General features: G+C 35.1%; 1 protein-coding gene and 2 non-coding genes across 3 annotated transcripts; all 3 read right to left on the minus strand.

Annotated features, from left to right (window-relative positions):
- Positions 1–22,200: 22,200 nt before the first annotated feature.
- Positions 22,201–22,306, minus strand: LOC112534291. Its single transcript, XR_003078587.1, has one exon. It is a non-coding gene; the product is annotated as a small nucleolar RNA R71 (small nucleolar RNA).
- A 15,904-nt stretch (positions 22,307–38,210) lies between these two features.
- On the minus strand, positions 38,211–48,265 carry LOC8286523 (ferric reduction oxidase 7, chloroplastic). Its single transcript, XM_048376184.1, has 9 exons — positions 48,012–48,265; positions 47,834–47,930; positions 45,029–45,229; positions 41,685–41,919; positions 40,922–41,249; positions 40,513–40,783; positions 39,996–40,251; positions 39,120–39,543; positions 38,211–38,498 (listed from the first exon to the last, which is right to left on the minus strand). The coding sequence occupies exons 1-9, from the start codon at positions 48,238–48,240 to the stop codon at positions 38,329–38,331; spliced, it is 2,211 nt and encodes a 736-aa protein (XP_048232141.1). The 5' UTR covers positions 48,241–48,265; the 3' UTR covers positions 38,211–38,328.
- A 19,268-nt stretch (positions 48,266–67,533) lies between these two features.
- LOC112534896 lies at positions 67,534–67,639 on the minus strand. Its single transcript, XR_003079124.2, has one exon. It is a non-coding gene; the product is annotated as a small nucleolar RNA R71 (small nucleolar RNA).
- Positions 67,640–72,089: the final 4,450 nt, after the last annotated feature.

Below are 72,089 nucleotides of genomic sequence, written 5' to 3' on the forward strand. Positions count from 1 at the left end.
AGGCAAATAAAGTTTCACATGGCAGATCCTAGATTTCAATCATGCAACCCTAAAAATATAATTCAATTGCAAAACTATAAAGAAGACACAAATCCAACATGTAATCCTAATCATTTAACTAATCAGATTTAAAATCCAAAAGCAAACATATTATAAGATTCAAAACCCTACATGTTCTTATTATCAGATTCAAAACCCAACAAAATCAACATCGTATTAATTCATAAGAAACCCTAATCATATTTCTAAGGAAAAATATAAAACAGACAAGGAAACTAGTTTAGAGTGACATTGATGGATGCATGTTGGGGAACTCTCAAGTTGTCACCGTAGTTCATGGTTCTGCGAGTCTCAGGTGATGAAGAAGCAGTTGAATCGATGATTTGTTGGGAATCCAGTGCTGGATGTGTTGTCGAAAAAGCTTATGTCGACTTCAAAAAAAGGTTTACAAAAACAGTTCTTTCTTAATGGCCTTATTTCTTAGTGGCTTAAACTCTATGCCTAGTACTGAACGATAGTTTTTTTCTTTTCTCAACCTGATCTTAGCTTTTGTAACTTTTCTCTCTAGTTGTACACTGTAGTTATTTTTTGGTTGTCCTCTGTTGTTTTTTGTTTTTCCCTTTCTCTATCTCTCTTTGAGTGTTCCTTGTTAACCCTAATCCTAGATACCTCTTTCTATTTATAGAGATAGGGCAAAGAACATGATAATCTCAATTATTTTTTTAATAAAGATGATAAATATCTAAACTTAATTCTTTAAATTTAAATAATTATTATTAAAAATCCATGATTATCGTCAAAGGCCTTCTAGAATCTATATCTAGAGGTAAAATCATTGAGAAAATTAATGTCGAAGCAAAAAAACCTAATTAATACTACACAGAGCCGATTGGCTCTCACAAAGGAAGTTTAAGAAAAACTTGCAATTAGATCCCTAAATTTATGAAATCCTTCATTTTGACCCTCAAACTGTATTTTTGTTGACAATTGAATCCAAATTAATTTTAAAAAGAGATAATTCAAGCTGGATTAACCTAAACCCTAGCCTCGAATTCACTTATCCTTCGTCTTTGAGACCTGAGAAGGCAGTAACTTTCATCACAGGATTTTCTATATTTCCCTCGATATATAGATACATAAAAGGGGTGCTAACAGGAGTGCCTAGGAATTTCTAGGATTTCGATGAGTTTATGCTACATTAGGACAAGATGGAGACTGCCCTTGCCACCAATGAAGTTGTGAGTGGCTTAAATGCAAGACTTGACAAGATGTAGTAATGCTAGAAATCAAAGTGTTGGACTCGACCTATGATTTCTACGAGTTGGTTTTAACTGGTGAAGACAAGCCACCTGCGAAGTACAAGATGCCCGAGATGAAAAAATTCAATGGGGCTGATGATCCGAAAGTTCATCTAAAGCAGTATGCTGCTATTATAGGAACTACTCAGCTAAGTTGGACCTAAATTGTCAAGCTGTTTGTATTGTCCTTGGAAAGACCTGCTGTAAATTGGTACCATGGACTGGAAAAGTCTGCCAAGGCTAAATGGCGAGATTTATGTAATCCTTTTTTAAAGCAATATGACTACAACACTCATTTGGAAGTGTCAATAAGATATCTTGAGTCCACTAAGCAAAAACCAAATGAGTCCTTCTCCGATTTCTTGACCAAGTGGAGGAATAAGGCTGGGCTGATGAAGAATAAGCCTTTTGAGAAGAACCAAGTTCGTATAGTGGCCTGAAACATCTTTCCATAATGGTTTGAAAGGCTCTAGATGCTGAACCCGAAGAGCTTCACAGACTTATATGATGACGGGCTTCAGGTTGAAGAGATCGAGAATTATAAAAGAAAGAGTGTGAGGACTGGTGGGAGGCCAAACTATCAGGTTAGAGGGAGCAGAACCTTAGATGTAAATGTTATCGAGCAACCAATGAGGTTCTCCAACTTCACGTAGCCTCTCTCGAAGATCTTTGAAAAGCTTATACATAATGGCCTACGCCAACCCACTACCTTCAAGAACCCTAAAAACCTAATGCACTCGGTTATAAATCCAACACATACTGTAAAAATTGCTTTTCAGCCCGTGCACTTCAATTTGCAAAGTGCAAAGCCAATCGGCTCAGCATAGAGCCGAATCAACACTACACAAAGCCAATCGTCTATACGCATAGCCGAATCAACTCTATGGGTTAGGGCACAACTTTTATCGCACTTTTTTCACCAACTTTAGACTTTGTATCTAGTATATAAGTGATAGGAAACAAAGTTAAAAGCCCAAAAATGCCTCTCTGACAGTCGAAAGCGCCCAGTGAGTGTTTAGTTTCGCTAAAAGGGGATCTTCTCTCCTTTCACAATCCCTAAGTGTAATACCCGGAATTTTTATATATTTAATAATGAGTATTTATTTATTTAGTTAATTTAATTTAATTTTTATTTGGTTTAATTTGAAATGATTTAATGGAAATTTTAATATTAGTCAATTAAATGAATTATTTTCTATACCCAATTAGTTGAAATTTTAAGAATTAATTAAGTAAATTATTTGAAGGGTAGAATATATTTTTGGTTATTCTAATTTTTTCCCAATGTATGTGTATATGTATATGTATAAATAAAATTATATATATTGAAAAATTTTGGAAGAAATTGTAAAGGATGTTTTTATAAAAGAATTTTGAGAAAATTGGTATTTTAATTGATTAGTGGTATTAAATTTTAAGTTGGAAATTTATTATTTAAATCAATTTTGTGTTAGGACTAAATTGAAAATTTATTTTGGAATAAGGATTGAAAGTATAATTTTATTTTTATGGGGTTTTAATGGAAATTTATGAGTTTGGTATTTTCGTAAATAAATATGTCGGTCAGGGGTATTTATGTAATTATGTATTTTCAATAATTCGGATTTGGCCCAAATTAATTAGTTAAGGGTTTAATTGAAAGGCTGAAGAAAAGTTTAGGGGTTAAATTGGAATTTTTCTGGATGGAATTGTAAGTAATTAAGAAAGTTGAGGGACCAAATTATAATAAGGAAATGTTCGGGGGCATAATGTCGATATTGAAAGGAATGGGATCGGGGAAGAAGAAGAAAAAGGAAGAGAGATGTCGGGGGAGAGAGAGGAGTGCGCGGAGGAAGGAGTCATGGCGTCGGGGCCGGCCCACTCGGGCGTCGGTGGCGTGACAGTGGGGCACCAGTGGCGAGGAAGATGGCCGAAGCTTCCTTGTCGCCACGGCGCTCCGGCCGGTGGTCACGATCTGGTGCCGATCGGCTCCTCTCGGGCTTAGCTTTTTTTTGGCGGCGGCGGTGTCGACAATGGTAGCCGGAAACGGAAGATCCGGTGGAGATAGAAAATGGAGGCAGCCGGCGTTTTTAGGTTTTCCGGTGAGCTCCGGGGAGATATGGATGATCGGAGGACATATCCCGACTCTCCTCAGCTCAAGCTTCGCATTAGCACCAGTTTCGTGGCGATCGGACTTCGTTTGCAAATCGACGGTCGAGATAGTCCGCAAATCTCTCCGGACAATCGGGTGTCAGATCGGAAAATCGGAAGCAGGGATCGTCTTCAGCGCGTCATTTCGAGTCCGATGGTGAGTTCGGATCATCGATCGGACTCCGGCGGCTGGAGGCGAGTCGACTGAGCGACCGAGCGTCTCGGTAATTTTCTCTGGCCCGTTAATTTTGGAATTCCTTGATTTAATTTGTGTGTCTATTGATTGTGTTGAGTATTGGATGATATTTGTGAGTCAAAAATAATTGTCTGTCAGTTGCCTGCCTCGTGTTTTGTGCTGTGTAGTGGAGTCGGGAAAATAGTGAAGTTTGGGGACCCGACTCCCATTGTTTGAATTGTTGGATATTTGAAGTATTTTTTTGGCAGGTCCTGGACCCGTTTTACGGGGGGTAAATGTCCGTGTTGTAGGGGAGGTTCTGCCGGATTTTCGGTAGAATTCTCCCGAGTCGAGATTTTTAGACAGTCAGACCTAGGAGTCTAAACCTAGGGTCAATTGTAATTCTTCAGTGTAATTAATAATTGTTTTTCGTGATTAGATGATTTGTCTGTTCGGCTCGCTCCAACCGAGGCACCGGAGCAGAGCTAGGAGGTTGCCAAATCTGTGAGTTAAAGTCACTTAATCGTTGCACTATTGCTAAGTCTGAATTTAATATGTTATTTTGGAAGTTTATGCTTAATATGGTTATTAGTATCGCAACGTAAATAATTTCACTTGATTATTAATTATTGAAAATAATATAAATATTATTATTAGTAATGTTATAATAATACAAACGTTATTATTTTTCCTCACGAATTGCACGTTGCTTTGCCCTAAATTTTTAATCTTTATTTTGATAATGTGTTGGATGATTTAATTAGACAATGATATTTATTAAATGTGATGTTTGCGATTTGGGAAATGTGGCCTTGTAGAACATGCCGCCTGATGGGTTACATCAGGACCGCGTGCACACCGATAATGATCATAGACGGGTAATAAGATCTTTATGAGTTCGCCCTGGTCGAGCATGGCTCTCTGGGCTGATTTGAGTAAATTGCGGTAATAAGATTATTATGAGTTTTGCCCTGGTTGAGCATGGCTCTCTGGGCTGATTTGAGTGAGATGTCAGAGTAAAGGACCCTGGTCGAGCTTCGCTCTCTGGGCGCCGGCTTATTTGAATATTAAGTGACCGGACTGGAGTTAAGGACCCTGGTCGAGCTTCGCTCTCTAGGCGCCAGTCCTATTGGAATGAGATGCCAGAGTAAAGGTTCCTGGTCGAGCATTGCTCTCTGGGCGCCAGCATATTTGGATACTTAAGTGACCAGACTAGAGGTAAGGTCCCTAGTCGAGCATTCCTCTCTGGGCGCCAGTCTTATTGGATTAAGAGAGCCAAAAGGCTACTAGAATTTGGGGTTAGGGTTCTACTGAGCCACTCGTCCCGTAAAAGTAAAAATATATTTTATTTATTTATTTATTTATTTATTTGGTATGATTGGTATTTATGTGCATGATTTGATATACTGATTCGAATAATTAATATCTTCTATGAAGACTGCAATAGTTTCTAGATTATTTGATTTTAGCTCACTCTCGAGACTGACAGTCTCAATTTATTTTTTTCAGATGCGTGACTGTTAGTCTTCCTGCGACTCTTATTCAGTAACCAGACTCCTTCATCATCGGGTGATGTATTTGATTTGGTATGTAAATTGGTAAATCTTAGATTCTCCGCAGTAGTAATAGTAGATGTATCAGTTGTAAATTTTTCTGAGTTTCGGGTCTCACCTAATTTTTCTAGCAGACCGAATTAATTGTAAATTTAATGGTTACGAAATTGTGGAATCAATAGTATTAATTGAGATGAGATTTGATTGAGTTAGCGAGTGTCAGGCTTACTACGGGATTCGGTGGCCTTACGCCTACCCATTCCCTAGTGCCGGTGACGGGCCCACAAATGGGGTCGTGACACTAAGTCATTTTGGCAAGAAATCAGTGGTGAGAACTCCTAGTTCGGTGCGACGGGAGTGCATCCTAAGAATCTCGATGACGAGGCTGCCATTTCAAGATTGGTTTCGTAAGATTTGGTTAAGAAACTGGTGAGAAATCGAAGAAAATGCGAAAAAGGATTTGAGAGAAAATAAAAGATAAATGAAGATAAAGTGGCATATGAATGGATGTGAGTCCTATATAGGTCCCAAGGGGAGGGCAAAAGTGCCATTTAGGCCCTTGGCCTATCAAAATTATATTTTAAGTCCTTGAATGGACCAAATACTAAATGAGTCCTTAGAAAACGTATAGAAGGCCAGATTGCATCCCGAGATGGAAATTTTTTAAAATTATAAAAAATTAGTCCTTGACCAATTAAAATCACATTTTAGCCCTTGGGCGAACTAAGTGTCAACATATCCTTAAAAAAAATCAAACGAATTAGATGGCACCCCTAGGGCAGAAAATTCTGGCTAAAAGTACTCAGAAATGAAAAATTACCAAATTGACCCGAAGTGGTAAATTGTTTCCTAAAATGGAAAACAACTAGAGGGAAGACTCTGCAATTATTAAAACAACGGGCGTAGTCCCCATATCAATAAACGTAGTTCCTAAATAGCAGGCAAAGTCCTCAATTCAAAAAGATGAAGTCCTTAATTCGAGTAGGCAAAGTCCTCAATTCAAGCAGGGCAAGTCCTCAATATGGGCACTGCTCTTGCCATTGAATCTAAAGATATGGTCTCTTAGACACCAAAAGTTAATAGCAGAATGAAGAAACCTATAATCAAGCTTAGTGTGTTGCATGGCTTTAAAGGATGAAAGATAAAATTTTCAGAGTTTGATCCAATCATCACCAATTAAGGTTTTGAGAAGGGTTTATTGGCTTTTAGCACTTTTCGAGACAAGCTTTTCGACTTCTGAAGATGAAAATCGTGTATGGGGAAGTGTGAGAGGTGCATATGTATTTATAGTCCTCAAATTAGTTTTTTATTTAAACTCTGCGATTGCAATGTCAAATCGGCTGATCATACAGTCGATCAGTTGTGTGCACAGTCAAATCGGTTGTGTGATGTCATCAGGCCACTTTTCAGTCTTTTTAGGGATTTTCGAGCCCCTGTCATGTGTAAGTCCAAAATATGCAATATAGAGCAAAAAGGAGAGGATTCAAACACCAAAAGTGGGAAAGTTTATATATTAAAAGTCGAGTTTATAAAAGAAAAACAACAAAAAGAAAAATATAGGCAATTACAGAAAAATTAAAAGCTAGGGTTCTCTCCCAAATCCCCCATATCCTATCACTTGAATTGGTGTCCATCCCTTGAGTTTGCAAGGTAGACAACTGAAGCGTTAGAGTATCAATCTTGTGCTACTGAGCATCAATTTGACGCTGCCGGTCGTCTAACTGTTCTTGCAAGGTCTCACGGTCTCTCAGAGGAAAACCTGAAAGGAGATTAGTTAATATGTTTTATACATGCATACATATTGCATTTTTTAACACATTTTTTATTCTTACCCGCCAGTCCTTGCTGAGGACGATAAATTAGCTCCTCGCAGCACCGACCAATTAGTGTACATGCTCAAATTGGTCTCTCTAAACCTGCATGATTACTATTATATGTTACAAGCCTTTCAGGAAGAAGAGACATGAGAATATGAAGGACAATATTACTCAAGTGTGTAAAAGTACTTAGAGTAAACTCCGATAAGAGGCAATGCTCCATGGCAAGCTAGTGCTCTATCATACCATAAGGACTCTAGTACGAGACCATTAAATCAAGGAAGAACGAGATGCTCACATCTATGTAGCCGTAGGAGGTGCTTCAAAGGTAGCACCAGTAAAAGAACTCGAGATATGGGAGGGCTTGGAGCATCGGGCAGATCACCCCTCTATCGGCTCAAGAGCAGCAGGGGCACAACGGATGAACTACATATAAAACGGTTGGATAAATAAGTGAAATAAAGATAAATAAATGATTCAAAGTATGTCATAAGAAGTACTTGAGCCATGGTGTCATCGTTAAATGGCATAGTCCCAAGCAACTGAGGAATGAAAAAGGCATAGTCCGTCCGGATATGAGATCCTTAGGCTCATCATATCCTATTATGCATATGGCGAGTTCCTCTCCAGCGAGATCCACTATCTAGAACATATGGAAGGGTGGAGACAAGGGGACTCAGTATCTGTTAGGACCTTGTTCCTATCTGTAGATCCTCTCACCCAAGTACCATGCCCGACAGGCAGGTTCGGCCAACAAAATCCTCCTATGCTCGAGGTCAACAGTGGAGAGCATGTAGGGGTCCTAGTGACGGCACTCTGCCAGCCAATCGCTCCGGATCTATAAACTAGAAATGTAAGTAACTTTATAAATAAATTGAAAATATGAGTAGTAAACTTCTGTTTACCTTGTCCCAGGTTAGGGAGTTGATCCACATGCGGTGCATATGGATCTGAGCCCACTCTAATGGGACACTCCTACTCGAGCCCCAATGACTGAATCGAGGGAAGGCCCGTGATGTGCAGATGGGCTGTGAGCCCAACAGAAGGCCGATCTCCAAGGCCCATACCTATAAAACAAAAGCCAATAGTCATAATGCAAATAAAAAGGGAGAAGGCAGAAATAAAAAAGATAGAGTGGAACTTACGTGAACGACATAGCAGAAGTAGCATATCCTCTTACTCCCGCGGACAGTGATGTCCATTTGGTGGTATAAATAAGCGAGAGTCGCTGACCCCCAATTGTAAGAGGAGACCTGGTCTAGATCCGTAGAGGGTCCAGGTAGTGAAAGTTCAGTGAATTTCCTGAGTCACTTAACAAGGTAGTTCCAAAAAGATACATTAGGAAGGTCCGAGCCTTTTGATCCACCTCTCAAGCATTCTGAGGGACAAAGCCTCTATAATGGAGAGGAATGTTCTGATAAGAAATGCAACGGCTGTTCTTGCACATCGGCAAGAACCCAAGCAAGTCCGTGATATAACACTCTCGGATATCAGAGTGATGATCGTGAATGGCATCATCAAAAGGTACAGGTGTACTTATAAAATCAATCCCCATAATAGAAACAAATGAAAGTGGGGAAAGAGTCAGCTTACAAACCGAGGAATGGAAGCTGCAGGTGGTGCACCTCTCAAGCAATTTGTAAATGGATGTATGATCTGTCCTCCCAGTAATGGATGAAAGCATAGCCACAAACCAATAAAAAATCAGTGAAGTTGATCCTAGCCTGGACAAAGCTCGTCAAACCACCCACAGGCCCCATAAAAGTTTTCGACGAATCAAATCGATACAACATCACTCTAGAACAATGCAAAAACATGTATTAAAACACAATGCACACACAAAAGACTCCAAACAATTAAGTATGGCATTAATCTATTGTTCTTTTATAATAAAATAACCTAAAAACCTGTTTTCGGCCCGACGGTTGATTTAGACTGTGCAGAGCCGATCACCTCAACACAAAGTCAAATTGGCACGGCGCAGAGCTAATCGGCTCTGTAGGTTAGGGCACATGGTTTTCTTGAATTCTTTTCATAATTTCTCATGCATTTTGAGTAAATAACGCGTGTATCTAGTAAATTAGTGACAGAAAAAATGTTTAAAGCCGGAAAACACCTCCCCGATGGCCGAAAAAGTCTGGTGAGTGTTCAATTTTGCTAAGGGATGAATTTTCTCTTCTTTTACAAGCCCTAAGTCATTCTAGCAGGAAATCAGGGGTGAGAACTCCTAGTTAGGTGCAATTAGAGTACATCCAAAGAATCTAGAAGATGAGGCCACCATTTTAAAATTGGTTTCACAGAATTTGGTTAAGAATTGGCTGAGAAATGGAAGAAAGAGAAAAAAATGAAAATGAGATAAAGTGATTTGTGAATAGATATACATATATATATATATATGCGTTGTCCGGAAAGAGGAGGACTCAATGATTATTCGTTCGTCGGAACTAGAAGTAAAAATTTCGGTAGATAGGGATCCCGTCAAAACTTCTTTCGAGGAATGGGCTAGACCGGGTCATTTCTCAAGAACAATAGCTAAAGGACCAGATACAAGCTCCCATAAGCCACTTGCAAGACTAGTTTGCATCTTGAGGCGGAAATTTTTGAAAAATTACAAATATGGTCCCTAACCCATCAAAATTATGTTTTAGTCCCTGAGCGGGCCGAATATCAACATAGCTTCTGAAGGACGGCAATTTGAGTCAGATTGCACCCCGAGGCGATAATTTCTAATAAAAAAATACTTAGAAGTGGAAATTACCAAATTGACCCGAGTGGTAAATTACCTTTTGAAGTGGAAAACAGCTAAAAAGTAGTCTCTGTAAAAGTAAACGGGCATGGTACCCATTTTAAGTAAGCGGAGTCCTCAACATCTTAAGCAGACGAATTCCTAAAAAATTCAAGCAAGCGAAGTCCTCAAAACTAAAAATGGGAGTTGTCCCCACATCACATTAAATTTCCTTTTTCAATTCGAGCTTACAGGGCATGACTTCTAAAACTCATCAAGATATCCTTTTTATCATATCCATGATATTATGATTTGTCCTAATTTATTTAAACGCATGCATGCTTATAAATTTTGACAAACCAGAGGCAACTGTCAGCACCCATTTTCGGATATAGATATTGAGAAAATTACAGAAAATTCAATGATGAAAGTTACTACATTTCTCGAATTTCGGAGATTGAAAAGGCGCAAATCTGAGAGAATGATGGGAATAATTGGACTTCAAATTACTTCTCTAGAATCAACTTAGACCCAATTGACAGAATGACAATGTTTGGACGTGTAAAATAGCAGTTCTCACAAGTTCAGGAACTAGACTGTCAAAATTTTTAGAACTTTTGCTCCTTAGAGCCTATCAGCTCTACACAGTGCGGAATGGCTATTTTTTGAATCCGACATTATTTCATGTATACTTTCAACCTAAAACACCAAAAAATTATAGAAGTAAGCTTCTAGCAGGTATTTATTGGGGTTTTTAAATATTTTTTTATGATAATCGTTTGAAAATAGAAGATTTAAATCCCATTTAATTTGATATTAATCAAATAAAGGGGAAGGGATAATTACAGTCTATTTTTACCAATAAATAGAATAATATGGCCTAGGTCTAGGGCTAGCTACACCAGTGAATTACAAGAGCAAGAATTCCCAAAATTTTCTATCTACATCGACATATACAGAGAGTTAACCCTTAGCAAGCTGCTAAGAAAGAGCTCCCAAATTGGAAAACCTATTGAAGAATGACAAAAACTTTTCTGAAATCCTAAAACCAAAACTAGATTCCTAACCAATCTTTGATTTAACAACTTGCTCATCTCTTGAGACTTGTAGAAAGACAACCAATGATGACAACTTGAGGGCTCCCTTACATCCATATGATCAACATTTCTTCTCAAATTGTGTCTTATATATATTTTCATTTATATAAACATATTAGGAATGTCTTTTTAATGTTTATTCCATGTGATTAGGATAGAATTCTTTTATATTGAAGATGCTGATTTTATTGAGATTTGAATATGATAATAAGAACACTTAGGGTTTTGAATCTGATTTGATTATGGTTTCAGATTTGATTAGTTAATAATAGATACAATTAGATTATATTTCCATTCATTTGTTAATTTTACATGTTCTAACTATATTCTTACCCTCTGTGAATGTGAAAATCGGTTTTAGGCACGAGAAATAAAAGAAAATTGTAGAAATCCACTTGAAACCCCCCTAGAGCCGATCGGCTAAAGGCAAAGCTGATGCAGAGCCGATTCGGCTTTGCCTTGAACCGACCGGCAGTGCATAATTTCTAGGCTGATTTCAAGTCTTTGACGTATTTTTGGCAATTTGATGCATTGTAACTTATATTAGAGTTTTCTTTTTAAATTTTTACTTCTAGGCGGGTTGTAATAGCTAGATTTTCTTTCTACTATTTATCTTTTTACTTTATCTGTGATAGATGCTAAAATTTTGTTGTGTGATTATTTAATTAAAATTGATGTATAAACATAAACTTTAAAATTGGACATGGCATGAAAACTGTAGTACATTAGGTTAATTAGATGGTAATTAGGCCTTAAATCAACCTAGACTTAATGGGCTATGCCATGTTTTAGTTAGATTAACTGGGTCATATTAGATTTAAGGTCACTTAATTAGGCCATTTCATAAAAGATAGTATATTAGGCTTAAAGGCTGAAAATTAAAGCATAATTTATAATTAGGCTAGACTAGGTGGGCCTTATATATAATTAGTTAGTAAGTTAGGCTAATAACTTTGAGTATAGGCTGGGCTTTAATAAAATAGGCTAGATTCATATGGACCTTACATGTTATAGTGCTTGATGTGTAATATATGTAAAATTGTTGCATTTATAGGGAATAGCCTGTTAAACAATAAAATTAAAGACAAATATACACAAATAATGAAGGTGGCTTCCAGATCCATCTCTGGTTTGCGACGTAAGCTTTCTTATGGAATCAAGAAGCATCACTCATTAGTAAAAGTATTCCGGTTATCCGGGTGGCGACCCCCATCTCCGCGCTAGTCTCTATGACTAGTTAGCGTGTTTCTGATTAAGTTGAAAAGCCTTGCAGTACCATAGTCACTAAAGATCTTGGCTATGCATTCGAAATTGCCGTCCATAGTGGCGACTCCAGTGGGGATACTAATTAATTGTGTACAAAGTCTTTCTAGTCTAGCCCAATTTACAAGTTGTGTTCTAGTTCCAAGCCTTTAAGCCTATATGGACTATTTTTTTATGTAAAGGCCCAATTATGTGATCTTAACCTAATCATGACCTAATTATAACTAAAGGATGGCAAAGCCCACTAGGTCTATATTAATTTTAGATTTAGCTCAACTATCATCTGATTAACCTAATAGACTAAAATTTCATGTTGGATCCAATTCTAACCTAAAGTCTATATGTCCAATTTTAATTAGGCAATCACAAAGCAATTATTTGGCATCATAAAACAGAAATAAAGTGCAGGATATTAAATCTAACTATAACCCTCCTACAACTAAAGAAGCGAAACAAAAACACCAAAATACTAAGTTCAGTACATCAAATCACTAAAAAAATCGAAACTCGAAAATCAAGCCAAAATTATGCATAGTCGATCAGTTTAGGGCATAGAGCGAATCGGCTCAATGCAGAGCTAATCGGCTCGAGGGGGCTTTGGATGGTTGTTTATGATTTTCCTCAGTTTTCCACACTTAGTAGCCAATATTTACATTCACAGAGGACAAAAAATTGATTAAAGTATGTAGAATGCAATAAAAAACACAAAAACTAAACATTAAATTTAACAAAGAAAACTTTAAAAATAAATAAACCCTAGAAATCAAACTTGACGGTAACAAATATGGTATCTTAAGGCCGATTCCAATTTCAATTATACAGCCCTAGAAGTCTAATTCAAATTAATTATATTTCCCTAATCATTAAACTAATCAGAGTCAAAACCCAATAAAATCATAATATCATATTCAAAATTCTACATGTTTCTATTATCATAATCAAAATCCAATAAAACCAACATGTTTAATAGAAAGAAATCCTAATCTAATAATGTGAATCATGTTTATACATTTAAAAAATAAATCTAATCATGTTTCTAGATTCATAAATAACCAACCAGCACTAGATAGAGCCGATTCGGCTGTACGCAAAGCGATTGGTTCTAAGGGTTGAAAAGTTTAGAAAATTATAGCAATTGGGTCCCTGAACTTACTGAAATGGCCATTTTATTCCTCAAAGTTAATTTTTCTCTAGCAATTAAACCCAAATTGATTCTAGAAAAGTGATTTTAATTTAATTATTCTTAGTTCTAACTTGGATTCGCCCGTCCTCAGTCTCCGAAACTCGAGAAATGTAGTAACTTTCATCACAGGATTTTCCATAATTCTCTTGATATATGAATTCGGAAAATGGGTGCTAACTATGTCTCCTGTGATCAGAGCAAATAGCAAGGTGATGCCTTCTCTACAGGGGCTCGTTTATCAATGAAGTAGGGGGATGGTGTCTCCTATAGTTCCAACAAAATTAGCGAGATGATGTCTCCCGTAATCATAGGAAATAGCAAGGTGGTGCCTTCTATCCTAGGGGTGAGATGGTGTGTTCCCTATAGGGGCTCATTTAACAATAGGGAAGTGGTGCTTCCTACCTAAATTGAGGTAGCGAGATGGTGTCTCTTACGACTTTGATAAAACCAGCGAGATGGTGTCTCCTTAGGAGTATTTAAGCAGCAAAGTGGTGCCTTATGCCCTGCAAATCTAGAAATTGGAAAATGGCGAGATAGTGTCTCCCATAACAAAGATGAACTATTCAAAAGAATACACAGGAAGCAAGATGGTGTCTTCCTTAACCGGGTCAAACTCTAGAATAGAAAATCAAGCTAAACAGGTGATATCATTTTTTTGCAAACTAGCCCAATACCCATTCTTTGAACGGAATTTATTTAATATAAATAAAATATTTAAATAAATTAAAATTAATATAAATATTTACAATATTATTGAAAATAAATTATTTAAAGATAAAAATAAATTTATATAAAATATAAAATTAAACTTTTTAATATATAAAAATATTAAAATTTTAATCGAAATAAATAAATGATTATGAATTAAATCATAAATTGAAAATTTCATTATTTGAGAATTATAAATTTTGTATACAATTTTGAAATAATTTTTTTAAACTTTTTTATTTATTTATATTTTAATTATATTTGAAGATGAAAGTAGAATATAATGAACAAAAAATAGTCTTTAATAAATTGATTACAGTAGTAAAATAGTTTAGTACCAATTTTTGGGCGAAAGTCATTTTATACGAATAAAATATGGCTAAATACATAAATGGGTTTCTGAACTTGTCTTGTTTTTTAAATTGATTCACGATTTAGACTTTAATTCAATTGGAATTCTTAATTTTACAGGTTATTAGTTTTAAATCCTTTAATCACAGACATTATACATGTATATGTTACACTATCTAAAACGTGTAAGTTTAAATAAAATAATAATATATTTAAAATATAAAATAACAATTAAATATATAAATGGGCCTCTGAATTTGTCTCTTTTTGCAATTGGTCTTCGAACTCAACTTTGATTCTATCGACCTTCTCAATTTTATTGGTTGTTATTTTTAAATCCTTCAATCATAAACATTAAGAACGTGTGTTTTATGCCATCTAAAAAATGCATAAATTCGAATAAAATAATAATATATTTAAAATATAAAATAAATAAATAAAATAAAAAGGTAAAGTAACGAGTTTTAGTTCTCAAACAAAATTTGTTATTTTTTGATATCTGTTAAATATTTCATTGTTATGGTTACTGGTGTGGGCATGGCCTGTGAGAATAAAAGGAAGAACTTAATGATAGAAAAATTGAAGGATTACAACAGTTTATATTAGTCCTTTGAGAAATATATTTTTTATTTTATTTTATTAAATTAATAAAATAATTTTAATGTGCAATAAATAATATATTAGAATTAATGAAACACACTTTTCACAAGAGATTAACCCAAAGCCCTTAACTTTCGTCCGTGAAGGGTTTAAATATAACAACTCATGAAGTTCATATGTGCAATTGAATCAAAATTGAGTTTAGGGGTTAATTACAGAAATAAGACAAATTCAATAATTTAGTCATGTATTTGACCTTAACGTCATAAGTGAGAATATTAATTGTTTATTACTATTGTTTAATGGATGGGTGAAAAGTAACAATCGATAAAGTTGAGAAATCTAATTAAATCAAAATTGAGTTCAGAGGGCCAATTATAAAAATAGAATAAGTTCAATGATCCATTTATATATTTAGATTAATTTATAATTCTAAGAAATAGATTAAAAATCTTAGAATAATTCTTATAATGATAGAGTGAGGAAAATAATTTAAAGAAATTAATGGTAAAATATAAAATTATAACACTTTTAATACTAATTAATATATATCTTTCTAGAATAGTTAACGCGTTCCTTTAATACTCATACAATTATTATTTTTAGTATTTCTTTTCTCATATAAATTCTTAAATTCACTAGAATTTAAATAAATAACTTAAAAATCATAGAAAAATTCTTGTGAAGAGAGAGAAAGTAAGTTACAATCTTACTTTTATATATAGATAGCTACTCTAAAAATTAATTAATTTGAGTTTAATTTCCAATGCTTCTCCTTAAACTCAAATTTTAGTTATTCCAAGTCTTGCTCTTAATTTTGCAAGATCTTCAAACTTTAAAATTTTGGTGAATATATCAGCAATTTGATCTTAGGACTTTATATATTTTAGTTCTACTTCTTTCTTGTTAATGCTATCTCTAATAAAATGATACCTTGTATTTACGTGCTTGCTCCTATCATGAAAAATAGGATTCTCTCCCTGACTTGTTATCAACAAAAATATCAGTTACTTCTTTTTGTGGAATAATCATTTCCAACAACTTTCTTAACCATGTAGCATGAGAAACATACGCAATAGCTGCAACGTACTCTGGTTTACAAGTTAAAAGAGTTACAATATATATTTTTTTGAACTCCATATAAACGCAACATCTCCAATATAAAACACAAACCCTGCAGTACTCTTTCAATCATCAACATATAAGCAAACAATCAGTATATCACCGTCTTCTTTCTTGACATAAAGGCCATATTCGTGAGGACACTTTTATGTATTCTTTTTTTTAAAGTAATCATCAATCTAGTTGTATATACCCTTGGTGCTCGCTTCAAGCTGTACAAAGCCTTCTTCAACTTCAAGACTTTATTGTCTTGCCCTTTAATAACATATAATCCATTGGTTGTTCTACATATATATCCTCTTTCAAATACCCATTCAAAAAGGCTGATTTTACATCCATTTGAAAAATTCTCCATATCTTTTTAGCAGCTAATGAAATGATTAATCGAATTATCTCCAAACGAGCAAGGAAAAACTTCATCATAGTCAATTCCATAATGTTGGCTTAATCCTTTTATAACAAGTCGAGCCTTGAATTTCTCCACTTCTCCATCTGCGTTCTTTTTAATTTTTATAAATCCATTTCACTCCAACTACTTGCTTTCCTTGTGGAAGGTTTGACAATTCCCTTATATCATTCTTCTAAATTACTTTCTTCATTAATGAAAATCTCCACTTTTCATCTTGCATTGCTTCTTCAAAATCTATAAGCTATGATCCTGCAAAAGGACAATAAAGAGCAATATCGTTGATCTCATTAGTATTTGCATAAATATCATCAAGACTCCTCATCTTAGGAGGTCTTTCGGAGGAACTTGGTACATCATGATCATCTCATACAAGTGTTGGAATTCTAAAAGGTGAAGGAGGATGCTCATTAACTCTTGTTTGGTTAGACTCATCATCAAGCAAAGGAAAGAAATAGTCTTCATCTTGATTTTCCCAATTCCAAGAATTCATCAAACTTGACATCTCGACTAATAATAGTCTTCTTGCTCTTTATATTATATAGTTTGTATCCTTTGGGCTTTGCATCATACCCAATAAACACAAGCTTCTAACTGGAATATGCACATAAGCTATACAATCAAAAACTCTTATATGAGAAAGAGTTGGCTTCTTTCCACTCTATTTCTCTTGTGGTGTAAACTTCTACAAAATTCTTGTAGGTCACCTGTTGGATAGATAAACTGAACAAGCTGCGGCTTCAGCCTAAAATTCTTTAGGTATATGTTTACTCTTCAACATACTTCTTGTCATGTCGAGAATGGTTCTATTCTTTCTCTCTATCACATCATTCTGGTGAGGTGATCTTGGAACTGTCAAGAATTTGCGAATGCCATGAGACTTACAATAATCATCGAATTGCTTTGAAGTGAATTCATCACCACAATCAATTCTCAAAGCCTTAATTGAATATTCACTTTCCTTCTCTACTATCTCTTTAAATTTCTTGAACTGGTGTGCGTAAAATACATACATCTAAATGGAATTTTTAAGATCGATTTTATGGATATTTGGATGTGAATCGGTACCAACACTCACCCTATGCGTATGTTTATGTGCATTAGGTCCAAAAGAAGTCAAAGAATGAAAAAGGAAAGAATTGGAGCATAATTGGACGTCAAAGCTACCGAAACGAGCTAAGTACGAGCATGAGGAAGCTGAACATGGCCGTGTTGGTCTCAACACTGGCCGTGTTCTTAGCACGGTCACAAACACAGGCCGTGCTACCAACACGGGACCCAACACGGCTGTCGACATGGGGTACTTATTGGCCAGACAGATCAGTGCCTTCTGCAACAACTCAAAAAAGGTATTTTTCTATTTTGGGACTTACATCACTCGACTGGCTAGGAGTTTAGGAGTATTGGAGGAAGCAATACCACATTTGACAGAGCTGGGGGTGATGGAGACGTTGGGACTTCCCCAAATGGTTAATATGGGGATGGTGACTCGTAGGCAGGGTCCGCTAGGACCAGAGTATAGATTGAGGAATACTCTCTTGGCAGCACTCAAAGAGGAGCGACCTGCCCCACGAGCCCATGGTACACAGGATGTCCCACCTTCTTCTGATATTCCGAAGTCTTCCTCTATACCGTCTACTTCAGCTCCTTCTAGGTCTTCTTCAGCTGTTTTAGGAGTCTCCCCAATTGAGTTTAGAGAGCTGCAGCTTACAGTGCAGAGGTTGGCAGAGGAGCAGCAACAGCATTTCATTCGACAAGAGGCTTTTCAACAGGATCTTTTACAGCGTCAGGCTGAGGTTCAGAGCCAGATGATGGCTCAGTTTGAGAGGCAGAGGGCTATGCTTCAGGCCCTGATTGAGCAGGGAGGTAGGTTAGAGGCCTCTATGGCCAATGACATGTTTGATGATATTTTTGCTACAGACTTTGCACTGCCTCCTGAGCCGGGTTCAGGCGAGCCATTTTGACATCCCTCTAGCGGATGATCCAGCTGGCCCTCCCTCTCCGACTGAGCACCCTTCAACACAACAGCCTAACGAGCCTCATATTGATGCTGCTCCTGCTGATCCACCAGCTCCTGCATGTGACACTACTTTCGATCCTCATAGAGCAGCCACTCCTCCACCACAGACCAGCCAACGCCCTGATATACCTGCTGATGCACCTCTTTTCACTCCGGAGCCATAATCAGGGCAGTATTAGTTTCTTTTTCCTTTTTCATTTCATATATTTTGTACACTGAGGACAGTGTGTCCTTCAAGTGTGGGGTGGTGATATCAATATATACTTGCTTTCATGTTCTATTATTTTGTATATGAAATTCAGATCCTTTTCTAGTGTATATATCGCATTTCATTTATTCCATCTCAGTTATTTGTTTATTCTTTATGCGATTTTTTGTAAAATTTTGAAAATTTTTCACTTTGTTTCGATGCTCTTACTGTTGACTTGCTTTTGAAATCCTGTTTATGTTCATGTGATCGGGTAAAACCGATAGTGTTGAGTCTTGCGGAAGAATGTAAGATAATTAGTTTGAGTTTTGCACTAAGTTGCTTTGGTTTATTTAATTCTGTTTTGATGACTTTTGTTTGGAACCTACTCAAAAAGCACACTTGTGAGAAATTGAGCCTTAATTGTAAGCATACACTTTATATGCTTGTATTTATTTCTTGTTGAGAGTGTCGATTACTGTCTTTACCTTTAGAACTTGCTCGGTAATGCTTATGAGGGCCACAAGGAGAGTTTAATACTTTGGTATGATAGAGGCACTTAGGTTTTTCATTCTAGCCAAATAGCCTTCATTTGTTTATTGATTCTGTAGATAACCCCTTCTTTCACCATTTTTTGTATCATATTCCATTACCACTTAGTTTTATTTTGCTTTGGGTTATGATTTTGCACATGAGTTGTTTTATTGGGAATTTTTATCTTGGGAATAGCTTTGGAATCTTGTAGCAGCTTACTTCAATCTAAAAAGAAATTCACTCTATTATGTGAATGTTCTTCCCTTATGAAAAAAGAAAGAAAAAAAGAAAAAAAAAGAAAGAAGAAAAATATAGAAATAGAAGAATAAGAGGGAAAGGTGATGAAAAGAAAGAAAGTAAGTGAGCTAAACATTTTGACTTTATTCTTATTTCCCACCTTGGACTACTGTTCATTGTTTATCCCTTATAATTTTTGTGGCTTGTGTGCATGTCATGTATTTCATTGCAGAACACCATAGGTTCAACTCTGACTAAATTTACCTACCCCTACCTAATTCCCATTACAACCCTTATAAAGACCTCTTGACATGGTTGTTGACTCTCCATAAGTGGTAGGAGTAGGATTTAAGAGCAAGCATATAGTAAGTAAGGCAGTAGTTGATGCATTGAGTGATTAAACACTACCCCTTTAAACACTTTGAGTGATTTAGAGTGAATCTGGTGAGGAGTTGGTTCTAAATAATTTTGTTGAGATAGTATTTTGTGAATCAATAGCATCTTGGTTGTGATACTTGAATTGATTGCTTCGTTTCTTTCTGTTTGACTTACACTTGTTAAGGATATGTGCAGGAGCTTTCTAGTTTGTCCTGGCCAGTTTAAGTGTTGTCTCTTAGTGGTTTATTTTCCTTATTTTACTTTTGATTGCTTGAGGACAAGCAATGAGCTAAGTGTGGGGTTATTTGATGTGCGTAAAATACACACATCTAAATGGGGTTTTTAAGATCGATTTTATGGATATTTGGATGTGAATCGGTACCAACACTCACCCTATGCGTATGTTTGTGTGCATTAGGTCCAAAAGAAGTCAAAGAATGAAAAAGGAAAGAATTGGAGCATAATTGGACATCAAAGCTGCCGAAACGAGCTAAGTACGAGCATGAGGAAGGCCGAACATGGCCGTGTTGGTCTCAACACCGGCCGTGTTCTTAGCACGTTGGTCATCAAAGAAGAAGTAGATCTTATGGAGCACGACCACAGAGAGTAACACGGCCAGGAACACCAGCCCGTGTCCTTAACACGGCTAGGGACACAGCCGTGTTTGAGGCGACAGGGGGTATTAATTAAAAGAACGAAGAGAGAAAAAAAGGAAGGCAGCTAGGGTTAGAACGTCCAAAACTCATCTTTTTCCCTGTCTAAGGGTTTTCTGAGTTGAAACTAAGAGAAAAGGAGACTTGGATCAAGGTTTCACTTGGATTCTCTTCGAAGATCAAAGATTGGCGAGGATTGTCGATTGGTTTCAATCCGAGTAAGAGGAACAAGAATCGATCCAAAATTGGGCACGAGGAATTGGAGTCATTTCACTCTCATCCAAGGGTGTATTCGGGTTCCTCTACCTTTACTCATTTTTGTAATTGAATTCTTATTGGTTGTGATTATGAACATGATTAGCTAAGCTTATTAACCCATTGGGGTTCTTTATCTAGGGATTTTTGTACTTTAATTTTGAATTGAATGTATTGATTATCAATATTAGTTTGCAATGGAAGTATTTATTGATTTGTTCTTCATATCTTGTTGAATGATTTTTGAAATTTGAATGATCTTGAGAAAGACGTTTAGGTTTGGATTGTCCTTTGCAACCTAGAATTGAATTCACCTAGAGATAGGGTTTTTGTTCTACCGGATTGAGAATTAACAACTCTCAATAGTGTTAAATGGTACATAATGCTAATTTGGGTAACTAGAGTTAGGAAGAGATTTCAACCTAATTAATCTAAGTTAAGATGTTAGTGTCCTTGAGAAAGGCATTAATTGTGTAGAGACTTTCCCACGGAAATTGGATTCAATCAATCAATTCCACCCTTAGTTTCCATTCCTTAGAGACAAGAATTCCCAAAGGGTTATTCTTTTACTTGAATTAATCATTCCCTAGTATACGTAGTTCGACAACAATTAGAGTAGCTATTATTTAATTTAGAAATTATTCATCAACACCATTTATATTCTGTGATTAGATAACAGAGAAGATTGAGTAGATTTAGGTTCACACGTTCTTTGGGGAATACGACACTTGGTACTCGCCGTTAGCTATACTCCACTGATAGGTACACTGCCTTAGGTCATAGTCTTGCTTGACTTAGCACACATCAAGTTTTGGCACCGCTACGGGAACTAGTTTCGTGAACTAAGTTGAAATTTTAATATTTGTTAGTCTAGTCATTTCTCTTTTTGTTCATAATTTATTTTCTGTGTATAGTTTTGTTCTTATCCCGTTTGTTGGTGTTGTTGTTCTTTATTGTGCTCAGGTAGTTTGTGACCAGGAGCTCTAATCCTAATCTTACAGAGCCTTTATCTGAACCCGAGCGCTTTCTTAGATTGCTAAGGAGGCGTATGCAGGCAGTAGAGGAGGAGATTGAAGCAGAGATTCATGTTCCTGAAACTAGTGAGATGGAGAACCACAATGCAAATGGAGGTAATGATGAAAGGACCATGTACGAGTTTGCTAGGCCCTCTCTAGCAGGGACACAAACTGGGATAGTGAGGCCTCCCATGGCGGCCAATAATTTTGAAATAAAGCCGAATGTAATCCAGATGATCCAGAATACGGTGCAATTTGGAGGATTGGCGAGCGAAGATCCGAACGAGCATATCGCTAACTTTTTGGAAATATGTGATACCTTTAAGATTAATGGAACAACTGATGATGCCATACGGTTGAGGCTGTTTCTTTTCTCCTTGAGGGATAGAGCGAAAAGATGGCTGCAGTCCTTGCCACCGAAAATGATCACTAGCTGGACTTCTTTGGCTGAAAAGTTTTTGAATAAGTATTTTCCTCCTGCTAAGACTGCTCAAATGCGAAATAACATATCTTCTTTTGTGCAGGGTGAAGGAGAATCGATGTACGAAGCCTGGGAGCACTTCAAGGACTTGTTAAGGTGTTGCCCACACCATGGTCTTCCTCTCTGGATGCAAGTGCAGACATTCTATAGTGGCATGAATACAGCCACTAGACAAATGGTAGATGCAGCTGCAGGGGGAGCTATTAATAGTAAAACACCTATCAGTGGCAAATTCCACCTAGGATTTGATAGAAGATATGGCCACCAACACTTATCAGTGGCAAATTCCATGGGCTAGAGGTCCAAGGCCCGTTGTATATCGGGCTGAGGCAGATCCTACAGCAGCCTTGGCGGCACAAGTATAGCTACTTTCCAAAAAGATAGAACAACTTCAGATGCCGATCCAAGCGATTCGGCCGGATGTGAATTACATGGTGGACCGCATTACAGTGCCAATTGTAATGCGGGAGGTATGTTTGCATCTTTTATGCCTACTAATGTTTCTAACGTTGAGCATGTTGATTATGTAGGTAGGCAACAGAATGATCCCTACAGCAATACATACAACCCAGGGTGGAGGAATCATCCTAATTTTGGATGGAGGAACTCCAATAACTAAGGTCCACCAGGATACCAGAGGTTGCATCAGCAGCAACCTATGCAATCTATTCCCTATCAACCAGGAGGTAGTCAAGAGAAGAAACCTAACTTGGAAGAGTTGATGATGAAGTTCATTGCAACTTCAGAGAACAGATTTCAGCAAACGGACACTGCCGTTCGGAATCAACAAGCTTCAATTTAGAACTTAGAAACTCAAATTGGGTAGTCGTCTAGGATGATGGCTGAGAGGCAGCCAGGCACGTTTTCAAGTAACACAGAGTCTAATCTAAGGGAGCATGCCAAAGCAATTACTTTGAGATCAGGTAAGGAACTTACTAGCTCATTTAAGCCTTTCGCTAATAATGATTCTAATGTGCAGGTGGATGACTCGGAAAAGAAAGACAAAGCCTGAAGAGAAAGAAAAGGGAGCAGTTGAAGAGAAGGAGGATTCGAAGAAGATTCCCTTGAGGCCATACCAACCTCCCATTCCATATCCTGCAAAACTCAAGCAGGATAAAGTTGATCAGCAATTTGGTAAATTTTTAGATCTTTTTAAACAATTGCGGATTAACTTGCCGTTTGTTGAAGCTATTTTGCAGATGCCAAAGTATGCGAAGTTTTTAAAAGAAATCCTAAGCAACAAGAGGAAGTTAGAGGATTTGGGATTGGTGACCTTGAATGCAGAATGCTCAGCAGTGTTTTAGAGCAAGATTCCAGTCAAACGACGCGACCCAAGGAGTTTTACTATACCTTGTTTGATTGGAGATAAATTGAAATTGCTAGCATTAGCTGATTTGGGAGCTAGCATCAATTTGATGCCTAGTTCATTGTTTGAGGAGTTAGGACTAAGCACTTCTAAGCTAACTCCTACCAGGATGAGTATACAACTAGCAGACAGAACTATTAAGTACCCGAAAGGGATTATAGAATATGTGCTAGTTAAAGTTAACAAATTTATATTTCCTGTGGATTTTGTTGTCATGGATATGAATGGTGAGAGTGATGTCCCATTGATCCTAGGTAGACCATTTTTAGCTACATCTAAAGCTTTGATAGATGTTAGTAGCGGAAAGCTGGAACTTAGGGTAGATGATGAGAGCATTACATTTGATTTGACTAAATCCTTGAGATACCCATATGAGCATGATGGTACTGTCTGTTCGATTGATTTTATCAATGATATTATGGAATCTCAATTGCAGGAAATAATGATTGATGATCCTTTGCAAGTGGCAATGCAAGAAAATGAGGACAATTTATCCAATGAACAAGTGTTGGAGTAGCTAGAGCACTTATTAGCTGCTGATGTTGATGATGAAAAGACTGATGGTTTTGTTGATCTTGACAGTCGGGAGTAAAGAAGTCAAGCCTTCTTTGGAGGAGCCTTCGTTCTTGAATTGAAAGAGTTGCCGTACTTAATATATGCCTACCTAGATGAAGCAAAGCACTTACCGGTTATTATTTCCGCTCATCTCACACCTGAGGAGAGGGAAATGGTGCTGTGTATTTTGAGAAGATATGCAAAGGCATTTGCGTATAAGATGGCTGACATACCAGGAATAAACCCGAGTTACTGCCTTCATAAGATTTTGATGGAGGATGAGTTCAAACCGGTGGTGCAGCCACAAAGGCGGTTGAACCCTCATATGAAAGAGGTGGTTAAAAAAGAGGTAATTAAACTTGTTGATGCAGGTTTAATTTACCCTATTTCTGACAGTGCTTGGGTGAGTCCTGTGCAGGTGGTTCTTAAGAAATGGGGCATGACAGTGGTGAAAAATGAAAAGGAGGAGCTGATCCCTACACGAACGGTAACGGGCTTTCGGGTTTGCATAGACTACCGACGCTTGAATGACGCAACTCGAAAAGACCACTTTCCCCTTCCTTTTATCTATCAAATGCTTGAGAGGCTTTCAAGCCATAAGTATTACTATTTCCTTGACAGTTTTTCTGGTTATTTTCAGATTCCCATAGCACCAGAAGACCAAGAGAAGACGACATTCACTTGTCCTTATGGCACATTTGCCTATAGGAGGATACCGTTTGGCTTGTGTAATGCGCCTGCGACCTTTCAGTGGTGTATGATGGCCATTTTCCATGACATGATAGAGGAGTCGATGGAGGTCTTCATGGATGACTTCTCTGTATTTGGTAACTCTTTTTCCCATTGTTTGAAAAATTTGGAAAGGATGTTAGCTAGGTGTATTGAAGCTAACCTGGTGTTGAATTGGGAAAAATGTCATTTTATGGTCCAAGAGGGTATAGTCTTAGGACATAAAGTGTCACATGCAGGGTTGGAAGTAGATAGAGCTAAAGTGGAAGTTATAAGTAAACTATCCCCCCCCCTACTTCGGTTAGGGCTGTTAGAAGTTTCTTAGGGCATGTAGGGTTTTATAGAAGGTTCATTAAGGACTTTTCTAAGATCGCTAGGCCTTTAACTCAATTGCTGGTAAAAGATATACCTTTTGAATTTGATGATGATTGTTTAAGAGCTTTTGAGTTATTAAAGGAAAAACTAACCACGGCTCCCATCATGGTTTCTCCTGATTGGGAGCTTCCCTTTGAGCTTATGTGCGATGCTAGTGATTTTGCAGTTGGAGCTGTTTTAGGCCAGCGCAAGGAGAAGAAATTCCAACCTATTTACTACGCTAGCACGACACTTACGGACGCCCAAGAACACTATACAACCACAGAGAATGAGCTCCTAGCTGTCGTGTTCGCTTTTGACAAATTCCGTTCCTACCTTGTGTTGTCAAAGACAATTGTTTACACGGATCATTTTGCTTTAAGGTATTTATTTTCAAAGCATGATTCTAAGCCAAGATTGATTCGTTGGGTTCTTCTATTACAGGAATTTGACTTGGAAATTAAGGACAAACGAGGAGCTGAAAGTCTTGCAGCAGACCATCTTTCTCGATTAGAGAACCCGCACTTGGAGAAGCTTAATGAGCAAGAGATCGATGACTTCTTTCCGGATATGCACTTATGCTCAATGCAGGTGGCAAATGATATTCCTTGGTTTTTTGATTATGCAAATTATTTGGCTGCAAGGGTACTCCCAAAGGGTATGATGGGACATCAAAAGAAGAAATTCTTTGCTGACTTGAAGTATTACATTTGGGACGACCCCTTCTTGTTTAGAATTTGTGTAGATCAAATTATTAGGAGGTATGTATATGGGGAGGAGATCATTCAAATTCTCAAGCATTGTCATGAGGGACCGGTTGGTGGACACCAAGCCGCAAATCATACGGCCAGGAAGGTTATGGATGCTGGTTTTTATTGGCCGACTATCTTCCAGGATGCATGAGCTTATGTCCAAGTTTGTGATGCATGCCAACGGTCAGGTAATATTTCTGCCTGAGATGAAATGCCCCAACATAGTATACAAGTGTTGGAAATTTTTGATGTTTGGGGCATTGATTTTATGGGTCATTTTCCTTCTTCGTATGGATGTAAGTATATAATGGTGGCTGTTGAATATTTTTCTAAATGGCCTGAGGCACAAGCCTTGCCTACTAATGATGCTAGGGTAGTTGTGAGGTTCCTTAAGAGATTATTCTCTAGGTTTGGAACACCTCGAGCATTAATTAGTGATAGGGGAACCCATTTCTGTAATTCTCAACTTGAGAAAGTGCTGAAAAGATATGGAGTATCTCAGCGATTCTCCACACCTTATCACCCACAAACGAGTGGGCAAGTAGAGGTTACTAATAGGGGACTCAAGCGTAATTTAGAGAAGACTATAGGAGCCAGCAGGAAAGATTGGACTACAAAGCTAGATGATGCTTTATGGGCATTTAGAACTGCCTATAGGACTTCTACAGGGTTCACTCCCTTTAGGCTTGTGTATGGAAAAGGTTGTCATTTACCTGTGGAGCTAGAACATAAAGCATTATGGGCACTTAAATCATGTAACTTTGATTTGGATACCACAGGTAGACAAAGGCAGTGGCAGATAAATGAGCTAGAGGAGTGGCGTCAACAAGCCTATGAAAATTCAATAATCTACAAGGCGAAGACCAAACAATGGCATGACAAGCGATTGAAAAATTGGAAGGAATTTAACGTAGGAGATAGTGTGTTATTATTTAACTCTCATCTCCGTTTATTTCCAGGAAAGCTAAAGAGTCATTGGTCGGGGCCATTTACAGTGACACAAGTCTTCCCTTATGGTGCAGTTGAAGTGCATCATCCAGAAAAGGGAAATTTCAAGGTTAATGGGCAGAGGTTGAAGCATTACCTTGGAGGGTCACTGGATGTGGAGGAGCGGGTGAATTTGGTGCTCCATTTCTGATTCAAAGAAAAGAATAAAGTCCAGCTTATGACTTTAAAGAAGCTTGTTTCTTTTAATTTCATTTTAATTCTTTAGCTTTCGTTATGAACTTAGTTTGATTAGATTTTACAGTTTGTTTTTTGTAAGTTTTATTTATGTTGAGTGTATGAGTTGAGGACTTATTGGTTATGCAGGTGAGAAAGAGTGAGAAAGTGCTGGGAATCGCAACTTTTGCATTTTCTGGAGTTCAACACGAGCGTGTTCGAGACCGTGTTCGTTAACATGGTCCGTGTTCTAATTGAAGAAAATCAAATTAAGATGAACACGTTTACAGTAGGCAACACGGGCATTTATGCCCGACCGTGTCCACAACACGTTCCCGTGTCCGAAACACGGGCGTGTTCTCAGAAGTGGTAAGTCAGCACGTTTTAATTCGCTTAACACGGTTCGATACCCAGACCGTGTTCATTAACACGGCCCCTGTTGGTGAACATGGGTGTGTTCCGTACACTGCCTATATATACCACTTCATTTCAAAATCTCTGAAAATTTTATTCTCCCCTTAGTTTTAGCAATTCTCTCCTCTCTTACTCTCTTATTTCTTATTTCTCATCTCGAAGGCTTTGGATATTACGTTTGTCAAGTATCCTCCAACTTCATTTTCCATTATTTTATTTTGATATTAGTTCAAATTTATGTCTTTTTTGTGTTCGAATTTGTGTTTCAATTTTTTCTATCTTTTTTTTTTAATTTATTTCCTTATTTTATTATATGGTGGATGCATTTACATTCATGTTTGTGCTTGATTTTCTTTTATTTTCTGTAATGTAGTTTATATACTTAATTTGCTCATATTTTCCATTTTTATTTTCCACCATTATTTATGATTGTGATTAATTCCTTATTTTTCTCTTTATTATTATTGTCGGCCATTAGCATGTTGGTTTGCCTTGTGATAGATTATGGCGAAGTAAACTCCATATGGATGAATTGCAAATTTAATTGGTTAGCATTGCTTGGCAGTGTTGTGGATTAAATTTTCTTTGCAGGACATTGAGCAGTTTAATTTTATCGAGTTAAATCGTTTGGTTTGTTCATTTTATGCCGTTATGCTGCCAGAATTTTGTTAATCCTTAGTAATAAAAGTTTCCTTTTCAGGTACCATGTCCACCAGACGAGGATCAGGAGTTTACAAGAGGAGGCGGACTGATGGTTCCTCTTCCTCGCGATCGTCAGGCGCTGCACCAACTAGTTCAGGCCAAATTAGACCACCGCAGCGCCATAGATTCCTACTTTTCCAAGGGCAGCCCACCTTTGAGCAGAGATATCAATCGATGAGGCACAAAGATCCGGGAAAGGGCGTGGGATAGGGCCAAGACTAGAGGCTGTTGGACTTGCAGCTGCGGTCAGATATCTTGAGACGCCCCCATTTCAACATTTTTTGACATTGTTGAACCAACATATAGGGAGTTGATCGTGGAGTTTGCCAAGACTTTCTTTCTGCAAAGCCGGGCCATGGGACTTCCATTAACCGGATGCGATCAGTTTCAGACTAGCAAAGCAAACTTTCACGATGAGTGTACAGCAGTTTGGGGTACACTTAGGCTTGTGGACTGAGGAGGATGCAGCTGGAGAGGTTTACAATCGCTGTATACACACGCCTAGTGTGTCATATCCGCAGATGTGGGCCGAGATTTTTGATGACACTGAGGGATACAGTGCCAGCCAGTCCAAGGCATCTAACTTGCCTGAGGGACTGCAGTACTTGCATGCATTGCTGGCTAGGACCATCACTGGCAGAGGAGATAGCGGTGGTGTAGTTACCCAGCCGGACCTATTTATACTTTACAGCATGCACCAGCACCAGTCTGTCGACATGGGGTACTTATTGGCCAAACAGATCAGTGCCTTCTGCAACAACTCAAAGAAGGTATTTTTCTATTTTGGGACTTATATCACTCGACTGGCTAGGAGTTTAGGAGTATTGGAGGAAGCAATACCACATTTGGTGGGGGTGATGGAGACGTTGGGACTTCCCAAATGGTTAATATGGGGATGGTGACTCGTAGGCGGTCCGCTAGGACCGAGTATAGATTGAGGAATACTCTCTTGGCGACTCAAAGAGGAGCGACCGCCCCACGAGCCCATGGTACAGGATGTCCCACCTTCTTCCCGATATTCAAGTCTTCCTCCGGACCGTCTACTTGACTCCTTCCGGGTCTTCTTGACTGTTTTAGGAGTCTCCCCAATTGAGTTTAGAGAGCTGCGACTTACAGTGCGAGAGGTTGGCGGAGAGCGGCAGCATTTCATTCGACAAGAGGCTTTTCAACAGGATCTTTTACGTCGGTGAGGTTGAGCCGGGATGATGGCTCGGTTTGAGGCGAGGGCTATGCTTGAGGCCCCGATTGAAAGCAGGGAGGTAGGTTAGAGGCCTCTATGGCCAATGACATGTTTGATGATATTTTTACTACAGACTTTGCACCTGCCTGTCCACAGAGCCGGGTTCTAGAGCAGAGCCATTTTGACATCCCTCTAGCGGATGATCCAGCTGGCCCTCCCTCTCCGACTGAGCACCCTTCAACACAACAGCCTAACGAGCCTCATATTGATGCTGCTCCTGCTGATCCACCAACTCCTGCATGTGACACTACTTTCGATCCTCATAGAGTAGCCACTCCTCCACCACAGACCAGCCAACGCCCTGATATACCTGCTGATGCACCTCTTTTCACTCCGGAGCCATAATCAGGGCAGTATTAGTTTCTTTTTCCTTTTTCATTTCATATATTTTGTACACTGAGGACAGTGTGTCCTTTAAGTGTAGGGTGGTGATATCAATATATACTTGCTTTCATGTTCTATTATTTTGTATATGAAATTCAGATCCTTTTCTAGTGTATATATCGCATTTCATTTATTCCATCTCAGTTATTTGTTTATTCTTTATGCGATTTTTTGTAAAATTTTGAAAATTTTTCACTTTGTTTCCGATGCTCTTCTGTTGACTTGCTTTTGAAATCCTGTTTATGTTCATGTGATCGGGTAAAACCGATAGTGTTGAGTCTTGCGGAAGAATGTAAGATAATTAGTTTGAGTTTTGCACTAAGTTGCTTTGGTTTATTTAATTCTGTTTTGATGATTTTTGTTTGGAACCTACTCAAAAAGCACACTTGTGAGAAATTGAGCCTTAATTGTAAGCATACACTTTATATGCTTGTATTTATTTCTTGTTGAGAGTGTCGATTACTGTCTTTACCTTTAGAACTTGCTCGGTAATGCTTATGAGGGCCACAAGGAGAGTTTAATACTTTGGTATGATAGAGGCACTTAGGTTTTTCATTCTAGCCAAATAGCCTTCATTTGTTTATTGATTCTGTAGATAACCCCTTCTTTCACCATTTTTTGTATCATATTCCATTACCACTTAGTTTTATTCTGCTTTGGGTTATGATTTTGCACATGAGTTATTTTATTGGGAATTTTTATCTTGGGAATAGCTTTGGAATCTTGTAGCAGCTTACTTCAATCCAAAAAGAAATTCACTCTATTATGTGAATGTTCTTCCCTTATGAAAAAAAAAATAAAAAAAGAAAAAAAAAGAAAGAAGAAAAATATAGAAATAGAAGAATAAGAGGGAAAGGTGATGAAAAGAAAGAAAGTAAGTGAGCTAAACATTTTGACTTTATTCTTATTTCCCACCTTGGACTACTGTTCATTGTTTATCCCTTATAATTTTTGTGGCTTGTGTGCATGTCATGTATTTCATTGCAGAACACCATAGGTTCAACTCTGACTAAATTTACCTACCCCTACCTAATTCCCATTACAACCCTTATAAAGACCTCTTGACATGGTTGTTGACTCTCCATAAGTGGTAGGAGTAGGATTTAAGAGCAAGCATATAGTAAGTAAGGCAGTAGTTGATGCATTGAGTGATTAAACACTACCCCTTTAAACACTTTGAGTGATTTAGAGTGAATCTGGTGAGGAGTTGGTTCTAAATAATTTTGTTGAGATAGTATTTTGTGAATCAATAGCATCTTGGTTGTGATACTTGAATTGATTGCTTCGTTTCTTTCTGTTTGACTTACACTTGTTAAGGATATGTGCAGGAGCTTTCTAGTTTGTCTGTCAGTTTAAGTGTTGTCTCTTAGTGGTTTATTTTCCTTATTTTACTTTTGATTGCTTGAGGACAAGCAATGAGCTAAGTGTGGGGTTATTTGATGTGCGTAAAATACACACATCTAAATGGGGTTTTTAAGATCGATTTTATGGATATTTGGATGTGAATCGGTACCAACACTTACCCTATGCGTATGTTTGTGTGCATTAGGTCCAAAAGAAGTCAAAAAATGAAAAAGGAAAGAATTGGAGCATAATTGGACGTCAAAGCTGCCGAAACGAGCTAAGTACGAGCATGAGGAAGCTGAACATGGCCGTGTTGGTCTCAACACTGGCCGTGTTCTTAGCACGGTCACAAACACAGGCCGTGCTACCAACAGGGACCCAACACGGCTGTGTTGGTCATCAAAGAAGAAGTAGATCTTATGGAGCACGACCACAGAGAGTAACACGGCCAGGAACACCAGCCCGTGTCCTTAACACGACCAGGGACACAGCCGTGTTTGAGGCGACAGGGGGTATTAATTAAAAGAACGAAGAGAGAAAAAAAGGAAGGCAGCTAGGGTTAGAACGTCCAAAACTCATCTTTTTCCCTGTCTAAGGGTTTTCTGAGTTGAAACTAAGAGAAAAGGAGACTTGGATCAAGGTTTCACTTGGATTCTCTTCGAAGATCAAAGATTGGCGAGGATTGTCGATTGGTTTCAATCCGAGTAAGAGGAACAAGAATCGATCCAAAATTGGGCACGAGGAATTGGGTATTTCACTCTCATCCAAGGGTGTATTCGGGTTCCTCTACCTTTACTCATTTTTTGTAATTGAATTCTTATTGGTTGTGATTATGAACATGATTAGCTAAGCTTATTAACCCATTGGGGTTCTTTATCTAGGGATTTTTGTACTTTAATTTTGAATTGAATGTATTGATTATCAATATTGGTTTGCAATGGAAGTATTTATTGATTTGTTCTTCATATCTTGTTGAATGATTTTTGAAATTTGAATGATCTTGAGAAAGATGTTTAGGTTTGGATTGTCCTTTGCAACCTAGAATTGAATTCACCTAGAGATAGGGTTTTCGTTCTACCGGATTGAGAATTAACAACTCTCAATAGTGTTAAATGGTACATAATGCTAATTTGGGTAACTAGAGTTAGGAAGAGATTTCAACCTAATTAATCTAAGTTAAGATGTTAGTGTCCTTGAGAAAGGCATTAATTGTGTAGAGACTTTCCCACGGAAATTGGATTCAATCAATCAATTCCACCCTTAGTTTCCATTCCTTAGAGACAAGAATTCCCAAAGGGTTACTCTTTTACTTGAATTAATCATTCCCTAGTATACGTAGTTTGACAACAATTAAAGTAGCTATTATTTAATTTAGAAATTATTCATCAACACCATTTATATTCTGTGATTAGATAACAGAGAAGATTGAGTAGATTTAGGTTCACACGTTCTTTGGGGAATACGACACTTGGTACTCGCCGTTAGCTATACTCCACTGATAGGTACACTGCCTTAGGTCATAGTCTTGCTTGACTTAGCACACATCATGAACATATCAAGAGCTTCTGACATCTGTTTCAGAAAATACACCCAAGTCTTTCGACTATAGTCATTAATGAATAATAAGAAATATTTATTTTTATCAAAAGAAGATGGAGTTATAGGGCCATAGATATTAGCATATATTAATTCAAAAGGTTTTGAGGCTTTTGAAAATAACTCATGTGGAAAGCTATTTCTGAATTATTTATCGTATAGACATCCTTCACACAATTGTTGTGGATGACCAATGAAAGGCATTGCCATACACCATTTTCTCTTCACTAATAACTTTAAACTATCAAAATCGAAATGAGTGACAATGCCAAAAAGGATATGATGAACATGCTTTCAAGCATTTAACGCAATCGGTTTGAATTTTGAGAGTACATATTATGTTCTTAGACATATTCACCATTGCAATCAGATTGCCTTTAGAATCTTTCATTATCAAAGCACCATTCTTGAGCATGATCTCATATCTTTTCTCTAAAAGCTTACCTAAACTCAATATGTTTGATTTAAGTGCAGGCATATAATAGACTTGAGTAATGAACTGATCCATCCTTAGCTTGAACGAGAATATTACCTCTTCCTTCAATCACAACCTTTTTGCCATCTCTAAAGAAAATATTTCCTATAAAAGATTCATCAAGAAACACAAAGTGGTTCTTCTATGTCATATGATTGCTTGCACCTGTATCTAAATACTATGCCACTTGATCTTTTTCTTCACCTTATAAAGTGTCTCATTCATTATCTTCACCTTTAGCACAATAAGCCTTTTCTTCTTTGACACCTGAGTTTTTACATTCAGATGCATAATAGCCATATTTTTCACAATTATAACAATGCACATTAACCTTACATTTTGAGGAGTAATGTCCATATTTTTCACAATTGTAACATTACACATGAGCTTTTGAATCTCCTCTTTTGGATCAATTACCTCTGCCACGTCCTATTAACACTTGTTACTAATTTGAGCTCTCATTATTGTTAGAGTTTCTATCAAACCTCCCTCTTTCTCTTCCTCTATAATTATCATCTCCACGACTATGGCATGATTTCTACCTCTGCCTTTTCCTCTTTGAGAATTTTCATTCCCATCATCTTTCTCTTTTAGAGACAATTTTGAGAGAAGAACTTAAGCTTGTGGTTGCTTTTCAGTCATCCTTTCTTCACGAGCTTGCAATGATCCCATTAACTCATTAACAATCATAAGGTCTAGATCCTTTGACCCTTCGATGGCAATAATTACATAATCAAATTTTGAGTCTAGAGACCTCAATATCTTTTTAACTACTCGAACATCATCTAGCTTTTTACCATATATTCTCATTTGATTTATAACAGCAATACTTAGATGAAGTAATCTGAAATTGATTTAGAACTTTTCATCTTGAGAGATTCAAACTCTGCTCTCAAGGTTTGAAGGTGAACTTTTACAATTTTATCAACTCCTTTAAAAGAATTCTACAACATCTCTCATGCTTGCTTGGCAGTTGCTACACCTGAAACTTTCTCAAACATGCTCTCATCTAAATACGAATGAATCAATGTTAATGCCAATTGATCTCTTTTTCAAGATCTATGTAAAGCCTTTCTCTGATCTTAACAACATCCCGTACATCTTGTTCAATCCTAGCATAGCTTTTATACGAATACACCAATATATCATAATATTCTTTGGTGAGTATTATCATTTTCTTGTTTATCACTCAATTTCTTTATTTTTCTCTGTTTTTATCACTCACTTTTTTTTTTGGTGGCTCTAATGCCACTTTATTGGAGAGGAGAAGGAGATGAAAAAAAATTTCTATTTCTTCTTCTTAATAATCAAAACATAAAAGTTACCTAATATTTATATAAGATTAAGACTTAATATATAAGACAAGACTCTTCATGAACCTAACTTTTGGCTTTCTAAATTCATAACCATTAAGTAATTATTTCATGAACCTAGATATAAAACTATTCCTATAACAAATGACTCTTAATATTATAATAGTAAATACTCTAAAGATTAATTAATTTGAGTTTAATTTTCAATAAAATTGGTCTTCCGCCAGTTATGCCATAAAGTAAGCACAACACCCACCAAAGATTACAACTCTAGCTACTATACATGCTAAAAGAAGGAGTGCTTGATACCGCAATTTGTGATTTCAAAAAGCATAATATAGAAGATGTTCAATAGACTCATTAATATGAATAAGTCAACCATTGATGATATTACATATCATGCAAACCACATTTTATTTCATGTAATAGCTACAATGAATATTGCGTTTTTATTTGAGACAGAATGGATACAAGACCTCATATCCCCGTGAGACACTCTGTTCTCCTACATAAAATAATAAATAATTTTCTCCATATTAATTAAATTGGTTATTACAAACTATGAATTAATCTTGAATGAGTGCTGAAATTGAAAAGAAGCAAACATATATATACATATATGGGTATGGTTTGGTGGTTACTGCATTATTTACCTATTAATGAGTACAAATATAAATAAGTGGAGTTATAAATATTTCTGAAATTATTTTAAAAAAATTTATTTGAAAAAATTCTAAATATATTGGATCTGATCCTAATCTTGATATTATCAATTATCTTATTTATACACATTTCTCTATCTGATATAATATTTTAGGTTCTTTTTAGTATACACCTAGTGTAATTTACAGCTATTGAATTATAGTCATTAGATCTTCAACTTTCAATTCTGACCATTAAAATATGTTACTTAGTACTTGCTAAATAGGTACAAAAATGAGAGAAATAGACTTGTAACCTTCAAAAGTGGTTACCTTCTTCATTATGTCTTTTTTTTTTTTTTTTATATCATCTTCTTCCTTTTCTGTAGTAACTATGGAGCCAAATGCTTGCAATTACATACATTCTTATTATTGTCTAGGAATAGCACCTATGGAACTGCACAAAGTTGTTTTACCACCTTCAGAAATTCACCACTAGACTCAAAGAAACTTTCTTTTCTAATGACCCTTTATACTAATTAAAAGGACTAGCAATCGGGAAGAAATGGATTCTTGCTGCTTAGTATGTTTTTCCTATTCTTCAATGGAGGTCTATTGTGTATAATTTTACACGTCTTTGAGTTGAGTTTTAATGAATTTTGCATAAATAATTATATTAATTAGGAAGAATTAGGTTTAATTAGGAGTTTATTTAGGTTATACCATTATTCAAGTATTTTATTTATTTTTGGTTTATTTAGGAATTTATATTTGATCGTGATAAGTTTTATTTTTGTAGAAAAGATTAGAAGGAATCTTAAACGATCATGAAAAGCTATGTCATGGCTTAACACAGGTGTGCTTGTGCCCATGTTGCATTCTGAAAAAGAATCAGGAAGCATGACTTAATACACGACCATACTAGAAGTTGTGTCTATCTTTGGATTTTGAATAGTTTGACGTACGGGTATCATACGGGCATGCTTCAAACTGCAACTGCTTTTGCCCAATTCGAAGAAATTGTAAAAATACAGCATCGGATCACACATGGGCATGTGCCAAGCTGTGTCGTAAGGTGAAGGACGCGACATAGCCGTGTGCCAAGCCGTGTCGAATAAAAGAGAGATTTCTTTCCCATGAAGCTCAGAGATTTAGGACATAATATGGTTTTCTTTGATCTTGGCTATAAAAAGGGGAACAAATAGCTATTTTAAAAAAACTACCATCATAGATACAAGCTTTTAAAGACTCATTCAAGAAGATAAAGAAGATTTGTGCAAAGATTCAAGAGTTTGAATTAACTATTTCTTTTTATTCTTTGATTTCTTTAATGATGTTTATGTGTATTGCCGCAATCATGCGTAATTAAACTCTTCTTGGGGTTTGGATTTGCGTAGCTAGTCTATAACTTGTTAGGATCTTTATTTCCTTTCAGTGAATTAATTTTCAATCAATTTTATGAGTTGCTTTTAATTATTCTTGTATTTAATCTTAGGCCTGATTAAATACATGTATTTAGGTAAATTATAGACAATTGAAAGTTGTATGATTTATCACCTCATAGACTTGTAAAACTTAGGAACCTCGATCACAAAAGTAGACGAGTCCTTCGGAGAGCAATAAATTACTAAGGAATTTAATGACCCATATTTAATTGACATGATCATGAAAATAGGCTGTAATTGATTTTAGTATTTTTAAATGATCTCAAAAAAAACTCTAAATAATTTGAGTAATTTACTATTGACTAAAGTTAATGATTTGAATTGTAAAAAAATCTTGTAATCCGAGTAATAGCTAGTGAAACAAATATGGATTCTAGTTTTTAATTATTATATTTTTAAAAGAAATAATTTTAGCCTTAAATTTTTTTTCCTGTTAATTATGTAATAACAATTATTCGAATTTGTTAAATTGTGAAAATACAATTGGAGCTAGTACTTGGTATCAATCTTCTCGTGGGAACGATACTCATATTCACTTTTTACTACTTGTTACGATCCGTACACTTAGGAAGTTTATCTAGTTATTCCTAATTACAATCTTAGGATCTTCAAATCTAATATCATTTTTGGTCTTATCATTGCCAGCTTAGCCATTTCTCGTGTTCACTAATCAACAAGTTTTCTAGCCTTTTATATTCATTCATTTTTTTTTTGTTTATGAATCAAATGTATTGTTTATGAATCAAATGTATTATTACATAATAAATGCTAAGACAACAGCTTAAACGAAGCTTATGGCCCTATAACCCAGGCAATGAGATCTTCATTTCTGATAAAGGACAAATATTTATTCTTTTTTTTACATGTGCAGCACAAGTAAAATAAAAATAATAAATTCTCTTTCAGCTTATGGACTATTCTTGAAAAGGGTATTATGCTAAGCTTGCAAGTCTACCTCCTATATGGCCATAACACATGTCTCAAATAAGCTCATAACATATTTCAAATATAAGAAATGAGAAGGGACCCATTAAAACCAAGTAACTTACTGTAGTAAGTGAAGTTATTTTTTGTTCATCCATTATAGCAGGTCACATTTACAGGTGTGAAATACACCAGGTGTGTGCTAGAAGGACTCAATATTTTAGGGCTATCAGTTGGTACAAAGTTAGTAGAGGCTTCGAGGGATTCAATATTAATTGATGCCTTTTTTTAACAATGGGTCTTATCTTAATTTTGTCTAGACCCAGTTGATTTTAGACTTTTCTAGAGATACAACTGGATTATCAAGCCTCATACGTTATATTGGGTAGTATGTCACCTGAAATTCAAAAGCTATAAATTGATATGAATGCTCAAAATAAAATCTTTCATCCCAAGGAGATGTTGATGAGCAAACTAAGTTTAAAAGGTTTGAAAATACTAAGCAAATCTTGTGCAGTCGTAAATGCACAAGAACTTAAATTGCTTTCGTTTAATAATATTATAAAATCCAATAAATGTTTGTAGTTGGCTTGAACTTGTTTATCTGAAAGTGAAAGCTTTAGAGATAACTAAGTAATATGCGAATAACCATATGAGTTATAGATCTAATGCTATTTTAAAATGAAGCAAAAGATTGGTAGTACGATGTATATCTTATGGTCCCAACACAATTTGAAATGTAAATTACAAACTGAAACTGTTGCTATTGAAGTGGAAAATAGGGTCATTAGATTTTCTGCTCATGTTAAGTGACCTGCATTCTGTAGCAACACTTGCCTCCAAAGTTGGAGGACCACACACAATCACTCCCACATCCACATACCCTGACAGCTTAGATATAGAACCAAAAATTTCTGCAACCACAGAAACCAAAGAGAAATTACTTATCTTAATTATCTCAATGCTCAAAAGAATAAACAAGCTATTTCTTCCCTTGCTATTTATATTTCTCGTTATATTTTTTTATAAGGTTTACAATATTCTTATATGTGATTATTCGTCACTATATGATGGTACAAAAAAGTATACCTAATAGAATAACGCTTTATATATGGGCTAAAATAAATAAACTCTATAAGTTGCATATTAACAATTGCCAATAATTTCAATTTTACACTTGTAGAAATATATGGTAATTTTTTACCTAAATGGTTTTCAACCTCTAGTAAAAGGAATGCTTAAATAGTCATGGTCTTCATTATTTATTAAAATTAATTAATATCTAACATATGATAAAGTAGTTGCGTTTTTGTGTACCTAATACATTACATAATTTTATGTGTGTTAGATATTAATTGATCTTGTTATATAACCATTATTTTTCCTATAAGAATGTGAGACCCTCTAATCCATGAGTCCAATAATATTTTTCTCTCATGATACTATAGTGCAATTCTTGTTATATTATTTTGATCATGAATTATAATTTGTCACAAATTTTATAGCAAACTATATTGTACAAGTATTTGGAGTACCTCTGAAGTCTGGTCTTGAACCATACTGTATTCTTGTTGAGCTAGCAAGACTTTCCAAAAATGAATCGCTATTCATGATATGCTGCTCATTGTACTGCTCCTCATTATTTTTTGCTTTCTCCTCAGTTGAATTGGTCTTCTCCCAGTTATACCATAAAGCAAGCACAACACCACCAAAGCTTACAACACTGGCTACCATACATGCTAAAAGGAGGAGTGCTTGATACCACCAATTTGTGATTTCATAAGGGGTAATATAGAAGACGTTCAGTAGACTTATTAATATAAATAAGCCAAATATTGATGATATTACATATCCTGCAAACCACATTTTATTCCCTGTACTAGCTACAACAGATATTGCATTTCCATTTGAGACAGAATGGATACAAGACCTTATATCCTTGTGAGACACACCGTTCTCCTGCATGAAAAATTAAGTATTTCCTCTATGTTAAACAAATTGCTTATTAATCACTAAACTAATACATTAATCTTGATTATTCATTAATTTAAGATAAAAATAACTAGAATTTTTAAAATGATAGTTTTAACTTCAATGCAAAATAGACACTTAACAATGAAAAATAATTATAATTGTATAAAACAAATAGAAGTGGAGTGCTGAAAATGAAAAGAGACGAACTGAAATTTTGCTAACCAATATAAACTAATCAATTTTTAGGTAAGACATTTAATCTAAGTGTATATGCTGGATCGAATTAGTGAGTGACTTATAGCCTTAGTGTTTTATACTTAAATATTGGATTATTAATACATACTTTAATTATTTAATACTAAGAATGAAATTGAAAATGATTAACTTACCAGTACAGTTTCTAATTGTTGGAATAAAATTGAAAATGATTAACTTACCAGTACAGTTTCTAATTGTTGAGTGACATAAATAAGCATCTCAAGATGTAGCTTATCAAAGGGTAATGAACGAATTGATTCCATGCCAATTGTTGAAAGAATAGAAAGCTCGTTTGATCTTTTCATAGTCCAAACAAGAATTATGTTTCTTGGAAGACATGGTTTCCCTTGCTTAATCCGATAAATAACGTCACTCAAGATAGCAATGAATGGCGAGATCCCGATTCCTCCTGCTACTAAAACAAGATTTTCATACCTGAGAAAATATAATGTTTAGGTCAATTATCATTAAAATAATACTATAAAAATAATAAGATTATAAGATTGCATACTAACTAGGTAAATTGGTTATAAAGCAGCAACCTTATTGTCACTCCAAAACTCAACCTTATATGTATAAATATGCTAAATAAAATGACTGAACTGATAGCAGACCTTATAGATAGGTGATTATTGTTGTAATGACTTATTATAATTATTATTTTCCGTTTGTTAGGATGAGTAAAATAGCACATACTCCAATTGGTATGGCAATTCATGCCCATAAGGCCCTTCAATAGAAGCTGTAAGCTTAGAAGAGTGATGCAAATTGAGCTGCTCTTGTTCTTCATTTTCCTCAGAAATATGGTCTTTTAGTCTTGATGTCCAATCTCCACACGCCTTTATTAGGATTGATATGCAGTTTTTACCGTTTAGAGGACTAGATGACACACTAAACGGATGCCATTGCATAAATGATATTCCTCTAAACCGAAGGAAAACAGCACTAAGAGCATTGTAGTTTAGACCTGCATAACCATATGGAAGGAAATTGTATTAAGTATACAGAGACCCCGCGCTCTCAATGCACGAGTCTCCTTGCTTTAAAAGAATTAAAAAAAAATTCTATGTGATTGAATGACAAGTTTAAAAAGAATTGTAATTACATTCGGGTCTTGAAAGCACTAGTTCCACGACTCCACAAGGAAAGTATGTAGTCGAAACTATATCAACAGTCTTTCGAGATTGACAAAATCTTAAAAACCGATCAATCATGAAAAGAAAAATGGATCCAGCAGCTATACAGAAGAAAAAGTTACCAACATGCATAGCGAAGAAGATAATGAAGATGATATATAGGTGATGAGTGTAATAAAACAACTCGAAATTCTTCGGTCTAACAAAAGGAAGTGATGTTATCCAAATTGACCAACCAAAGAAGATGTTGATAATTCCTGCTAGATTGGCACCATCAGTAGGTGTCCATGAAATAAGCTGTATAAACAAATGAAGATAAATTAGTAGCTTATTGTCAAGATTTTTTAATCACATACATGAATTCAGGGCTTTTGCTCAAGTTAAAATATAAGCTTTATCACAGATCTATAAACGCCCCTAGCATGCAGCTTTTATGTCTAATTGCTATAGCAATTTCTATTTATGTAAATAACTGCTAGAAATTTTGTTCAAACTTAAATAAATAGTTGCATTAGTTTTGATTATCCTTCGGTAGAAATAAAATAAAGTTTTTATGAGCTTATGGACTATCATAATTCTACAAGAAAAGATAAATAAAATGATCAAGTGGAAATGTGAGACGGCTCAAAGCCATCCAGTATGGAGATTTTTGGCACTTAATAGCAATTTTAAAATCAACTGAAGGAGGTAAATGATATTCTTATTTTCTAACAGTAAGTAGGAGTTACTCACTTCGGAAGGGATTTCTCCTGACATGATCCATCCAATGAAGTAAAAAGATCCATGCAAAGTGAAAAGGCACATGCAAAGATGGCCCAGCCAAATATGGTATCTAATAGCATGTTCAAAAGGAATATTCAGAAGGCGAAGGAGAACTGAACCCCTTGAAACTGGTATAAACATAAATGATAAGCAGAATGCTCCCACTAATCCAAACCCACGAGCCGTCATTCGGAAAAACCATGACCTGAAATCATCAGATTTATCAGTTTTTTCTGTATGTTGTGTGTGGCTCTTCTATTTTATGTAGCTGTAACCATTGTATTGAACCTAGAAAACCAAGTTTAGATAGTTCCTCCCTTATATTAACGAGTAATTAATCACTACATCCTAATGGATTTTCGCAAGTATAATGACATTTCTTTCATCTACGGACGTGGCTCCCCTCTGAGTCTACTTTCCCTATATTTTTCTTCATTTAAATCCATCTAACCATTCATATTTATTTTTAAAACTAATTAGACAGGAGAGAGAAAAAAAACTACTTTTCTGCTAAATTAACTGCAGCTTTTTTCTATAACCACCAGATAATTAGATATATATCCATCTATTGGCATATAATTCTTTTACTTCCATAATCAAAATATTCAATTACCCTTATAGCTTATTATAAATAAACGAAAAATAAAATCAAAAATTACTACTACAAAAATAATCTGATATCATGACAACTATAGCTGTTCAATTTTCTAGATTAAGTATCTAACATTGGTATAGTTTAAATGGTTGCTATAATATTTATCCATTAATAGATGCAAACTCTTTTAACAATTACATAAAAAATTAGACTGTTCTAATTAGTTTGGTAGTTCGTCTACTCTATTTATGGTAATTTAATAGTTTCAAACTTCAATAATTCACCATAAGCATGCATAATATGTACTAATATTTATTATTTAGTAATATTTATATAAGTTTTAATAATGGGTATCATATAACCATAACCATTAAAATCTTCTGAGTTCGGATAGTATACAAGCAGTATTAATTGGATTTGGAATAAATGCATATAGTGAAGTCAAACTTTTAAATGAATTTGAGATAATTAAAATATTTAATTATGTTTTTAGTTAAATTTAAATTTAGATTGTATACATTTAATGATGAGTACACGATTCATTACCATTTCTAATTTGCGGTTTATACCCTTTTTCCCTTCTAAATTCATCATATGGGGATCTTCGGGTAAGTACTTTTCTATCCTATGTTTGAGAAAAAAAAAAGTAGGATGGGGAAAAGAAAAGAAAGGGAAAAGAAAAAGAAAAAGAAGATGAATATAAAATGAATGAATGCCTTTTTCCCTCTTATGTTTGGAAAGGATGGAAAGGAAAGAAAAAAGAGTTACTTTTCAGAAATTTAAATTATTATTGATGCTTTTCACTTATATCAATAATAAAAAATATAAATATATAAATATATAAAATTTTAAAAATAAATATGTAAATTTATTTAAATTATAGTCAACTCAAGGCCCATGCTATTTTAGTTAAAATTTATGGGGACTTTGACATCAATCTGGTTCAGATATCTACAACATAGTTAATTCGAGTTGCACTAAATTGAACTTGTTAAATTAGAAAAACCAATTTGACCAGTTTGTTTTAATTTATCGGCCAAACTTTTTATATTTAAAAAATAAATTATTAAAAAGATAAAAATAAATAAATAAAATATAAAGTTGAATAATTTTATATTTATCCATTATAATTTATTTTTCTCTAATTCATTTATTTTATTTTTTATAAGCAAAATAAATATTATGAACTTATTAATTATGTATGTACTTAAAGTTGTTATGTTTTTTTTCGATTTAATATTTAGATATATTATTTTATTAGTTATTAGTTTTATTTTAAATTTTTTGAATTCAATATTATTATTAATTTATTAAATTTATTATTTTATAATATAAAAAATGAATAGAATCAATTCTTATCAGACTGATAAAACTCATGATCCAACCAATCCAATGGCAGCTTAATTAACTGGTTCAACCATCCAATTCTAAAAATATTGCCAAGGTAAGCCACACAAGGGGCGATTGCCCCTTTATGTAAAAACTTACTTTAAGCTAAAAGTAATTTTATATTTACTTCTTTAAATTAGCAAATTCCCTTGTTATTCTGCAGAAAATTTACTTTATAGTATAATAATTAAGAAAAAATAATTTATATCTGTCCTCTTAATTACAAATTTTAGGTTCACCCTGTATAATATTTTCTTCTTGATGTACATTATGAACACTAAGACAATCACAAGTTTTAAACATGCCAATTGAATAGTCTGTTTCATCTCACTAAACCATGGCTCTTCCGTTGCAAGGCAACTATGTACAATGGATAGTCTGTTTCAACTCACTAAACCATTGATTGCTCTTCCGTTGCAAGCCAACTAAAAGAATCACATTTTAATTTCAACGATCCCAGTAAAGTTGGACTTTTAGCTAAGATTTCTTAATTCTAATTAAAATTGTTCTTAACTAATAAAATATAATAATTAATTCATTCCATTGATAGAAGGCTGCTAACTAATTTAGCACAATACATAATTAGACATCTGAGTTTTTAGTTTTGATCATTTAGTCATTTTAACACCTTAATTTTTAATTTAATATAATAAATACCTAAACTATATTTTTATAGTCCATGAAACATTTTTAATTTTCAATTTAATCTAATAAACATATAGACTTTATTTTATGATAATTTTAAAACACCTATATATAAGGCACATAGACGTATTGAATGAAGCTATATGTTAAAAATATTTAAATATCACAGAAAATACAAATTGAAAAATAATCAAATGGTTCAAGTTGAAGTGTTTAAATATATATTTAGCCAGCTAATTTTAACAAATTCCCTCTCCCACTTGTACGCGACTCAGCCGGTAAAAAATTTAGCTCTAGTGAAAGTGATGAATGGTGGTTGGCTTAGAACCTTAGGTGGAAGTTGGGTAGAGAAATTAAGATAATATTTGCATTAATTCCGTATAAAAATTTATTTTATTTAAAAAAAGATATAAAAGAAGAAATGAAATATAAATAATAAACTTAAATAAAATATTTTAGTGCTATAAAATATATTGACTTACTAATTTAAAATTTTTAAAAAATTTAATTTAGTTTATAATTAATTTTATAAATTTAATTATGTAATTAACTTTATAAATTTAATTATATAGAATTTTAAATTAATTTTAATTTTAATAAAAATATAGAAATTTTATATTTATAGATAAATTTTATATAAATTGTATACATCTTAACTAAAAACAAGGTAAAATTTTCAACGTACCATTTTAGTAGAGTAGTGAATTCAGTGTTGACAAAAATGATACTGAGTTTCTGCACAGCATAGACACCAGCAACCCACAGTATGTAAACCGCAAAAAGCAGAATCCCAACCAACTCTGCTGCTGAAACTACCCCTAATGGCCCTTCAACAAGCACAGGAAATGTCCACATACGGTAGCTTGGTCTTTTGGGTCCCGTTATCCTGTACCAAACAAGAAGAAACAAACAAAGCTCCATATTGGAATAAGAGAATTTTAAAATATAAAAAATAGGATAGTCATATTTTATATTTTGACACTAGAATTTTTTTCTAATAGTAGATATAATTAGGATATGTTTAATTCGGCTAATCAATACGGCTAATAGTTGATAGCTGATGGTTAATAACCGGTAAATTAAACTGTTTAGTAAGATTTTATTAGTAATTACTATTAGTATATTATGATTATTGAATGTATAATTTATCGTTAAATATATTTATTTTATTTTATTTTATTATATTATATTTAATAATATAAATTAATAAAAATAATTTATAATAATTAAAAATATTATAGTTAATTTTTTACCTCAATTGAATTTATTATTAAAAATATTTATAAAATTTATTTTAAAAGTAAAAGCTAAATTTAAATCTTACAAATAAAATATTTTAATTTTAAATATTATAATTATAAAGATTATAATTATTTAACTATTAAGAATAATTTAAAATAATAATTATTTATTATAAAATATAAAAATTTAATTATATGAGATCAATTTAAAATAAACTATTAATAAATTTTAATAAAGATAATAGTGTCTAAATAAATAAAAAAATCAAAACAGCTATCAGCTGAGCTAATAAGAAAAAACTAACGAGTAGCTGATTTAGCTGTTTTTTAAATTTTACTAAATGTTTTAATATAATAAATTAACAAATAGCTGATTTAGCGTTTTTTAAATTTTACTAAACGTTTTAATATAATAATTCAGTGAAAAACAACTATCAGCAATATTAAATTTTTAAACTAAACAATCTCTTAATATATTATTGGGTTAAGTTAGAAAGAAGAGTCATATATTCTTATTTTTTATAAAATAGAGAGTAAATTACTATATTTAAAAAAAAAAATAGTATCGAACTTGAAATCTTTCACACTACAATACTAAAAGGTTATTTGATATTAAAAATCTGATACATATTTAATTATTTAAATTAATTATTATATATTAATTACTATCAATCTAATTATATATATATATATATATATATATATATATATATATATATATATATATATTCCATGTGTCCATATTGTACCTGATGGACGAGTCACACACGAAATTGAAAATTTTAAGTTCGGCCAACAAAGATTCCATTTAATTTTTTCTAGAATCTTAGCTTACTTTTCACATCTTGTACCTCTCGTCTATTAATTAGAGATTTCTTGAATAAAACACGTATGATAATTCTTTTCTTTGTTTTTCTTTTCAAAAGTATCTAATCTTTTTTCTTTTAAAAAAAAACATTGATAATATGATTTTTGAAAAAGTCATTTTGGGACCTAGAATTTTAAAAATGCGAGATTTTGACAATTTACATAGAAATATTTATAAATAAAATTGACATAAATGTATTTATCAATTTAATTAAAATTTATAATTTCTTCTAAAATAAATAAATCTCAAATTAAAATTTTTCTTTTATTGTTTCTAAAAATTAAAAAGAAATAAATGATATGAGTTTTTATGAAATCCTGCAGTTTAGTTAATGAGGTTCAAATTTTCTTTTTACTCTATAAATACCTTTGAAATCCATTGAATTAATGTAGAAACTGAACAAAAGATTATGAATATATTCATGCAATTAAAAAATTTACAATAACTTAGATTCTTATAATCCTTTGAAAAAATTTATAAATATTAAAAATCTATGGCACACAGGGTCCAAATTATATAAGCATAATCTCTATTGCCTAATAAAATCTTATACCTGAATAACTTTTGTAAGATTATGTTACAAAAGACGTTAGTTATATAGGCATTTTCTTAAAGGAAAAAAAAAAATTCTTTTAACTATTTTATTTTTAAAATGAACTCATTAGTCTATTGCACGTCTATTTAATAAATACTTGATATAATTTTGCATCAATAGTTTCTTTTTTTAATTAATTTTTTCGAAAAGAACACTATGTACATATACTAATTCAAGATCAAAATTAATCATACTACAAGTTAAAGATTAGAAAATTCTTATAGAGAAAGAAAAAAAGTTAAATATCAAATTTCTTACACTACAAAAAAATAAAATTAAAAATCATATAAAAAATAATATATACTAAACAAAATGAAAAAGAAAAAGAATAACAATTCTGCAAATACCTATTGCAAACACAAGTTGAAGGTATTAACAAGTTTGACGTTTAGCTGAGAAATCAGGAATAAATAAATCCTACAATCGACTATGTAGGGCTACTAATTTGGTAGGGAAGGGAAGGAAAAGTTATCTTTCCTCTTCCACTCTCATTTACTTCTTTCCAGACAAAGTTTGAATTAAGGAGCAAATCTGATGACAGCCTTTGCACACAAGCTGAGGAGCCAATACAGCAACTCTGGCTTAAGAAAAATAAGCTTCTCAGAAGTATTGGTTTGGCTCCTTGGACGAAAGTAAAAATGGAGTGCAAATTTTATTTTCTGCACTAAATTAATTAATGATTAACCCGCAGATTTAATGTGAGGATAGATGCCGAGTAAAATTTCAAATTTGGGTCACCTCCTTGTACGTAACAAAAGAGAAAAATGATTAGAGCTGAAAACTTACTCTTGGATCTCTCCTTCACCAGAACTAAGGTTAAGGTACACCACAGAAAGTAGTGCAATTATGATAACCGGGCCGCTGAACAATAGAAACACACTCCCTGCAACATGCAGAAGCAAGTATTTAATAACCAAAACAGCTAGAAAATAAAAGTGGCGTACAACTAAAGATATTGCCTAACCTGTGTAGCCAAGAAAAGAATCCCTAATCTTATCAGTCCAGTCTGTAACCAGTGTTTCTACTGATTGTAGAGGGTAAATGAAAATAATAAGAAGCCATGTAATGAAAGCTGCCCACATTACAAATTTGAGAACCCATTTGAGCATTGTAGATAAAAACTTGTTAACAAAAGCAGTAGCTTCATAATTTCCATTTGGAAGGAGAAGTGCTTGAGATGAACTTTCATCCATTTGAAAGAACTATATGATTAATTTGTTAGTACCTTCATAATGTTCTGAACCTTGGAAACGGAATGTTTTATACACACATTGTCATAATTTTACCTGAAAGTCAAATACACTACCTAAACGAATTGCTCCCTCTATATATATTATTACATATAATTTGGTAAACAAAGTCCACTACACTACCTAAAAGAATTGCTCCCTCTATGTACTATACATATAATTTAGTAAACATATATAGCTCTTGAGTTTCAAATCTGTTTGCTATAACAGACACTAATCCACCATCAGCATTTATATAATATATACTAATAATTATAATTTAGTAATATTTATTTAAATTTTAATAATGGGTACCATATAACTGTAACCATTAAAATCTTCTGAGTTTGGATAATATACGAGCGGTATTAATTGTATTTGGAATAAATGCAGGGAAGTCAGATTCCCTACTTATTCTGTAGAAACTTACTTTATAGTATTATAATTAAGAAAAAATAATTTATATCTGTCCTCTTAATTACAAAGTTTAGGTTCATCCTTATAATATTATTTTCTTCTTATGACCATTATAAACACTAAGATAATCACAAGATTTAAACATGCCAATGAATAGTCTGTTTCATCTCACTAAACCATGGTTCTCCCGTTGCAAGCCAACTAAAAGAAGCACAGTCTGATTTCAATGATCCCAGTAAAGTTGGACTTTTAGCTAGGATTTCTTAATTTTAATTAAATTTATTCTTAACTAACAAAAATATAATAATTAATTCATTCCATTGATAGAAGACTATACTACTAATTTTTTAATAAACTTCCTCTCCCACTTGTATGCGACTCAGCTGCTAAAAGATTTAGCTCTCATGAAAGTGATGAACGGTGGTTGGCTTAGAACCGTAGATGGATGTTGGCCAGAGAAAGTTAAGATTATATTTAAGGGTAATTATTTTTCTGTAATTGTTAATATGTGATTTTTTTCAGATAAAAAGAGATATATAGTTACAAATCGTGATTAAAAAAATATCTCACCGTTAAAAAGTCTCGATTTGTAAGGATTCAACCATATTTACACCGATCGAGCATCATAATTATGTTGTCCGTGTTTAATCTCATAATTCCAATATTTAACCATTAAATCGCGATTTCAGAAGTTATTAATCCGATGATATCGATTTGACGATTAAAAAATGATGTTTTAAGTTATTAAGCTTTAAACCCATATTATCAAACACGAGAAATATGATAACGATGGCTGATCAGAGTAAAGATAGTTAAATCTTTGTAAATCAAGACTTTTTAACAGTGAAATACTTTTTTAATTACAATTTGTAACCACATATATATTTTTGTCCAAAAGAACCACATATTGAAAGTTGTAAAATGATGAAACCACAAGATACTTTTATGTATTTATTTCAATATTTTAATTCAATCTACTAAAAAATTTATTTTATTTGAGAGAAAAAGACACGAAAAAGTAAAATATAAATAATAAAATTAAGAAAACTATTTTAGTGTGTTAAAATATATTTATTTACTAGTTTAGGATTTTTTAAAATTTTATATATTTTTTAAAATTTAATTTAACTATAACTAATTCTATAAATTTAATTATATAGAATTTTAAATTAATTTTAATTTCAATAAAAATATATAAATTCTATATAAATTTTATGAATTTTAACTGTGTGAAATTTTGAACGTACCATTTTACTAGAGTAGTGAATTCAGCGTTGACAAAAATGATACTGAGTTTCTGCACAGCATAGACACCAGCAACTAGGGCTGAGCACGGATCGGTCCAATTCGGTTATCTATAAATTACCAGTACCATACCAAACCTCAGTTATTTTAAAATTGAAGGTACCAGTACCGTACCAAACATAAAAGGATCCAATACCGTATTATACCAATTTTACGGTTAATCTCATCTTTAATCAAATACATTTAGAGAAAATATGATTACCAACCTAAAAAAAGTAGCATGAAAATCTGAATTAGAATTGCAATCACATTCTTGAATAACCTGTTTTGCAATTCAGTCACTTGCAAATATAATAATTCATTCAATATTCAAATACAAACCATTAAAATGTATGTTACTGCTAGCATAAAAATGTTTTATAGATGGCAATCATTAAAATAAATAAATTTACAAACTTTATGTAGCACTAAAATACATGTCCAAAATTAGCAAAGGAATGTTATTACCTCCCCTCAAAATTACCACTCCACATTTAATCTTGGCATAAGGGACTCACCAATCTCAGGATCTTGAATAATTTTTACAATAAAAGTAAAATATTATGTCAATAAAACTTAACAGCATCAACAATAACAAACATATGTAAGAAGTAAAGAAATATTACCTGACTCTATGCTTTCAATATCCTCTATTGATTCTTCTAGTTGAATAGGTTTATTTGAACTTCTAAGCTAATCTTGACAACAAATGAGGACCTCCACTGTTGTAGGAAGTAAAGAACTTCTATATTGATCTAGAGTTCGTCTTCTAGTACTAAATGCAGATTTAGAGGCTACTGTTGAAGCTTGGATAGCCAATACATCGCGTGCAACCTTGGACAAGATAGGATACCTTACTGAATTCACCTTCCACCAATCCTAAGAAATCAATGGTGAATTTTTCTGCAAATTCTTCGAAGTACCTATCTAACTCAGATATCTTAGACAAATTCTGTTGCACTTCTTCCTCTAAAAAGAACTCATCAATCTCTTCTTCTGTTTCCGTATCACTTGGCCCACTACTATATGCAGATTTCTCTGAGCTCCCTACAACCTCACCCATATATAATTGATCCTCAATTATCTTGTATTCATCCACCATCAACTCTAAAGCTATTTTCACCATAATAAATGGTATACTTAGCTTTAAAGTACTTTAATTTGTACCTAGCTTTCAAGTACTTTAAATCTAGTATTATAGTATGTATACTAGATTACTAGTATCAGTATACTATGTAACATATTAATATATATAACTTATATTTTTTATAGAGTATAAAGTATATTATAATATTATAGTTATTTTTAATATGTATTATTTTTTTATTTCGATAACAATTGCTTGAATTATATAAATGATAAATATAAAATAATCTCTTTATAGAGTATAAAATATTTTATATTATTATAGATGTTTTTAATATGTATTATTTATATAATATAAATAATTATTAATAAATATATGTAAAAAATTCGGTTCTACGGTTGGGTCCGGATCAGTACAAGACGGATCGGTTATGGTACGTTTTTTACTAAAGAATCAGTACCATACCGTAATAGTAAAAAAATTCAAATCGTGTTATAAAAACTTTCAGTTATTTCGGTTCTGCTATTTTTCGGTACGGTTATTCGGTTCGGGCGGGAATCACCGAGATCCATGCTCAGTCCTACCAGCAACCCACAGTATGTAAACCGCATAAAGCAGAATCCCAACCAATTCTGCTACCGAAACTACTGCTAATGCCCCTTCCACAAGCACAGGAAATTTCCACATACGGTAGTTCTGGTCTTTTGGGTCCCGTTATCCTGTTCCAAATAAGAAGAAACAAACAAGTTTCATTTGTGCTTACAAAAAAAAAATCGTATGCGTGGACCATTTATGTCGGAATAAGAGAATATTAGATCATAAAAAATAAGAAAATAATCTATATTTATGAAAATTTTATATTTTGACACTAAAAAATCAATTATATTAATTTTGGCTTCTTAGAGTTTACATATTTGTACTAAACAACGCTAAATAAAAATAGAGTAAACATATTATTTTATGTAATAAAGTAATTAAATGATTAGAGCTCAACCCATAAGTTTAATGTGACGATAGATGCTGAGTAAAATTTCAAATTTGGATCTCTCTCCATGTACGGAACAAATAAGAAAGATAATTGTCAACACCTATTTTTTAGATCTAGATAAATGACGGAAAATTCAATCTTTCATGGTCGGCCTATTCTCTCATGGTCGGCCTATTCTTTCATGGTTGACCAGACAAGAGTAAGCTAAACATGAAAGAGTAGGCCGACCATGAAGAGTATCTGAGCATGAAAGAATAGGCCAAGCAGACAAGAGTAGGCCGAGCATTGCATGTCGAGTTGTCATATCCAAAAAATATGGCGTTGACTAAGTCCAAATTCAAGTACAACAAAAAGTCTCGAAGACCAAGTCTTAGTCGGACTCTAGTTAGAAATCCGGCCCGACCTAATATTATATTGTATAACCAAGAGATTAATCCTATTAGGATTGGGAGACTTTATATTCACAAAGTCTTACTCCTTGTAGGATTAGGAGACCTTCAGTCTCTATATATAGGACTATGACACAACATGTCAGGTACATTCATATTCTACAATTACTATATACTTTATGACTTAAAACTATTACTGACTTAACCATCGGAGTGAGTGGCCGGACAACCCCGTCCGACACTTTCTAACCATTGTTTTTAGTACCTTTCCTGATAGCTTATTGATAGCTTACCTTTCCTGACCAAGTTATTAATGATGAAAGTTACTGTCTTTCTCAAGTATCAGGAGGTTGAGGACGGGCGAATCTTAGTTAAAGTTGAGAACAATTGAATCAAAATTGCTTTTCTAGAATTAATTTGGACTCAATTGGTAGAAAAAAGAATTAAGCTTAAGGGGCGAAACGATAGTTTTCATAAATTCAGGAACTAAAATATAATTTTTTTTAACTTTTTACTCTTTAAGCCAATCGGCTCTGCATACAAGCGAATCGGCTCTGCATATAAAGTTTCTTGGTAACTAAAGAACAAGTTAGTATGAAAGAGCTTAAGATTAGGAAAGTTTTTATTTGAACGACAGAAGATTTTCTCAACCGTAGAGAACATTGGATTCTCATTCAATCTTCGATTCAACCAGTTCATCATCTCTAGATACTCGCAGATCAACAATCTACAGTGACAACCTGAGGGTTCCCTAAGTCCAAACATCATCATCATCTATTTCCTCTTCACCAGTTCTTTTATTTTTATAATTTTAAAAACATGATTAGGTTGATTTTTGGATGTTTCATATGATTTACATTATTAGATTTAGATTTCTTATAAATTAACATGCTTCTTTAAAATTGGGTTTTGAATAAGATAACATATGATCTATGTAGTATTTTGAATCTAATAACATTTTTTTATTGGATTTTGAATCTAATTAGTTAAATGATTAGGGTAACATGTTAGATTTAGGATTTTCTCTAAATGATTATGTAATTAGTTTCTAGGGTTGCATGTTCAAATCTAGAGTCTGCCATGTGAGGTTTTCTTGTTTTCTATCACTTTGTACCTTTTGTGATTTGGTCTATTTTAATTCGTTATATGCCTCTCATTTTATTTTTTTGCATTTTTAATTGATTTTTGTCTTATCTGAATGTGAAATCGGCTTCTAGGCAAGGGGAATCGAGGAAAAATGCAAAATCGACCATGACGAAGCCCTAGAGCAGATCGGCCCTGCACTAAGCAGATCACCTCTGTATCAATTTTGCCTTATTTTCAAATTTTATGCAATTCCTGTACAATGTAAATTAGTTTATGTGTATTTCTTTTGATTTTTAGTTGTAGGAGGGTTGTAATAGCTAGATTTAATTTTCCTGCACTTTATTTTTGCTTTATTATGGATGTATGCCAAATATTTGCTATTTGATTGGTTGAGTAAAATTGGCATATAGACCTTAGGCTTCAAATTGGATCTTAACATGGAAAAGTAGTCCATTAGGTTAAAGGATGGTGAATTGGGCTTAAACTAAAATTAATATAGACTTAGAGGGCTTTTTCCATATTTTTAATTAATTAATGGGCACATTAGAATAAGAATCATCCAATTGGACCTTAACATAAAAAGTAGTCCATTTAGGTTTAAGGACTGGAATTACGTACATAACTTATAATTGGGATAGACTAAGTGGGCCTTTGAATATAATTAAATAGTTAAATAGTTAACAAATCAAACAAGGGTTAGGCTTAAATACAATAGGCTAGATTTAGGAGGACCTTACATGCTATAATGGATGCTTGTAGAAATAAAATTGTGCATTTATAGGGAATAGCCCGTTAAACAATAAAATTAAAAATGAAGATACACAAATAAGAAAGTTGTCTTTCGGATCCATCTCTGGATGTGGCGAAGTTTCTCTATGGAAAATCGAGAAATGCCACTCAATTAGAAAAAAGTGTCCTGGAGAATTATCCAAGTGGCGACTCTCATCTACATACTAGTCTCTGTGCTTAGTTAGTGTATTCCTATTAGGTTGAAAAGCCTTGCAGTACTATAGTCACTAGAGACACTTGGGTGCATACCTGAAACCGCCGCCCATAATGATTAGAATTGAAAACTTACTCTTGGATGTCTTCTTCACCATAACTAAGATTAAGGTTCACCATAGAAAAATAGTGCAATTATGATAACCAGGCCGCTGAACAATTTTAATAACCCAAACAGTTAGAAAATACAAGAGGCTTACAACTAAAGATATTGCCTAACCTGTGAAGCCATGAAAAGAATTCCAAATCTTATCAGTCTAGTCTGTAACTAATGTTTCTACTGATTGTAGAGGGTACAAATTTGAATATTGTAGATAGAAACTTGTTAATAAAAGCAATAGCTTCATAATTTCCATAAGAAGGAGAAGTGCATGAGATGAACTTTCATCCATTGGAAAGAATTATATGATCAATTTGTTAGTACATTTATAATGTTCTTGACAACTTGGTCATAAGACGAGCTATCAATAACATCTCGAAAGGCTGACTTGATCTACAAAGTACTTGTAAAGATGGTTAGAAAGCACCGGACGGGGTTGTCGGCCACTTACTCCGATGATTAAATTAATAATTTATGAAAGGGTAGCTTAAGTATAATGAGTATGTAAAATAGCATGTACCTCCAAATGTTATGTTGTAGCTTCTTATATAGACGTTGAAGGTTTTACTATTTTACTAGAAGTAGAACTTCGTGGATGTAGGTCGATATAATTACAATAAGACTTGTCCTCTTGGCTGTTTGAAGAGTCCTAGGATGGGTCGGACTTTGACATGATCTCTTAGACTCACTGTTATAGTGGAATGTATACCTAGTCAACCCCGTCTTTCTCAGTCATAAGTTGAATGATAATGCTCATTTAGCATTAGTCTCCCTCTTGCCTAAGAGTATTTATGCTAAATCATTCTATCCATGCTATGAGTTTGATATCTCTTAGCAAGTGGGTTGAAAGTATATTTGGAGGACAAGTAAGAGTTATGTTTGGACGTGTAATACTAGAATTTCAAACACCTAGTAGGTGAGACGTCTGACATACCTCTGTCACTTCATGCATCGCGTCTATCATTATGAGCACCATTTCCTATTCATGCTTTATCAAATAACAATTATACCTTTGCACTCTAGGATATTTCTTAGCAATACTGAGAGGTGTTGTGGTCAGTATGCGCGAAGGTTATCAATTCTTTATCTTTTCTTTCTTTTTGGCATTTTTCAACCTTTCTCATTTCAATCTCTTTTTTTCATCTTTTGCTCATTGTGGCTACCCTTTTCTTTTCTTTGTGCCTTTAGTTTCTTTTAAGAACTTGTCGGATTTCCTTCTATCATCAATACGTAACTTTAACTTCTATTATTTGTTTAAGTAAACACCTTTTCTCTCTTTTTTCTTTTACTACTATGGAATTTGCTCAACCTCCTTCCTAAAACCCAATTCTTGAGCCTATTGATGAAGAAAGGCCTACCCAGACTCGTTCCCAAAAACATTCTATTGAATCAAATGGTAAAGAAGGGCCTTCCTTTTTTAAGTAAGAGGCTGAAAACCCCGAGCCTTTGCCTGAAAATGGTGAAAATGATCACCATCTGTACCCTTCTAAAATGAACCTATCTCAGTTAAAATACATCAAAGATCCCATCCAAGTTCGTTATGAAGGAGGGCCTCAAGCATTTCCTTGATAACAGCACTCCTAAAGAAAACCATATAGTACTATATGAAGAGCATATGCCAAACTTAGGTTGCCTTTAAACCCTTTTATTAAGGCAGTTATCTTAGACACAAACATTTCTCTAAGTCAATGCATCCTAACTCTATCTGTCTCCTTGTCGCTTTTAAGCAACTTTGTACAAAATTCAATTTTGTTCCAACTCCCTATTTCTTTTCTTCTTTCTATTTGGTTGCTCGGGCAGCCGAGTATGCTTGCATATACCTTAGGACCCAAGCTGGTTATAAAATATTAAATGGTCTTATCTCCTCTGTACATAACTGGCAAAATCGCTACTTTTTAGTTTCTTATCTTTCAGATTTTTTAAACCTTTCGAGAAGATGGCACGTGCCTCCTGCTCGGAAGAAACCCATGTTGGTTCTTAGGGAAGACCTAAAGCATCGAAAAACTTTGCTAAGTGTAAGGAAGAAAGGGACTCCTTTTCTTGTTTTCCCCATTATTTCCCAATTTGGAGCTTCAAATGCCCGAACAACAAAGGGCTGGGCAAGGTAATAGCTCTCCAGGTATACCTGCTCAACCTTTTTTGTTAGGTTGTTTCCTCCACTATTTGATTTATTCTGATCTGACTTCCTCTTATTTATTTATTTTTACAGTGATTGATATGAAGCAGCTAAAGAAAGTCAAGCTCATTAAGGGCAAAGGGTCCGCCAGCTTATCTTCGGCACTTCTTGCTCCTCCATTTAGTCTTAAGCAAAATGAATCTCTTAAGGATAGCACTACTACTTCTGACCTGAGCTTGGGCATTCCAAATCAAGTTGTTGACCAATCCTTGGTGCTGCGTTCTCCTCCCTCTACTCCAAGCATAAAAAATCATCCTTGATTGATAGATGAGGACGACTATGTTGAGGTCGATGTTCCTCCATCCTCTCGATATTCTGATCCTCAGCCATACTTAGAGAAAAATTATAGGACAGGACTGATGGTTCAGGCACCTCTTTTGCCCGAGGAGCTAGTAGACCTAATAAAATTCAAGGCCGACTTGAAGACGCTCAAGAACGTTCATCCTTTCGAGCTTCATGCCTAATAGATATCTCTCATTTTATAAGTAAATTTCTCTACATCTATCTTTGTTTTTTATGTTGCTTCCTTCTTTTTCTTGAACTAATATGTGATTCTTTTTATAGGTTGTTACCCTTGGCAATGCTTGAAAGCATTATGAGAGGTAGTTGAGAAAGCAAGCTTTACATGATCGCGTGAAGGCCGAGAATACCAAGCATAACCTCTAGAAACAGTTTAAGGATTTTGCTGCTAAGAAGCAAAAATGGAAAGGTGAGCTCCGAGCTGCCAATGCTTATGCTGAGAGCGCTACCACTTAACTAAGTTTGATTACGGCAGAAAAGCAAAATGTCGATCTGCAGATCATCTAGATGGAGCTGGAGCACTCTCCTTACTTTTAAGCTAGCTAATCAGACCTTGATTAGCAAAAACCTGGAGGCTAAGAAAGAAGGTTTCTATTTCGAGATGTCTTTTCTCCTTTTCAGCTATGAGGAGGTAGTCAAGGAAGTTGTAAAGGCTAAGTTTCCCGATGTTGATCTAACCTTTTTAGAGGAACTTGACATTGAAAAGATTGGTACCAAAGCCTAAAAGAACAACTGATGAAGCTGAGGGTGGCAAGCAGGCTGGAGCTGAGGTTCCCAATGTAATCCCTCCTTTAGGAGGTGATCTTATTGTAGAGGGTGACCTCGACGATGCTCGGAACATAGTTAATGACTCTTGAGTTTCAAACTTTATAATATTTTTCATATTAATGAAATTTACCTTTTCTCTAACCTGATCTTTTTTGTTGTCTTTTCTTCTTTAACGTGATCGTAATATTTTGCTAAGTAGCTCGGTTGTATTAAATACATGACGAACTTTCATACATAAATAGAATTTTGCTAAGTATAAAAACTCGGTATTTTTTAAAATAGGACAAGCTTTCATACTTTAATCAGGATATTTTGCTACGTATAATATTTTGTTATTAGCGAAGATCATCTTTGGAATAATTTTTTGACCACGTGCTATTTGTTCTAATATAAGCTTTATGCCTCTATCAAGACGTCTTTATTGACAATGCACTGATAGTGTGATGAGTGCTCTGAATGAGCTTGGTGCACCTAGAATGGCATCTTTGGAAGTATGCACTAATAATGTGTTAAGTGCACTGAGATGAGCTTTGTGTGCCTAGAATGATGTTTTTTTTAATAAAAAGCACTTATAATGTGCTCAGAAGAATGTACTTTATTAATGAGCAAAAAATAGAAGATGAAATAAGAAAATAAATTTTTTACTTTAAAGTGCCTCGGACTAGGCTTTGCTAAGGTGATTACTAGTAGTACTTCTTGAGTACTATGGATATTCCATGATTGAGGAAGCTCTCTTTCTACCATATTAGCTATCCTGTATGCACCTCCTTTGAGTACTTTAAAGGGCTTCCCTAGTTAGGATGTACCTTAACAACACCAACTCCTCTTTTGCCAATGTCGGCTCTTCTCATTACTAGTTCGCCTTTCGAGAATGACCTAGGTCATACTTTCTGATTATGGTACTTAAACATCTTATGTCTGTAAGCTTCATTTCCTATATTGGCACCTGCTCTCCATTCTTCTAGCAAGTCTAGGCATAACCTCACATAATACTCATTTTTCTTTTCATAAAAGGAATGAGTCCTCAAGGTCGGCATTTCCATTTCTAAATTACGTTTCTTTCCATAAGCCAATCTAAAGGGTGTTTCACCAATTGTCGTTCTAGGTGTTGTTCTATACAACCAAAGAACACTATGAAGCTCATTAATGTATCTACCTTTCCTTTTATCTAGTCTTCTTTTCAACCCTTGAAGGATTATTCGGTTTATGACCTCTATTAGCTCATCGGACTGTGGATGAGCAATAGAGGTATACCTTATGTCGATTCTCATATGAGTATAAAATCCTTTGAATTCCTTATTATCAAATTGTTTTCCATTATCGGTCATAATGGTATGAGGAATGCCATATCTGCACATGATTTGTCTCTAGATGAAGTCAGTTGTTCTATTTTCTAAAATGGTCACAACATCTTCTGCCTCTACCCACTTTGTGAAGTGGTCTACGACTACGAGTAGGAACTTCTTCTGACTTGCTGCAGTGGGGAAAGGTCGAGAATGTCCATGCCCCAAGTTGTGAAGGGCCACAGATTAGTGATCAAACATTGCATTGCAATAGGTAGATGAGATACATTCTGATGCTCTCGACACTTGCTAAAAGTCTATACGAGCTTCTTTCCATCTTTATACATGGTTAGCCAAAAATACCCTTGGAGAATTGCTTTTCTAGCTATGGTGCTAGTTGCTTCATGAGCACCATAGATATCTTCATATGAATATTTCTGAGGATATAATCTACTTTTCTTTTGAGATACATGTTGACCAAGGATAAGATATTGACTTTCTATACAAGGTACCCTCTTGAATAGAGTATATAGCCGAGGTCTTTACTAATTTAGTCACAACATTCTTGTCCTCTGGTAATTTCCCTTCTTTGAGGTACTAGATGATCTCTTTCATCTAAGGGTCATACTTTTCAATAATCAATACATCTTCTTTCACTATACTCAACTCCTCAAGTATGTAGAATGGGACATTATTGCTCGACATGCTTTGTGAGGCGAGCTTGGCCAAGAAGTCTACCTCTTTATTCTCATCTCGTGGAACTTGGATAATGCTCCATTGGTACTCACATCCTTAATTCTCTACAACATAGCTTTTTCCTAACTTACATACTTGGCTAAATCATGGTCTTTAACTTTAAAGATTCCCATTATCTGATTGACCATTAATTGTGAATCACTGATGATGCTTAGATGCTCAGTTCGCACTATTAGTGCCATCTTTAGATCTACAAGTAATGTTTCATACTCGGTAACATTATTAGAAGCTTTAAAGTTAATTTTTATCGAGCTTTTAAGCTAAACACTTTTTGGTCCTTCAAGGAGTATGCTTACTCCTTCCCCATCAAAATTAGATGCTCTGTTAACATGCAAGGTACATTTGATGAGAGCTTCATCGAATTTTTTTGCACTATTAGGCTTGCTCATTTTTGCCATAAAGTCAACTAATATCTACGCTTTCATAGCTTTTATAGGCTCATACCAAACATCAAAAGCCGCCACCTGAACTGACCAATGGACAAGTCACCTAGATGTTTATGGCTAATTTTTTATGACTATTACTATGTGTGCTTGAAAATATTGTTTGAGCTTGGTAATAACGATGATGATAAATAGAGCTAATTTCTCTATCATGGGGTACCAAGACTCTGCCCCTTTCAAGACCTTACTCATATAAATAGATAGCTTTTGCTCGCCATCATCCTCCCTGACCAATACAAAGCCGGTGGTTTCCTTAGTCGCTGCCATATATAAATACAGACTTTCCCACTTAAAGGTTTGCTTAGTAAGGTTGCCGAGCTTAGGAATTTATTCATCTTTGCGAAAGCCTTCTGACATTCCTTTGTTCGTTCAAAATTCTTAACATTCTTAAAAGTCTTGAAGAACATCAGGCATCTTCTAGCCAAGCAGGGGATGAACCGACTAAGAGTCATTGTTCGACCATTTAACTTATGCAGCTTGTTGATGCTGCTTGGCCGTCTAATCTCTATGATTGCCTTGATTTTCTCGGGATTAGTCTTTATCTCTTTTTGAGAGATCATGAATCTTGAGAAAATCCTAGCTTTGACACTAGAGGCACACTTGTCAAGGTTTAACTTGAGCTGGTACTTCTCTATGATGTTGAATGCTTCTCTTAGATCTCTAGCATGATCCTCAACTCTAGTCGATTGTCAACACCCATTTCTCAGATCTAGATATCGAAGGAATTACGGAAAACCCGATAATGAAAGTTATGTATTTTTTGAGTCTTGGGAGATTAAGGAGGGGCGAACCTGATGATGATAATTTATTTTTAAATAATTGAATATTTATTTGTTCTTCTAGGGTTAGCTACATTCCTCAAGGTACTCTTTAAGCTGCACTCTAAAAATTCAATCGACAGATATAAAGGGCTAGTTTTTAGCAAGCCATTAGGAAAGAACTCTAATTAGGAAACCCATTTAGAACAATAGAAGTTTCTTTTTAATCTTAAGTAGAACTGGATTCTCAACCAATCTTTGATTTAATTGCTTTCTCATCTCCTGAGACTCGCAAAAGAGCAACATATGATGACAACCTGAAGGTTCCTCTACATCCACATCATCAACATCTTTTTTGTCAACTAGTTCTTTTATGTTTATTTATGAATTTAGAAACATAATTAGATTTACTTTTTTGAATGAACAAAAATGATTCACACATGATTAAATTAGGATTTCTTTCCATTTAACATGTTGATATTATTAGATTTTGAATATGATAATAAGAACATATAGGGTTTTGAATATGATATTATGATTTTATTAGATTTTAAATTTGATTAGTTTAATGATAAGGAAATATAATTAGTTTTCATTTGTTTGAATTAGATTTCTAGAGTTGTATGATTGAAATTTGAATCTGCCTTTAAACACCATATTTGTTACTGTCAAGATTGATTTCTAGGGTTTATATATCTTTTCAGTTTTCTTTATTAAGTTTTATAACTTTTTATGCTTTTAATTGTATTTTACATATTTTTATCATTTTTTTTTCTTTTTGTGCATGTAAAAATCAATTTTTGGGGGTAGAGAACTGAGAAAACTCACAAAATAACCATTCAAGCCTCCTAGAGCTGATCGACTCTATACCCCTGTCCAATCGGTTGTGTGCACTTTTGGGCCAAATTTTTGAGTTTCATGCAGTTTTTAGTGATTTTATGTACTATATTTAGTATTTAGGTGTTGTGCTTTCATTTCTTTAGCTGTAAGATAGGTTATAATAGCTAGATTTATTTTCTGCACTTTATTTTTTGCCTTATTTTGGGTGGATGCCAAATATATACTATGTGATTGTCTAATTAAAATTAGATATATAGACTTAAACCTTAAAATTGGACTTGGCATGGAAATTGTAGTTTATTAGGTAATAATATGACATATTGGGCTTTAACCTAAAATCCATGTAAGCTTAGGGGACTTTGTCATGTTTTAAATTGAACTAATTAGGCCACATTAGATTTAAGATCACTTAACTGGGCCTTATCATAAGTAGTCCATTAGATTTAAAGGCTGAACTAAAGCATAATTTATAATTGGGCTAGACTAGGAAGACCTTGTACATAACTAACTAGTAAATTAGATTAATAATTTTAAATATGGGATGAGCTTAATAAAAATGGGCTAGACTTAGGTGGACCTCACGTGCAGTAGTGGTTGATGTGTAGAAATATAACTATTGCATTTATAGGAAATGACCCGTTAAATAATAAAATTAAAGATAAGCATACAAAAATAGGGAAGTTGGCTTTCAGATCCATCTCTAGATTTGTGGCGTAATCTTCCTTATGGAATCAAGAAATGTCACTCATTAGTAAAAGTGTTCTAGTGAATTACCCGGTGTTCGACTTCCATCTTCGCGCTGGGCTCTGTGACTAGTTAGCGTGTTCCTGATGAGGTCGAAAAGCCTTGTGGTGCCACAATCGCTAAAGACATTTGGATGCTGATTCTAGTGTATCTTTGTCTTTAATTCTATTATTTAACGAGTGATTCTTTCATCACTACACCTTTACCATATATTGTGCACTTTGATCCCTATAACCTCGATGGCGTCAGTTAGTGGTTCTTTAGTTCCACTCAAATGTTGGAATTGCGACACTGGCAACCATCAGTTACAAGTAATGAGTGAATTTTCTTTGTCGCATGGATCCTTGAGTGGAGAGACAAGCCAAGAATGAACACATTTTCCTTGTGGTAACCTTTCATACTTATCCAAGACTCAGCTCATGGTAATGGCCGTAGTAATCTCTCTTAGGAACCCTATTGCTTGCTATTTGAGATGTAACTCTTTATAAGTACTTTAGCCCACATATTGAAAAGCCTTGAACATGTGGAGTTAAGCCCCATACCAAAAATATAAAAACTTCATACTTATACTGGAAAACATTGCCTTATTTGTTTTAAATTTTCTTTGAGAGTTTATGGTATGCGCGTCAAGTCTACTATCCTCTTTTGGTAGGAAGTCCAGGCCCAAAATCCTAAGAGAGAAAGACTCACCACGAATCGAGTGTAGGAGTAATAAGGTTGGAAGAATGATTGGTATATAAATGTGTTTGCTAACTTTTTCTTTCTTCTGTCGTTGTGCATCATGCATTACATCATCGTACTAACCTTTTATCTTTTAGCCATATAGAGACTCCTTTAGGTTGGAAAAGGAAAGATAGTGGAAGGCTAGATAGAATACTAATCTCATAGAGAATCCAGACTGTATTAGAGCTCCTTGAAAAGTCGAGACATCAAGCTTCCACTAATAAGATTGGAGCTACATCTGAAATAGCCAACGAAAAAGCTAACGAACATGATGTCGAAATCCTTAAGAATGCTATCATTGACGATCTAAGGGGTGTGATTCGGGAAGAACTCTAACAAATTTTGGCTGGGATGGCTGCAAATCAAGCCCCACCTGTTGCTCCAATTATACCAGCTAATCCCCCTGCCGTTGTTGATCCAGATGTGGTTGCCACTGAAACTGTTGCTGCAACCATTGCTGCTGCTGCTAATGCCAATGTCGAAGACCCTACTAAAAAAGAAGTGCCCTAAATTTTTTTGGATTTTGATAAATATTTTTTGGACCAAGCTAAAAGGGAGACTGCCCTTGCCACCAATATAGTTGTAAGTGGCTTGAGTGCCATGCTTGACAAGATGCAAGGCATGCTAGAAATCAAAGGTTTAGACTCGACCTATAATTTCAAAGAATTGGCGTTGACAGGAGAAGACAAGCTGCCTGCGGAATTCAAGATGCCCGAGATGAACAAGTTCAACGGGACTGGTGATCCGAAGGTTCATCTAAAGTAATATGTAACTATCATGGGAACTACTCAGTTGAGTAGGACCTAAATTGTCAAGCTATTTCTATTATTGCTAGAAGGACCTATTGTAAACTGGTATCATGGTTTAGAAAAATCCTCCAAAGCTTAATGGCATGATTTGTGTAATACATTTATTAAATAATATGACCATAATACTCAATTGGAGGTGTCAGTTAGAGATCTTGAGTCCACCAAAACAAAAGTTAAATGAGTCATTCTCTGATTTGTTGACTAGGTGGAGGAATAAGGCTGGATTAGTGAGAAACAACCCTCTGAAAAGGACCAAATTCGTATGGTGGTCCAAAATATTCTTCCTTATTAGGTCAAAAGGCTTCAGATGATGAATTCGAAGACTTTCACAGACCTATATGATGATGGGCTTCAGGTTGAAGAAATAAAAAAAGATAAAAGAAAGACTGTGCCAACCAGCGGAAGACCGGATTATCAAGCTGGAGGGAGCAGGACTTTAGATGTGAATATTGTCCAGCAACTGAGGAAGTTCTCCAATTTCAGGTAAACTTTCTCAAAGATTTTTGAGAGGTTAGTGCAGAATGGCATGCTCCAACCAACCAACCTAAAAACCCACCTAAACCAAATGCATTTGGTTATAAGCCCAACACCTATTGCAACTTCCATCAAGCACCCGACTACCATACAAACAACTGCATCAGGTTGAAACACGAAATCCAAGACCTGATCGATGCCGAAAAAACTAACTGGCCTAACCAGCCCAGTACTAGAAGAAACCCCCTACGAAACTATAACAACACACCATTCCTAAAACAAGTGTCCATGATCACCCTTGTCTTTAGTGAAAATGAGGTTATGAACTCTTTCGAAGACATATCCTAATCCAAGCCAGAGCCAGAGCTAGAACCAAATAACCTACAAAGAACCTTTACCGAGCTAGGGGCATCACTATCCATGGTGTTCTAACATTAAGAATGGAGCGGGAAACCTAAGACCCAATCACCAAAGAACAGTTTTAAACCTCACAATGGTTAGTATTGTGAGTATCACTAAGCTTTCGGGCATGTGATCGACCAGTGCGACCATCTCAAGCACGAGATTCAAGACTTGATTGACTTTGGGGAATGGCAAGTTTAACAACTTCCTCGGTATGAATGTGAAGACCTATTGGGATAGCCCTCAAGCAAATTTGGTTCAAGGTACACTATTTGAGGCCTCATTTGGCTAACATTTGAATTGAGGATGTTGTGCCACGTGGCTGGGGATCAGGCGATGATCAGATGACTTGTGAGCCTTATCTTTTAGAGGTTTGGAAAGATGAAGAAAAAACATCGGTTATGGCCATTGACATCTGGTACAGCTCTAGGATGAGTGTGAAGTCCAAGACACTAGGGCGAAGAATATCTAGGCAGACAACAACTCTAATAAAGAAGCTGAACCAATAGGTAAGAGTGAAGATGATGTGCCGTGTTGGTTTCAACACTGGCCGTGTTCCCAACACGGGCACCAACACGACCGTGTCAAACATCAAAGGAAAAAAAGGTTTTTAGGACAGAAAGTAACACGGGCATCAACACCAGAACATGTTGGAAACACGGGCATCAACACGGGCATGTTCATGGCAGCTGGTCAAATTCATTTAAAAAGAAAGAAAAGAAAGGAGGCAGCTAGGGTTAGTACGTCCAAAACTCATCTTTTTCTCTATCTAAGGGTTTTCTAAGTTGAAACTAAGAGAAAAAGGAGACTTGGATCAAGGTTTCACTTAGATTCTCTTCGAAGATCAAAGATTGGCGAGGATTGTCGATTGGTTTCAATCCGAGTAAGAGGAACAAGAATCGATCCAAGATTGGGCACAAGGAATTGGAGCTATTTACTCTCATCCAAGGGTGTATTTGGGTTTTTCTACCCTTACTCATTTTTTATAATTGAATTCTTGTTGGTTGTGATTATGAACATGATTAGCTAAACTTATTAACCCATTGGGGTTCTTTATCTAGGGATTTTTGTACTTCAATTTTGAATTGAATGTATTGATTGTCAATATTGGTTTGCAATGGAAGTATTTATTGATTTGTTCTTCATATCTTGTTGAATGATTTTTGAAATTTGAATGATCTTGAGAAAGACGTTTAGGTTTGGATTGTCCTTTGCAACCTAGAATTGATTTCCCCTAGAGATATGGTGTTCGTTCTACCGGATTGAGAATTAACAACTCTCAATAGTGTTAAATGGTACATAATGCTAATTTGGGTAATTAGAGTTAGGAAGAGATTTCAACCTAATTAATCTAAGTTAAGATGTTAGTGTCCTTGAGAAAGGCATTAATTGTGTAGAGATTTTCCCACGGAAATTGGATTCAATCAATCAATTCCACCCTTAGTTTCCATTCCTTAGAGATAAGAATTCCCAAAGGGTTATTCCTTTACTTGAATTAATCATTCCCTAGTATACATAGTTCGACAACAATTAGAGTAGCTATTAGTTAATTTAGGAATTATTCATTAACACCAATTATTTTCTGTGATTAGATAACATAGAAGATTGAGTAGATTTAGGTTCACACGTTCTTTGGGGAATACGACACTTGGTACTCGCCGTTAGCTATACTCCACTGATAGGTACACTGCCTTAGGTCATAGTCTTGCTTGACTTAGCAAACATCAAGTTTTTGGTGCCGTTGCTGGGGAACGGTTTTCTGTGAACTAAATTGAAATTTCAATATTTGTTAGTCTAGTAATTTCTCTTTTTGTTCATAATTTGTTTTCTGTGCATAGTTTATTTTTCTTATCCTGTTTGTTGGTGTTGTTGTTCTTTATTGTGCTTAGGTAGTTTATGACCAGGAGCTCTAATCTTACAGAGCCTTTATCTGAACCCGAGCGCTCTCTCAGATTGCTAAGGAGGCGTATGCAGGCAGTATAGGAGGAAATTGAAGCAGAAATTCCTGTTCGTGAAACTACTGAGATGGAGAACCACAATGCAAATGGAGGTAATGATGAAAGGACCATGTACGAGTTTGCTAGGCCCTCTCTAGCAGGGATGCAAACTGAGATAGTGAGGCCTCCCGTGGCAGCCAATAATTTTGAAATAAAGCCGAATGTAATCCAGATGATCCAGAATAAGGTGCAATTTGGAGGATCGGCGAGCGAAGATCCGAACAAGCATTTCGCCAACTTTTTGGAAATATGTGATACCTTTAAGATTAATGGAACAACTGATGATGCCATACGGTTGAGGCTGATTTCTTTTTCCTTGAGGGATAGAGCGAAAAGATGGATGCAGTCCTTGCCATCGAAAATGATCACTACTTGGAATTCTTTGGCTGAAAAGTTTTTGAACAAGTATTTTCCTCCTGCTAAGACTGCTCAAATGCGAAATAACATATCTTCTTTTGTGCAGGGTGAAGGAAAATCGATGTACGGAGCCTGGGAGCGCTTCAAGGACTTGTTAAGGTGTTGCCCACACCATGGTCTTCCTCTCTGGATGCAAGTGCAGACATTCTATAGTGGTATGAAAACAGCCACTAGACAAATGGTAGATGCAGCTGCAGGGGGACCTATCAATAGCAAAACACCTGAGCAAGCCTAGGATTTGATAGAAGAGATGGCCACCAACACTTATCAGTGGTAAACTCCACGGGCTAGAGGTCTAAAACCCGTTGTATATCGGGCTGAGGCAGATCCTACAGTAGCCTTGGCGGCACAAGTAGAGCTACTTTCCAAAAAGATAGAACAACTTCAGATGCCGGTCCAAGCAGTTCAGCCCGGATGTGAATTCTATGGTGGACCGCATTACAGTGCCAATTGTAAAGCAGGAGGTATGTTTGCATCTTCTATGCCTACTAATGTTTCTAACGTTGAGCATGTTGATTATGCAGTTAGGCAGCAGAATGATCCCTACAGCAATACATACAACCCAGGGTGGAGGAATCATCCTAATTTTGGATGGAGGAATTCCAATAACCAAGGTCCACCAGGATATCAGAGGTTGCATCTGCAACAACCTATGCATTCTGTTCCCCATCAACCAGAAGGTAGTCAAGAGAAGAAACCTAACTTGGAAGAGTTGATGACGAAGTTCATTGCAACTTCAGAGAACGAATTTCAACAAACGGACACTGCCATTCGGAATCAACAAGTGTCAATTCAGAACTTAGAAACTCAAATTGGGCAGTTGTCTAGGATGATGGCTGAGAGGCAGCCAGGCACACTTCCAAGTAACATAGAGCCTAATCCAAGGGAGCATGCCAAAGCAATTACTTTAAGATCAGGTAAGGAACTTCCTAGTCCATCTAAGCCTTTCACTAATGATGATTCTGATGTGCAGGTGGATGAGTCGAAAAAGAAAGACGAGCCTGAGAAGAAAGAAAAGGGAGCAGTTGAAAAGAAGGAGGATTTGAAGAAGATCCCCTCGAGGCCATACCAACCTCCCATTCCATATCCTGCAAAACTCAAGCAGAATAAAGTTGATAAGCAATTCGGTAAATTTTTAGATCTTTTTAAACAATTGCGGATTAACTTGCCTTTTGTTGAAGCTATTTCGTAGATGCCAAAGTATGCGAAGTTTTTAAAAGAAATTCTAAGCAACAAGAGGAAGTTAGAGGATTTGGGATTGGTGACCTTGAATACAGAATGCTCAGTAGTGTTTCAGATCAAGATTCCAGTCAAACGACGCGATCTAGGGAGTTTTACTATACCTTGTTTGATTGGGGATAAATTAAAATTGCTAGCATTAGCTGATTTGGGAGCTAGCATGAATTTGATGCCTAGTTCATTGTTTGAGGAGTTAGGACTAAGCACTTCTAAGCTAACTCCTACCAGGATGAGTATACAACTAGCAGACAGAACTGTTAAGTACCCGAAAGGGATTATAGAGGATGTGCTAGTTAAAGTTAACAAATTTATATTTCCTGTGGATTTTGTTGTCATGGATATGAATGGTGAGAGTGATGTCCCATTGATCCTAGGTAGACCATTTTTAGCTACATCTAAAGCTTTGATAGATGTTAGTAGCGGAAAGCTGGAACTTAGGGTAGATGATGAGAGCATTACATTTGATTTGACTAAATCCTTGAGATACCCATATGAGCATGATGGTACTGTCTGTTCGATTGATTTTATCAATGATATTGTGGAATCTCAATTGCAGGAAATAATGATTGATGATCCTTTGCAAGTGGCAATGCAAGAAAATGAGGATAATTTATCCAATGAACAAGTGTTGGAGCGGTAGAGCACTTATTAGGCCGATGTTGATGATGAAAAGACTAATGGTTTTGTTGATCTTGACAGTCGGGGAGTAAAGAAGTCAAGCCTTCTTTGGAGGAGCCGCCCGTTCTTGAGTTGAAAGAGTTGCCAGCGCACTTAATGTATGCCTACCTAGATGAAGCAAAGCACTTATCGGTTATTATTTCCGCTCATCTCACACCTGAGGAGAGGGAGATGGTGTTGTGTATTTTGAGAAGGTATGCAAAGGCATTTGCGTATAAGACAGCTGACATACTAGGAATAAACCCGAGTTACTGCCTTCATAAGATTTTGATGGAGGATGAGTTCAAACCGGTGGTGCAGCCACAAAGGCGGTTGAACCCTCATATAAAAGAGGTGGTAATTAAACTTCTTGATGTCGGTTTAATTTACCCTATTTCTGACAGTGCTTGGGTGAGTCCTGTGCAGGTGGTTCCCAAGAAAGGGGGCATGACGGTGGTGAAAAACAAAAAGAAGGAGCTAATCCCTACACGAACAGTAACGAGCTTTCGAGTTTGCATAGACTACCGACGCTTGAATGACGCAACCCAAAAGAACCACTTTCCCCTTCCTTTTATCGATCAAATGCTTGAGAGGCTTTCAGGCCATAAGTATTATTGTTTCCTTGACAGTTTTTCTGGTTATTTTCAGATTCCCATAGCACGAGAAGACCAAGAGAAGACGACATTCACTTGTCCTTATGGCACTTTTGCCTATAGGAGGATGCCGTTTGGCTTGTGTAATGCGCCTGTGACTTTTCAGCGGTGTATGATGGCCATTTTCCATCACATGATAGAGGAGTTGATGGAGGTCTTCATGGATGACTTCTCTGTATTCGGTAACTCTTTTTCCTATTGTTTGCAAAATTAAGACGACATTCACTTGTCCTTATGGCACTTTTGCCTATAGGAGGATGCCGTTTGGCTTGTGTAATGCGCCTGCAACCTTTCAGCGGTGTATGATGGCCATTTTCCACGACATGATAGAGGAGTCGATGGAGGTCTTCATGGATGACTTCTCTATATTTGGTAACTCTTTTTCCTATTGTTTGCAAAATTTAGAAAGGATGTTAGCTAGGTGTATTGAAGCTAACCTTGTGTTGAATTGGGAAAAATATCATTTTATGGTCCAAGAGGGTATAGTCTTAGGACATAAAGTGTCACATGCAGGGTTAGAAGTAGATAGAGCTAAAGTGGAAGTTATAAGTAAACTACCTCCCCCTACTTCGGTTAGGGTTGTTAGAAGTTTCTTAGGGCATGCAGGGTTCTATAGAAGATTCATTAAGGACTTTTCTAAGATTGTTAGGCCTTTAACTCAATTGCTAGTAAAAGATATACCTTTTGAATTTGATGATGATTATTTAAGAGCTTTTGAGTTATTAAAGGAAAAACTAACCACGGCTCCCATCATGGTTTCTCCTGATTGGGAGCTGCCCTTTGAGCTTATGTGTGATGCTAGTGATTTTGCAGTTGGAGTTGTTTTAGGCCAGCGTAAGGAGAAGAAATTCCAGCCTATTTACTACGCTAGCAAGATGCTTATGGATGCCCAAGAACACTATACAACCACAGAGAAGGAGCTCCTAGCTGTCGTGTTCGTTTTTGATAAATTCCGTTCCTACCTTGTGCTGTCAAAGACAATTGTTTACACGGATCATTCTGCTTTAAGGTATTTATTTTCAAAGCATGATTCTAAGCCAAGATTGATTCATTGGGTTCTTCTGTTACAGGAATTTGACTTGGAAATTAAGGGCAAACGAAGAGCTAAAAATCTTGCAGCAGACCATATTTCACAATTAGAGAACCCGCACTTGGAGGAGATTAATGAGAAAGAGATCAATGACTTCTTTCCGGATGAGCACCTATGCTCAATGCAGGTGGCAAATGCTATTCCTTGGTTTTCTAATTATGCAAATTATTTGGCTGCAAGGGTGCTCCCAAAGGGTATGATGGGCCAGTAAAAGAAGAAATTCTTTGCTGACTTGAAGTATTACATTCGGGACGACCCCTTCTTGTTTAGAATTTGTGCAGATCAAATTATCAAGAGGTGTGTATATGGGGAGGAGATCATTCAAATTCTCAAGCACTATCATGAGGGACCGGTTGGTGGACTCCAAGCCGCAAACCATATAGCCAGGAAGGTTATGGATGCTGGTTTTTATTGGCCGACTATCTTCCAAGATGCACGAGCATATGTCCAGGTTTGTGATGCATGCCAACGGTCAGGTAATATTTCTGCCCGAGATGAAATGCCCCAACATAGTATACAAGTGTTGGAAATTTTTGATGTTTAGGGCATTGATTTTATGGGTCCTTTTCGTTCTTCGTATGGATGCAAATATATAATGGTGGCTGTTGAATATTTTTCTAAATGGCTTGAGGCATAAGCCTTGCCTACTAATGATGCTGGGGTAGTTGTGAGGTTCCTTAAGAGGCTATTCTCTAGGTTTGGAACACATCGAGCATTAATTAGTGATAGGGGAACCCATTTCTGTAATTCTCAACTTGAGAAAGTACTTAAAAGATATGGAGTATCTCAACGATTCTCCACGCCTTATCACCCACAAACGAGTGGGCAAGTAGAGGTTACTAATAGGGGGCTTAAGCGCATTTTAGAGAAGACTGTAGGAGCCAGTAGGAAAGATTGGACTACAAAGCTAGATGATGCTTTATGGGCATTT

This window comes from Ricinus communis, chromosome 6 (assembly GCF_019578655.1).
Source record: "Ricinus communis isolate WT05 ecotype wild-type chromosome 6, ASM1957865v1, whole genome shotgun sequence".
In the NCBI taxonomy this organism is placed as follows: domain Eukaryota; kingdom Viridiplantae; phylum Streptophyta; class Magnoliopsida; order Malpighiales; family Euphorbiaceae; genus Ricinus; species Ricinus communis.

Coding starts and splice junctions, on each gene's coding strand:
- LOC8286523 (XM_048376184.1), bottom strand. CDS start 48,240: ATGGATGAAAGTTCATCTCAAGCACTTCTCCTTCCAAATGGAAATTAT. Junction 40,784..40,921: donor AGTGCTTTCAAGACCCGAAT/GTAATTACAATT, acceptor ATGGTTATGCAG/GTCTAAACTACAATGCTCTT. Junction 40,252..40,512: donor GAATTGCCATACCAATTGGA/GTATGTGCTATT, acceptor ATATTTTCTCAG/GTATGAAAATCTTGTTTTAG.